This window comes from Brienomyrus brachyistius, chromosome 6 (genome assembly GCF_023856365.1).
Source record: "Brienomyrus brachyistius isolate T26 chromosome 6, BBRACH_0.4, whole genome shotgun sequence".
Taxonomy (NCBI): domain Eukaryota; kingdom Metazoa; phylum Chordata; class Actinopteri; order Osteoglossiformes; family Mormyridae; genus Brienomyrus; species Brienomyrus brachyistius.
Window position 1 is genome coordinate 10,188,752 of NC_064538.1, and position 60,948 is coordinate 10,249,699.

At 41.2% G+C, this 60,948-nt stretch overlaps 4 protein-coding genes across 54 annotated transcripts; all 4 read left to right on the top strand.

The window, feature by feature from the left end:
* Window positions 1–3,295: 3,295 nt before the first annotated feature.
* LOC125744546 (serine/arginine-rich splicing factor 3-like) lies at window positions 3,296–18,088 on the top strand. 2 transcript variants are annotated; one of them, XM_049016514.1, is made up of 9 exons: window positions 3,296–3,336; window positions 3,506–3,605; window positions 13,638–13,798; window positions 14,845–14,885; window positions 15,029–15,239; window positions 15,416–15,550; window positions 17,231–17,269; window positions 17,383–17,469; window positions 17,709–18,088. In XM_049016514.1, exons 1-9 carry the CDS (start codon window positions 3,311–3,313, stop codon window positions 17,743–17,745), a joined length of 837 nt encoding a protein of 278 aa, XP_048872471.1. In that variant the 5' UTR covers window positions 3,296–3,310; the 3' UTR covers window positions 17,746–18,088. The 2 variants fall into 2 exon arrangements, with proteins under 2 accessions (XP_048872471.1, XP_048872472.1); XM_049016515.1 differs by having other exon boundaries at window positions 13,638–13,756.
* Window positions 18,089–20,218: 2,130 nt separating this feature from the next.
* Window positions 20,219–25,625, top strand: LOC125744547 (cyclin-dependent kinase inhibitor 1-like). Its single transcript, XM_049016516.1, has 3 exons — window positions 20,219–20,578; window positions 23,371–23,759; window positions 24,151–25,625. Exons 2-3 carry the CDS (start codon window positions 23,375–23,377, stop codon window positions 24,204–24,206), a joined length of 441 nt encoding a protein of 146 aa, XP_048872473.1. The 5' UTR covers window positions 20,219–20,578; window positions 23,371–23,374; the 3' UTR covers window positions 24,207–25,625.
* A 1,370-nt stretch (window positions 25,626–26,995) lies between these two features.
* On the top strand, window positions 26,996–50,141 carry LOC125744541 (protein lava lamp-like). Of its 50 annotated transcripts, none has more exons than XM_049016504.1 (17): window positions 26,996–27,930; window positions 30,414–34,022; window positions 34,338–34,449; window positions 34,636–34,699; window positions 35,610–35,874; window positions 36,295–36,474; window positions 36,655–36,894; window positions 36,955–37,074; window positions 37,255–39,951; window positions 40,933–40,986; window positions 41,968–42,741; window positions 43,723–46,324; window positions 46,551–46,632; window positions 47,088–47,202; window positions 48,635–48,733; window positions 49,384–49,460; window positions 49,685–50,141. In XM_049016504.1, the coding sequence occupies exons 2-17, from the start codon at window positions 30,432–30,434 to the stop codon at window positions 49,770–49,772; spliced, it is 11,160 nt and encodes a 3,719-aa protein (XP_048872461.1). In that variant the 5' UTR covers window positions 26,996–27,930; window positions 30,414–30,431; the 3' UTR covers window positions 49,773–50,141. The 50 variants fall into 50 exon arrangements, with proteins under 50 accessions (XP_048872461.1, XP_048872456.1, XP_048872458.1 ...); XM_049016499.1 differs by having other exon boundaries at window positions 37,255–39,876; window positions 40,858–40,986; XM_049016501.1 differs by having other exon boundaries at window positions 37,255–39,798; window positions 40,780–40,986.
* Window positions 50,142–51,948: 1,807 nt separating this feature from the next.
* zgc:64051 (leukocyte surface antigen CD53) lies at window positions 51,949–60,664 on the top strand. The gene is made up of 8 exons (XM_049018372.1): window positions 51,949–52,025; window positions 54,008–54,115; window positions 54,616–54,804; window positions 56,989–57,063; window positions 57,909–58,004; window positions 58,478–58,582; window positions 59,329–59,412; window positions 60,052–60,664. The coding sequence occupies exons 2-8, from the start codon at window positions 54,053–54,055 to the stop codon at window positions 60,118–60,120; spliced, it is 681 nt and encodes a 226-aa protein (XP_048874329.1). The 5' UTR covers window positions 51,949–52,025; window positions 54,008–54,052; the 3' UTR covers window positions 60,121–60,664.
* The last annotated feature ends 284 nt before the right edge of the window (window positions 60,665–60,948 follow it).

Sequence of the window (60,948 nt, forward strand, 5' to 3'; positions counted from 1 at the left end):
CAGACTGTATTGCATGTATCTATAAACCCATCCCCTTCTGTACCAGGAAACAACTGTGTAGTGCTGTACCGAATATGCTTCTCTGATCATTCAGTCACAGCCATGAAGCTGAGTGGAGTGCTTTCACATTTCTATCTAGACACTTATGTGACAGTGTTCATGAAATACCATATCAACAGTGGGACCCATTTTAGCATATCATATGTGTATAAAGGGGGGCGGCATGGTGGTGCAGTGGTTAGCACTGTTGCATCACACCTCTGGGACCCGGGTTCGAGTCTCCACCTGGGTCACACGTGTGTGGAGTTTGCATGTTTTCCCCGTGTCGTCATGGGGTCCCCCCCAAGTGAATGGTGTGTGAGTGTGCCCTGCAATGGGCTGGCCCCCCATCCTGGGTTGATCCCTGCCATGTCCCCATTGCTTCCGGGATAGGCTCCAGACCCCCCCACGACCCAGTAGGATAAGCAGTTTGGATAATGGATGGATGTGCATAAAGACATTATGACAACTTTTATAGTGGCAGTGATAATCAGCTGTATATAAGCTTAACTTAGTGCAATGGTTGCTCTTTAAGACATTCTTAGTCAATCACAAGCCCCATTGTTCAGCAAATACCATTCACTCCCTGCCCAGGCAAATATATCAAGGGGGTCCACCATGCCCCCTCCCCCCAGTAGTGACTCGGTAGCTCCCCATACCTCTGATTTAGTGTCCAGGTGATACACAATGTAAACGAAACATGCTTATAGTTTGCTACAAAGGGCTAGTAGTAGTGTGTGGTTCTGTGGGTTTGGACTCTGTGTCTACAATCAAAAGGTTGCCTGTTCAAATCCTATGACCAGTAGTATCACCAAAAGGCCCCACAGAGCGAGACCGTTTGCCCTCAGTTGCTCTAGGGACACGCTGACCCTGCTCTCTCAGTTGTATGTTGCTTTGGATAAAAGTCTCTGCTAAATTAATAAACATATAATCAGAGCTGTACTGTTTAGATAAGGGGCACGCGACAGCAGACCATGTGTACCAGATAATGTCAGAAACTGACAAGGCAAATTTCACAGTCTCTGATAACAATCTACTGTTAAGTAACAAAAAAAAATGTGATTTCCTGTTTGTTACAGGTTATTTTATGAGCCCTGGGTTGAACTAACTGTATATTTAATCATCCATCCATTTCGTATAACCACTCACACAGAACAAAGCTGAACCGAATCCAGAAAAGGCAGGGCTCAAGACAATCCACGCTATGCATGGAACACACACAATGACACTATAGGTAATTTAAAGATGGCAGTCCACCTGACCCATTCTAACCAATTAGCTACCTCGCTGCCCAGCATGAAGTCCCTCGGACAGGTAATAAACTTAATAACGAGGGAAGGTAAAGCCACAGTCTCAGATATGACTCATTCTGATTTTATAGTGGGACGGGACCTGCAGCTTCAGCTTGTGCTTTGCAGTTGTCATTTTCTATTCTTTTGTCTAATAAACTTGAAAATAACTAAACAGACATTAATGTGTTTCAACCAGAACCTAACCCATTTTATATTCAGCTATTGCAAGCATGGTCAGTCAGCTTGGATCCAGTTATCATTTAGCCTACGACACACAACAGCTGCTATCAAACTATCTGAAGACCTCCAAGCAGGTCACGTAATATTGGTCTTTATATTGTGTTATTAGAACATGGCACATTTATGAAACTTTTAGAGGTGGTAACTGGTTGGTTATGTTCTGTCCAGATGTATTCAGCCCTCTTGAGGTCTTGAGATATAAATGGAAATACAAATTGTCACGCTGTTCCATCACAACCTTGAGAAACCTAATCAACCTTCAGTGACATAAATTGAAGGTCTAATCTGTCCTCTGTGTGGCTGATTATAAACAATAAACAATAACTGTCCTTCGGCAGTAGCTTCGGATAAAAACCTCCAGGAAACCATTTTTGACAGAATCTAATAATGACGTGTGTACAAAAAATCCCAGTAGGGAAACCATTCAGAAACACTTCACTCAAAATATAACTGGAAAATGTAAATGTTTTTGGTGGACTGTACCACATGGGTACTACATGCGGATTTCACATGGAAATTATGGTGCTGCATTCTGTGCAGGGTGTAATCTTTTTGGCTGGGACAAGCCTCAGGTTCCCCCTCATCTCTGACAAGTATAAGAGGTTGGAAGAACTAAAACTGGACATCTTAACTTCATCATCTCTCATTCCTCATCCACAAAAAGTACATCTTTCTCCTATTACACAGAGTACACATGGTGCCTCTATATACAGTTCACATTACTCGACTTTGTTTCCTGCAGTCCAAATATGTCATTTTTCAGAGGCATAGTTTATTGGAAACACTTGCAACATAGCAGTAAATACAATAGAGGCAGAAGTACCTTATCTGGTACAAGAGAGTGAACAACACCAACGTCTGTGTGCACACACCTGACACCTGAATACACAATGAGAGCTTTCTGACTAACACAAAACGTATTGCTTTTACAGGCACTCAGATGCAGGAAATATACTTACATCACTTGTGTGTTTACCAATTGGGCAGCTAACATATAAAAGACTGTGTAACCTGATAATGTGATTTCACATTGACTCATTGCTCATGTACCTCTTCAGCTTTCAAAGGGGACAGCAGCTTTCTGGGTAAACACGTGCACTCCTTTGTTTTATCAGTGTATAGGTTTTATCTGGGAGCTGGTAATGACAATCTGGGGAAATGCAAGGCCACCCACAGACATGGAAGTACATTTCTACTTGCTGTGGTTCCACCTGGCAGTAGGAAGGCCCAGAGAGCCCTATGCTTGGTTGTGGGAATGGGCTGAAATGGAAACCGCACACAGGATGAACACACCCGTGTACACACACACACACACACACACACGCACACAGGTTTGTAATTATATGTTTTGTGGGGACTCTCCATTAATTTCTTTGGGGAAAACTCTAATCACAACATGACAACCTTAACCCCTACCCAGCCCTAACATTAACCACAAGTAACCAAACAAAATACAAGACTTTTGGCATTTTCATTTTTTTGACCGCATTCAAAGATCTTTGTGGAAATCCGAAAAATGGACCCCACAATGTAAAAAAAAATCAGGTTTTTACTACATTGTGGGAGATATTTGGTCCCCACAAAGTATTATAAACCTAATCCACACACACACACACACACACACAATAATTGGAGGAGGCTATGATTAAGCAAAGGGGCCAGTAGGGGATAGACTTTGAGACCAGAAATATCCCAGAGAGACTGACAGCCATACAAGTTTTGAGGCAATTACCCAGAAGATGACGCCATCGTCTGTCTTCCCTAGGTAAGCGAAGTCACCAAACCTGAAGCATTCCATTGTGAATATGTTAATGGGAAGACAATCGTAAAGATACCTGCAAGACTGGGGGAACACAGTGAAGTCTGACTATAAGGACACTCAGTTTAATACTCTACCAATCACTATATAGCACTGTGTTTTCTCTCGTCGCCAGTGAAGGAGTGTTTCCATTCCACCCTCTTACATTGGTTGAACCTGCCTGCACTCCAGTCTCCATTCCCTCATACCATCATTTGGTGGCGCTCTCCATCCTGGTGAGACTTTAACGATACATTTTATAAATGTATGGTATATTTTTTTTAATTCTGGTTTAAAATTTGGGTGTGGTGTGTGGCTCAGTGGGTTGTGATGCTGGGGGGGGGGGTGGTTCAGTGGGTTCGGCCACAGTGTACGTGATCAGATGGCTGCTGGCTGAAATCCCACAATCAGCAGAGTAGTTTCACCATTGGGCCCCTGGACAAAACCTTTAATGCCCAGTTGCTCCAGGCACTGCCTGACCCTGCTTTCAGGGTGAAAGTGTCTGCTGAGTAAGTTAATTGTACAACTTACATTACATTCACAACTGTGTACTGAATCTCATGCAAGAATGATGGCAGTGCTACGTAATCAGTTTGATCTGAAACCTGGTTGTTCATGTATAGATATGACTCTGGGCAAATGACATGGCACTTGTTAACACTGTGGCCTTACACCTCCAGGATTGTGGGTTTGATTCCTATCCTGGCTCCATATATATCAAGTTTCCCTGTTATCTCTGGATGAAAACGTGCGGCTTGATTAAACTGATGACTCTAAATTGCCCTTACGTGTATGTGTACCCATGATGGCCTGAGGTCCGGTTCTGGATGTCCACACTTTCGGACTTCCGGTCTGGCAGTACCCCGGCATTGAATAAAAAGTTACAGATGCTGATTATTCCAAAATTTCACTTGAGAAGACGGTAGGATGAAAGCTAATTTGATCAAAATAAGTTAGTGTCGTTATCTCCTTCATTTACTGAGCATAAGTGTTTTAATCCTGTGGGGAAAACATAATTCGGTGTCTTCCAGGACACTCACACAAACCTCCATGTATACCATACTGAATTGTTTTCCCTCTCCTTAATGACAACAGCAGGAAAGAAGATAATTTTATCCGGGGTTTAAAAATAAATGTGTAAAGTGAAAAATGTGTAAAACAAAAAAAAAAAAAACAGTCAACTTGCTGAAAATAATTCAGTTTTATTTTTAAATGTATTCGGCGTTGTTTATCAATGACAAAATGCATAGATATCTAGAACTGACAGTTCAGTTTAAAAGACTTATTTTAACATTTGTAGTTCAATATCAATGAGCAATAACATATCAGAATAATACCAGCATTGTAGCACTAGTTTGTAGTAGTGAACAGAAGAATATTAACAGTATAGTGCCAGAGTGCCAGCAATGTATAGCATTATATTGGACTGAAAAAAAGTGTATTATTACAATAATGTAAATATATGACTGAGCCAACATAAGGACCCCAGCTGTTCTAGCTACAGCAGGACACCTATCAAAGATACTGACGGCCCTGTGAAAGATAAAAAAAGAGGCAGGAACATTATGTACAAGTGTGTGTTAAACTGTGAAGGAGCGCACAAGCGGCCCTGTGCTGGTGCATCCAGCAGGTTTCTGGTGTTTGCTGCAGCCTCTCGGGTGGGCCAGTCACATTCCCTGCAGATTAGTGTAGGCAGATGAGATTTCACCTTGGTTACATTGTGTTCCTTTACTATATCTGTCTATGGAACTAACCGGCACCGCTTATCCGCCCTGTCACTGTCGTAATTATGTCATTAGGCAACTCTGGCCCTGCCTCCTGCTCAGAGCCATCAGGGGATCTCATGCTTTTATTCCTTTTCCTTTTTTTTAGTGAGTACCAAGCAGGGATTTTCTTTCATTTATTTATATAGTTTTTAAATGTACAACCCTGGGGGTCAGATGGGTAGCCAAAATCTCCCAAAGTCACAACTCACATCATTTGCTGCCCTGTCATCCAGATGATGGAGAGGTGACCACCTTGTAAATTTAATTGGGGCCAGGGGATCACATCTGCGCCAAAAGGGCAAAGACGACTGAGGCATATATACCTAAAGACCAAAATATATATATAAAAAATTGCTAAGAGTATTGTATAGCAATGAATACAAATGTAATTCACACAATTAATGGTGCTATTGCACCAAATATAGTTAAGAAATTAACTCTATTTATTCCTGTGGTCTCCCTCTGCTTCATGGTTATAGAGAGAGAGAGAGAAAGAGAGAGAGAGAGAGAGAGAGAGAAAGAGAGAGGGAGAGAGAGAGAAAGAGAGAAGAGCAGCACAGGAGGGCGGGTTCATGTGGGGCTATGCAGCCATCAGGAAGTGAAACAGAACAGAATGTGCTGTACTAATCTGATCAGAAAAAAACAGCCTCCACTGTGAGAGTAGGGTGATGGTTTGTTTCAGGAGCTTCAAATAAAACAAAAAAGTCTGACTCAAGTAAAGCTCAAATAGGACTGTGGTCAAGATGAAAACACCACTTCCCTGAACTAGGTGAAACAGAAAAGGAAAAATATAACTATCTCAATAGCAAAGATATTATCTTGAAAAATGACAAAGGGAATATGTGCCGCTAATAGCAGGCCTCGATTTCTCCAAACACTTTGAACCATGTGCAGACAGGTAATGGTAGTTGATACAGGAAGGATCCACTACACGTAATTTACTTTAGCACTTATGTGCATCTTCATTGACCATTTTTATTATTTCCAGTCAAAATCTTTAATTATAATTGTAAGTGCTTAATTTAAGTAACCAGGCGAGCCTAGGCTGCAGCCTTCAGGCTCGGAGTGATCAGGAGTCCCCTATTGGCCATCTAGTTTATTTATTATTATTATTATTATTATTATTATTATTATTATTTTAAATGATCCTTTACTGGTCCTTTATTTATTCACAAGTTGTTGATTGGTTAAAACTTAATGGGAAGATCAGAAAAAAATATATATCTCTTTGTTACGCTCTATTTATATTCTTTTTGAATTTGCCCCTCTCTGTAAAGTTGTCTATGCTCTATACTATCTGTGGCAAATGTGGCTTGAGTGCACATTGCGGATCCAGTTGACATGCACTGGATCAGAGTGTAATGTTTTAAGGTTACTGCTATTGAGATGCATTCATTCAATGTGGTTTCAGTTGCACTTTTTCTGGTTGCTGCATATGTGAAAGTGTAAGCTTGCCGGTTGTTTTTCTGATGCGATTGCTCTTGTTTGATACAGCATCACATTTTCTTTGACTTTGTAGAAATTATTTCATAGTTAAGAATACTTAATAAGGCCTACAGAAAGTGTAGCCTAGGGGCTACACTTGTTAATCCGTCACTGGTTATCAATACAAGGAAACTGTGATGTCTATATAATTAAAAAACAAACGCTAATAATGATGGGGCCTATTACATTTTATGTAAACCTATGTATGAATTAAAATACTTAAGTGTAGAAATGTCCTTGTCAATATTTGAAACTTTTGTTTTCTTAATATAATTGTTACAGTTAAGTCAAAAACACACGAATTCTTTTACTGCCGCTCTTGCTTTTAACATCACCTCTTTTGATAATAAAAAAAAATCCATGGATTCTGGCTATTAATGACAATTGAAAGGCTCCACTGGAAGCTCTATGCCCCCCCCCCAGCAGTGAGCAGAATTATCAAACTATTTTTTCGAACATATTTTAATATTTGTTCCGTTTAAGACAAAGCGCCTGGCTTGGGTTATCTCGGTTTCCGTAGTTAAGAACAGACACGTCGGATTACTCACTTCCGGGTAAGGGTGCTTGAGCAGTCACGCGAGCGACTGCCTGCTACTGCGGTTTCGGTTAATTAATCCAGCAATGTGCTAATTCAATCTATTCCGGTCAAAAACTGTTGGAAACACAATAACAAGTGGTGTTAGCTTTTGTCTCAGTTTAGTTATCGGTGTGAAGTTAAGAATACCGGCTGAGCAGAGCCTGGTGTACATCTCTTACTGTTAAATAATGTTTGTAATCTTAGACGCTTCAGAGGTTAGTGTCACGCTTGTTTTACCTCTTAAGTAATTAACGCGGTAATTTGGGTATAACTTTCCCTTAATTTATGTGAAAGTCTTTAAGTCATTAATTTCTTCATCTTGCTAATTTTATACGTGAATATAATCTGTGGTACAGTTCGTATTTTTCCATGAATTTGAAATCTGCATTTTATTTGGTTGTCTTTTATAGGTATAATTAGTAATGAACATCCTGTGGTAATTTTCTGCTATAGTGGGCCTATGCAAACTTTATATGTTGGGGCAGACTTCCTTCTGTACAGTACTCGGTTTTACTGTAGTTTCTTAACGGCTATTATTCTTTCTAAATAAAATTATGAATGTTCCTGATCTCAGTGTGCTTTTCTTTTTAGTTCTGCAGCGATGGTTACTATTTCGAAAGGAAAATACATGATAATGGTTGGTTTGGATTTTACTGTTTCTTTTGGTGAAATGTTCAGGGTTCACTCTGTAATTTCTTTGCTATTATCTGCACATATGGTGACAAAAATTCTTCTCACCACGAGGAAATTATTGATACAATGTAATGTCTAAACACGCTCACCTGAACAACACTACGCTAAATTTTTCATTATTGAAATCCTCCAAATGGTTTCAAAATTGAAGCCCTCCAAATATTTCGGTCTTGATCGATGTTGACTGGTAAATAGGCTTACATCACCATTCTTTTTTGAGTCATCCAATAAAGGGTTTTCAAGTAGCATTTAGGAATCGATGAGCACGTACAAATCACACGAATCCGTCATGATTGTGAATCGATGAATATCGAAAATACGTTTTCACAACGGAGTACAAAATGTGTATTAAGTTTGTTGTTGTTTTTTCAGCAGCCGAGTCCTTGAATATCCAGGATTTACACAGAAGTAGGTGTATTGTACTTAGTTTTCATTCTAATAAAAAGCAATTGGCTTTGAGGAAATGTAATTGTCAACGACAGTTCACAACTGAACTCAACACATGAAACGTTATCTGTACAAACGATAAATCATTTTAAATAGTAAAAGCTTTATTTTTCCTACAAATGTCATACCTTTCTTAGTCTCATCATACACACCTTGTTAAAATCGATTTCAAATAGACGCAGAATATATGAATGAGCTGAAACCGTATGTCGGTAGATTAAATCGACTAAAATCAACAGGTTTTTGAGTCGTTTGACATGAAATATTTTCAAAACATATTACTGTCAAAATAACCTTTCTTTATTCACAGAACAAGTTACCTACATATAAAAAACTTGAACCTTCCAGATCCCCCACTCCGCGTACCACTGTTGTACACCCTAAATCCCATATGTACGGGGAAGATTGTTAGCCGTTAACTACTGAGACTCGTTGAAATGCTAAGAGGTGACTGATGATGTTAACAACGTCCATCAGCCCAAGTTGTTTATTGCGCCTTTCGTATTGAAACTAAAAAAAAAAAAAAGGCCTAACCACGCGCAGCAATTTCGGTATATTGTGCATTTCTTTTGAACCTGTATTTTTACCTGGTGTATTATGTTGCTTATTTTACGACGAAATCATGGGCAACGTTTCTTCTTTTTCTAACAGTAATGGAAAATAACAAAGCAAGGCCATCTGCCTATTTTTGGGATAAAAAACCATTGCACTCAGCAGATTGCAATTTTTAACAAAGAAAAGCAAGCTATTGTTTAGAATCAGGCGATAGGCCGGTGAAACTACTGTAGTGAGAACCACAAACAAGTTCTTTTAACTCATGACAACAAATCATTAATAATATATTTCAATGCCAATGTGTAGCAGTCCACATCTTTTCCCTAAAGGGTATGAAAAATAATAGGCCCACATGCTTTTTAACTTTATGCTGTGCTTGTTCTTTGGTGTTAGGTCCTCGGGGATTTCCCAATAAAGTAATTGCTTTACTGCTTTTATTTGTTTATATTATTTCTCTGAAAAAAAGGCTTTTATTTATATTTTCACTCGCTTCTTTGTGTTAAACTCGCGACTTTAATCAAAATCACGCAACTGGATTAAAACAGACCGCACAGGCATATTGCTTACAGCTAAATCATGAAAATAAATTACTTTGACTATTGATAGATATTAATATTTCTGTTATAACCAAGTTAATTTTTACATATTATTTTGGTACCTTTAAGCATCATTGTTTTAAAATACTATAGCAATGGGTGCACCGAGAAATCGCAAGCGAATCGAAAGAAGAGAAGACTTGCTGGCTGGGACAGAAGAATGACTGAGCATCTGCATGCAAGCCTCACATCACCAACCACAATGCCAAGAATCAGATGGAGTGGTGTAAAGTGCGCCACCACTGGGCTCTGGAGCAGAGGAAACATGTTTTGTGGACTGACGAATCATGCTTCTCAGTCTGGTAGATTATTATGGGTCTGGTAGAGTATGTTATCTGCCTGACTGCATTGTACCAACTGTAAAGTTTGGTGGAAGAGGGATGATGGGGTGTGGTTGTGTTTCAGGGGTTGGACTCGGCCCCTTAGTTCCAGCGAAGGGACATCTGCTTCAGTGTACCTAGACGTATGCTTTCCGACTTTGTGGTAACAGTCTGGGGAAGGCCCTTTTCTGTTCCAGTATGACTGTGTCCCGGTGCACAGCGCAAGCTCCATAAACATTTGGTTGGGTGAGTTTAGTGTGAATGAACTTAACTGGCCCGTACAGAGCACAGACCTCAAGCCCATCAAACACCTTTGGGATTAACTAGAACAGAGTTTGCGAACCAGGCCTTCACGTCTAACATCAGTGCCAGACCTCACAAATGCTTTTCTAGACGAATGGGCAAAACTTCCCACAGACACACTCCAAAATCTTGTGGAAAGCCTTTCCAGAAGAGTGGCAGCTGTTATAGCTGTAAAGGGGGACCAACCCCATAATGGTGCCTATGGATTTAGAATGGGATGTTATAAAAGTTCCTGTTGCTGTAATGGCCAGGGCTGCCACTGCTTATGTCCATATGCTGTATCTGTGGACACTTTTCACTTTTATCTACTACATTTTATAGCAAACATCACTTTATATTCTATTACATTTCTACATAGCACTGTTACATTTTACCATCACATTGCTGTTAATGTGATGACGATTCCTGAGATTTTTTCGTTAAAGTAAAGCCTAGCGACTCGAAGAAGGGAGTCGACGTCAGAGGTTTCGTAGTCTGTCAGCCCTTAGAAACATTTTTAAAAGCAAGGTGAAACCTTTCGGCGTCATGTTTTTTTTTGGTTGGATTGCTAAAAAGTTTGCACTACGTACGACACCATTTGATTCAATATGGAAAGTGATTCTGGAAATGGCAAGAGGTGGATCCTCAGATGTTTTAATTACACACATATATAGGGCTTTACGTTATTCCCAAAATCTCATATCTCGATGACAATACATATCATGATATAGCACATTGTCTGTAAATGAATGTTAAATATAAAATAACCACATGGAAAGACACATTGTTACATTTTAAATTATTTACTCAAAAAAATAAAAGGATTTCATATTTTTTTTCCTTTTACTTAGAACCTTTCCAATTAAGCATATAACAAAATACTTTAACGTATAAAATACAAAAAGCTATACAGAAAACCATTAACTGTGAAATGCTGCATACTGTACACTGGCATGGAACCTAGTGCACAGCTGTAGATTGGGCAGTGATAACCGGGGCCTTCATGCAAATTTCCTGCTTGCATCGCTCCCATGTATACGATTGTGATTTTCAACACAACAAAATAAACTATAGGTATAATATGAAACAAAGAACTATTATAAATTAGCATTTCATGTTTTAAATGTTTAGATTGGAAAATACAACACCATCAGGCCTGGACTTTTGTATTTAACAAAATATACATACAGTAGAGACACCTAATGCCATATTATAGTTGCATCAAGGGCTACAAGTTCAAGTATTTTACTTAATATTTTATTTGCAAGCCAGTACTTATGCGTAGTTACTTTTATTTAAGTAGAAAGGCCAATGGAGAACTTCAGATTTTAGAATATTTTTTTTCCTGTTGATTTTTATTTTTATTTAAGTTGTTTTCTAAATTCCTCCACCACAGCAAAATATGGTACTTACTCCCTGTTCCATCAGTGTTGTAATTTTGTTTAGTAATTCATTTAAACCTCATCTTTTTAATGTCCAGCTCTAACTCTGGCTGTAGAGTACTTGAGGCTGTTGCCCTCACCTCAGACAAAAAGTCCCATGAAATCCAGTCTCGGGGATATTTGCATTACTATTGTCATACATACAACGCCTAAGGTAATCTCCTAAGATAATTCAAATGATAACGTGCGCACATTTTCAAACCATTCAAGCAATGCTTTCCAGGCTTTTACCCACCAGCAAGAGTGTAAGAACAAGTTTCTCTCTGTATGTAAATGATCTCATTCCAAAGATTTACTTATCTGTCTGAATTGTGGCATATGCTAGTCACTCAGCCCACAGCCTATGAAGATTCCTGGATCATATTATTCCAGAGTATTATGTTACTGTGGAAACCTTTGTGAAGTATCACCTTAGACATATATGAAAACAAAACTGAAAGAATATTTAATATCCAAATTTGTATATTACAATTTCAATTTCCTGCAATATGCACCAGTCCCCCTCATGATCTAGACCACAATCAGCAGTTATAAAATGGGTGGATTATATTATTTGACCTGTCCTATTTTGGATTGGTGCCCCATCCTGGGTTACTAGGTTCTGATCCCACAACCCTGCATAGGACAAGCGGGTATACAAAATGGATGGATGGATGGATGGATCATTTGGCCCAGAAGCCCAAATTTACTCCTTCCATTAGTAATAATGTGGAAATGGATCATGTGAAATTTCTGTCTTGAGGGGAAAATGACAGATCTCTTCATGGTGCTTAGCTTTTTGTTGCTGATGGCAATTTGGCCCTCAGAGAAAAATATTTGGGGATCCCTGCTCTGTCGTAAAAATCTGGAATTGATAGGAATGAACTGGTTCACGCAGCTCTTGAATCTATGTCAGTGTATGAAAAGTAACATAGAATTAGCTAGTTATTGTCGTCATTTAATGAGTATGTCGTGTTGGTCATTTAGCTGGATAAGTCATATGGATGGATTTTCGTACTGATGCTACATTGTGCCAAATTCACCATACAGATCTGTGTCTTTCACTGGGTAATCGTGACTACTGAGACCCAAAATGCAGAAACAATTTTGTGATTGCTCCAGGAATTCCTGTGATTGTAGTAATCTGTCCCCTGCTTTACAGAAAAGTAACATGTACAGAAAGTAGGCCGTTCATCCACTTGAGATTATTCTTGGACATTTTTATAGGTCAAAGTCATTTTCTTCTAACCAGATCAAATAATTTATTTCAGTTAATTTTTATAATGGGGTCTTCCTAATAAGACTGCCCCTGGTCACTTAACGTATCATCCAGAAACAACAGCACCTTTAAGTCCGTAGGGAGATACTGATTTAACAGCATAGGAAGATATGGCAGATTCCTTTCAAGAATCAGTAATCCACTGGGTTGGCAACTTTGGTCAGCTAGCTGGCATGAGATTTTCAATTCGAAACAAGTCTGCAAAGTCATGTACATGTATGTAACAGTTTTATTACCTTATAAACAGACGGTTTGCAAACTACGTCAACACTTTGGATGTAGCTTGTATTAGGTTTATATTGGAATAATATAGACATGCAGTGTATCTCAGCCATCTGCATGCTCTGACACAGCGGGAATATATCCGTGTAATCGTTTCCTGATTGCGATATGAAATGATATTCTCAAAAAACTTTTTTTTTTTTTTTATTAAGCGTTTACTTGAGAGTACTGATTCCATTTTTTTAATTAGTTATCAGTTATAACGGTGAATTATGAGCACCCCATACATTTAACAATTTATTACATTTGCCTCCCCTCAATACATAAACGAATCTTCTAATGCAGTAGCATTTAATTTTGGTCTTGTTGGGGATGAAACATTTCTAGTGACTGTATCAAGGTAATTTACCCTGGGATACGGCGTGAAAATTGTACAACAGAGCTGGCCAGCGTCGAGTCTGTCTGTTTATTTGAAACAGGTATTAAATAGTATGGTATAGAACTGTGATTTATTTGATGTCCATTTGTAAATTGCAGCATTTTAGTTGTGTTCCCGTCTTAACAGTAAGAATGTGATTTCTTTTCACAATCCGGAACTCCACGGATACATTTCCCGTCGTGGCAGAGCGCGCCGGTGACGTCAGAGGCAGAGCGTGCAGCGGCATCTCCTCTTGGTATAAAGCTGGTGTCCGGCATCGCGCCATTTTGCGTTTCCAAGAGAAGACCGAAGGAGGCGGTGACGAGGCAAGGACGTGTTTTCGCTATTACGCGAATAAAATCTTTAAGGTATTCCTAAATTTATTACCCATTAGGCAGGGCTCTATTTATATAATCAGGAGTACATACGCATTTTTTTGGTTTTAAGTTGATATATTTATAGGGATGGGAATCGGACAAACGCGTTGAGATCGGCAGCCGTTCTTTCCACATGCTGTCCATGACGGGAATATTAATATTTAATCAAAATGCATTTGGACTTGATATATATCGCTAGTATTTTCACGTAAGCCCCAAACATTTATGTGGAATTCTGGATTGCGTCGCTTAGAAATGGCGGTAGCTCACTCGCCGCACATCGTTCTCATTCGCATGGTTTCGCCATTTTGAATTTCCACGATGGCTGCTAAGTGAGGCTTTATCTCGGTGGACGTTTTGATCCAGGCTCTTTCAATAGAGCGGATGTAGCTGAAATTGTAATCAATCAGTTGCATGTAAACATCTTGTGTTCGCAAATCACCCTTTTTTATAATCTGCACGGATGCAAGCAGGAAATCTGTGTGAAGGCCTCGATCGGTTTTCTTAAAGGTTTGTAGAGGCAGGTACAACATTATCATGGATTAGGCATTCATCTGTTTAAGGGAGGGCTCTCATAACTAATTGTACATTTCCATCCCGTAAAGTTTCGTGCTTCATCGCGTTTTCCACATACGCGATGTTTACTAAGCATGTTAGGTCCCCATTCTCCTAAATTTAGCTGCACGCATGCGTAGGTCACAGATCTTAGTACGGTTGCATATTATTATCACCGAGCCTATCCTCACAAGTCACGTTGTTTTCCTGCCCGAATTTACTAATTAGATCAACATTAGTAATGGACTGCTGGGCCTAAAACGGTTTTAACCAGGTTAGGTGTTTAAAAACAGTGTTCCATGTGACATGTCTAGTTGCTTTAATCCTACCGGACTGAATCATCGCTCCTTAAATGATAAACTACGTGGTTGTGCAGCTGGTATGGTCTGGATTGTTCAGAATCCTTGACCATTCTCTACTAAGTGTGTTTTGTATGTTGAAACATGTGATGAATCAGAATGTTTTCTCTTTCCCTCTTGCAGTTGGTCCAAATTCAAAACATTGTTGACAGTTCAAATGGGAGGTAATTGTCATCTTAATTGTTTTCCGACAATAATAACAATAATAATTGATACTTTATTGGTCCCAGTGGGGAAATTCTCTAAATGCTCTAACTGTAACGTATTACGATTAACTTCCACTTGCCTGTGTTGCTCTGCCCTCCAGATCCCAGTGTGCACAGAGACTGCCCTCTTGACTGCAAAGTCTATGTAGGCAATTTGGGCAGTAGCGGTAACAAGACTGAACTGGAGCGTTCATTTGGGTACTACGGCCCCTTGCGCAGTGTATGGGTTGCCAGGAACCCCCCTGGTTTTGCCTTTGTTGAGTTTGAGGACCCCCGTGATGCAACAGATGCTGTCCGTGAACTCAATGGAAGGTATGGAGTAATCGCATATTGCTGCTTGTGGTGTCGGTCAAGGTTTAGTAGCTCAAGCTTGGGTGTTTTCAAGTGCATTTGAATGGTTTGCTGCTTCCAAAGGTTGCATTGTTGTGCAGCATAGGTTTTCGGTAAATGTAAGACCTGTGCTTTGTTGGCTGTTGTCTTAATCTCAGGACGCTCTGTGGGTGCCGTGTCCGGGTGGAACTGTCCACTGGGGAGAAACGCTCTTGGAACAGGGGGCCGCCCCCTTCATGGAGCCGCCGTCCTCGGGATGACTACCGTCGGCGCAGCCCCCCCGCACGCCGGAGGTAATCCCGCCCTTGTCACTTCCACTTGTAAGATCTTTTAAGAAGTGCGTTTGAAATCTTGTCCTTGTTAGTCACTTTCCCTGGCAGTTTAAAAAGCTGGAGTTGCGTGATCACATTTCCTGTTAAGCCACAGGCCTGGTTTTTACTGAATCCGCAGAATATTTTGGGAAGTGAAGTACAGATGCAGAATAGTGCTGGTTTTATTGCATTTATGATGTGTAGTTTTGCTGACTGTCAGCTAGCAAATTTGTGGCATTGCACATACACCAGATGAGGTGCTTTTTTTTTTGTTTTGGATTAGCGCTTTTACTCCCTTCCCTCATTATAAAAGCAGCAGGTTAGAGCTGTTGCTAACTGTACTGCAGGATACACTGCAGCCCTCAACTAATGAATCAAAACTTGTGGTCATTTGGTATGTTGCTAGTTTGCGTTTCTTGGAGCCTAGATTTATTGATTTGGGGCAGATTCTTTCAGAATGTGCACTGGATGTCTTGTTAGCCTTTGTTTCATTATGAAGTTTGCTTTTTAATCTATATTAATAAAAACGAACCCCGTTGCAGAGTCATCACCATGCCTCTTCTCAGCACCCTCTGAGTTGGTCAACTAGTCCTCTTTCAGCATCATGTGACCAGCGTGCCCCATCAACTTGGCTGGTGTCATGTCACATGACCCAGGCCTGGCCAGTCGTCAGGTTGCACCGCCCATTGGTTCCTGACCGTGCTGTTCTCAGCGTCCTCTCCAACCTTAAATCGGCAGCAGCCTACCTCATATTTCCGACCAGTCAGCTATTTACTTTCCCAATGTCAACACAACCTACAAGCAGCAGCCCTCGGCTAACCAATAAAAGCAGGAAAAATCCGCAGCCAGCCCCCAACAGCCAACCATCTAAACACCTTGCAACATCTGGCAAATCCTTTCAGCATACTCTGCCTTCCCGGCCTCCAGTCTGCTTTTCCTTCGCCATTTCTAGCTTGTTGAGAACCAGAAAAACTAGTAAGTTTTCCCTGCTTCATACAGTTTACTCCTGGTTCATTTTAAAAGCTGCTTCATGAGGTTAACCGATTTTACTTAAACCATCGAAGGTGTGTCAGTTTAAAGGTGAACAGGTCCCGTTATAGGATATGACATTCAAGTCGGTTGAAAAGATCATTGTAGGTATATCATTGGAGAGCTGTCACCTTTAAACTCCTAGAACAGAAATGGATGAAAAATTAATGTTCTTTGCCCAATAAAATGTCTGGGCCATGGTTTAGTATGACAGGACCTGGATATGTGTAGTGGTGTGTGAGCCTGGTCCTCAGTAGCACCAGTCACCTCGGTAGTGTGTGCCTGCATTTGCATTTTTATTAAATGCGTGCAGTTCCAATATAATTCCGTCTCCTCCCCCAGTGCAGCAGTTGAGTCCAGGCTTCCTCTTGCCTTGGCATGTTCTTGTCCTTGCATTGTCTCACTACAGAGACGTGCAACACCTCTGTCCAAGTGTGGGCTTGAGCTTCTCCCACCATCTGCCTCCTAAGGGGATGCTAGGGACCCTCCCCAGGTGATGGGGAGGGGAAAGCGATAGCTCCTTTGGGGTGTCTGCAGAAGTAGCACTTGCCTTTCAGAATCTTCCCTTAGTTTTCAGTGATTTTTCTGACATTCTCTCTCTCTCTCTCCATCCACTGTTCTCCCTGCACCCAGATCTCCACGTAGGAGGAGCGGCAGCCGCAGTCGCAGCCGGTAATTTATGCTCTGTTCCCATTGGCTTAGCTATGAGAATTTGAATCTGCCTTTAAATATAACTTGCTTGGTGGGATTTGCACCTCCATTAAGGCATTTTGGATTTGTTTTAGATCTCTCTCCAGAGACAGGAGGAGGGATAGATCCTTCTCTCGTGACAGGAACCATAAGCCGTCGCGTTCATTCTCCAGATCTCGCAGGTAATGGTTTGCTCCTTTTGGTTCTGTCCATTTAGCAGTGATGTGTTGTGAATTAAGCGGTCTTGTTATGCTTTTTCTGTTAGATTTTAGCTGGCTGTAAGCTAATCCAGCCATACCACCGCAGTTTTGATCTCATGAACGATAGGCCTTAAATGTGGCATGTCTGTTGTGGTGCATGTAAACTGCTAATCGGTGTTTAAGCGGTGAACTAATCTTTCCACTTTTTTTTGTGTTCTTAGTCGTTCCAGGTCTAATGACAGAGTACGAAGAACCTGAAAGCGTCGTCTGAACTTGCTTGATCATACTTTAAGATTTATATGGACTATGAGCTCTATAATGTCCCTTTTCAGCAGCTTTTCCTGTGTTGTGCAAGGCGACCAATTCCAACAGTGTATGCGAGTTTGTGATATGCCGACGATTTGTACAAATGTGTTCAGTTCTTGTAAAGTCCGATGAGCACTGTGCCCTCACCAAGCCTATCTGGACATTGGGCTCTTAAGTACCTGAGGGAGGGTGATACTGTTGGCATGTTTGGAGTGCCATGTGTGCTGTGATGCTCCCTTTTTTATTTTGTTTTCCCTTTTCCACCTGTCTTTTGAATTAAATTTGTTTGTAGAAATCTGGTGTGTTTCTGAGGGTGCAGCATTTCCCTTTACGAAGTGTGGGTGTGTTTTTGATGAAATGTACAGGTGCATCAAGGTGTATTTCATGCTCCCCAGCTTTTATGTGCTGCTGACCTGTCGCAGTAATGTATCTCTGCCAAGTTTTATGGCTCCGTTAGCTGGATGATTGGTTCAGGGATGGCAGTGGGACAGCATTTCTAGGTAATGTACTGGGTGTTTCACTGTGAGACACGTGGCCAAATGAAGTTGCAAGTAATGTGCAGTTTGGGAAGCATTGCCTCTGGGCTTGTGGGCCTTACTCAAGGGTCCCACTGTAGTACTGTTTTCACAAATGGGAATTAACTGCAGGCAGAGTAAGTGGACAGCTTATCTTCCGGAATGATGCACAAACTTCATCGCTAGATCATTCATAAAGTTGCATCTTCGCCGTCATTGATTTCACCCTTCCATAATATTTATTTGTATAACCCTTGGCAGTAACACCCCCCACATTTTTCACTGTCTGCTAGTAGTTACTCACATCCTTCAGTTGCATTTCTTTCCAAGTTTTGAATGTTTGCTTGCATGGTGCCTTGCCAAACACCCTCCCCCACATACACAAAACAAAACTTCTTTGCTCATTTCCTACACCACAGCTTTCAAGGAACCATCATTTCTATTAAGACCTTTTGAACGACTCAAAATTCGGAGAGTAGTTTTATTAATTGCATTAGTATTGTCCAAAGCACTCCTGCTTGCTGGGCCACAGGATAGTGCGAGCCAAGGTCAGCACAGTCCTGCCCCCCCCCCCCCCCACCTTATACTTCTGAGTGGCAGCCTCCCTGGCGCACAAATTAAAGTCAGGGCGCCCACTCGGTCAAGGTTAATTAGCTCTCACGGTCACATCATTTGTGTTACGTGCAAATGTCACAACCGGTTCTTTGTACGGGCTCCCTGTCTCGCCCCAGCAAGATTCTGGGTGACTGACAATGTCGTCCATGCTTAAAGACGACGGGAATTGCAGGATTCCATCTCGTGATGACAGATTTCAATAGTGTTCGAAGTTATTCAAGCCGATTGAGATCGGGGCTCATTGCTGGCCAGTTTAAAAAGGGCAATTTTTCTATGCTCGCATCAGCGTTTCACCCTATATGGAATATGTATTTCTAATGCGGTTATTGATTACAGTTTTTAATTTTTATTCATGCACAAATTGTAAACCATGGAAAGAGCTAGTTAAACCCTCGACGGAATTTATGCAAAAAACCCCATGATAATCGAGTCGACGAACTTTCCTGAATAAATCTAGAAAATAGACACAATGAAATGGAAGATTTCCATCCCCCTTTCATATAAATTCCACGCATGCTACACCGAGCCTGCTTGGAATTCTGGGTCGGCGCCTCTAAATAGCCAATCCGTGTCCACTACGCGCCCGAACCCTCCTCCTCCTCTTAACCAACTCGCTCATTTCATCCAATCATATGCACCCCCCGCCCCCATATCCAATGTGAATTCGCACCACCCCTAACTGGAGAGCCAAACTCGGATTGTGAGTGGTCTTTGGCATTGTGTATCAATGACGTGTGTGATAGGTGCATAGTGACAGAACTAAACCACAGATCAGCGTTTTCTTGCTGAAATTTAGCGATTGACGTAGTTGCTGGGTGTGGAGGGATTGTTTCTATAGCTACCAAGTACAAATCGGTGTGCCTACAGCACATAACCATCTCACAATTTGGCGCCGCATTGAGCACAGAAATGTGCGACGTCACAGTACTTGTCAGTTGGCAGTGCTGAGATCTTTATTTCACACCAAAACATCAGACATTCCGGGTTCAGTAATGCTGTAAGTCGCTGTAGTGTATAAGATTGGCGTAAAAATGCCACCTGCGACCACGATAGCGAGAATTACACGGAATGTATTTATGAGAAGAAATATATAAAACGTTCTACTTCAATAATTTGTGAATGAACACCATACACCGCTAATGATGATTTTTACAGCAGAGTAGGCCTACTTGGGGTGTGTGTGTGACTAATAATTAAATATTTGTTTAATAAATAATTCTGATACATTTTTATTTAATGTATCAATAAATTATACAAATTTCTAGGTGTTCTATATTTAACTTTCCCGGGTTCGGCGACTGCGGGAAAAACGTGGAAGAAAATTCACGTGTGTTTTTTGGGTCTCCAGCACTAGCATTTGCAGCTGAGACTCCGCCCGCTCACGAGCGGCGTGGCACCCCGCCCACCGACGTTATAATTCCTCGGCGCCGGCGAGCGTTCATCATATTATTTCACCAAGGGCAGAAACTAGTCTTACATTGAGACTGGTCCTAATTGGTGCTATTGATTTCCACATATTACATATATATGGACGTTTTCTTTTAAGACATATTGCTATATTTTTAAGTACAACATAATAATAGAAGACCCGGTCTTCTTTTCCAGCGATACTAATTCATCTATAACCATTCGAAGACTTCACTGGACCAGGGCACGTAAGTTTGCCGGTTAATTTTCTTTGAAACTTTTGAGCTTTGTATAATCTGGAAAGATGTTTTGTTCGTAGGCAGGTTTCCATGATTTGTTTTCTTATGTATGTTTATATAAATTTGTTTTTAAGGACCAGATGCTTTGCAATTCACTGCTCCTTATATTATACTTACAAGTTAGTACAAATAACTATGGACTGTTCATTATGAATGGAATAGTCGTTTCTTGGCATGTTATTTGGCGTTAAAGCATTTTGTTTGTGTGCTTCTCTATCGGACACGAGCTCTGTATTCACATGCTCCGTTCGCGATTACGTCACCGCATTTGTACCCGCCCCTACGCTTCAGCTTGTCTCATTGCCACGCCCGTTTAGTTTTTTTTACTTCATCGTTATTGAGATGGAGAATATTATTTAACACCGTATATTATTTTCCTAAATGTGGTGGTTTAACTGATCCATATTTATTAATTCTACTGACTTTATTTGTTATATCTCGATACTAAACCACTGACTACTGATTATCTAATTAATAATAATTGTCTGGGACGAATAATGAATATGATATACTTAGACACGCTCACGAATGTCATCGCTATCCAGTTAGATACAACATTCTGAGTACTGTACCCATTAACCGTAGATTTTTGTCGGCAAAATTCGACTCCTTTTATGGAGATATTGAAATATTTTATTTATCACTCATACTCTGCAACATTATTTTTACATCACCGACTGCCATTCAATTTGTCAGCTTTTACATTAAACTTGAAGTAGTTTATCCGGTCTTGCTGAATTACACGAATGTGCCGTAACTTTAACGTTGCGACCTGGGCTGTTTTCTGACATATTCTGAAACAATGTCCACAAAATGGAAATTAAACAATATGAATCTTAAAGTTTGAAAATATACCTAGAATTTGAATATAGTCCTTTTACACCTCAATGTGAAAAATATGAAACATCTACATCGAATACTAGGCCTATAAAAGTGTTCTCTATACGATTGAGATATTTTACTTTATGTTTTGCAAATATTGAAATGTCTATATAGGCATTGACATAGGTTGGAGTGGTGGCTCTGGGGCTTAGGATCTTGTGCCAGTACTCAGAAGGTTGCTGGTTCAAATCTTGTGAATATCTGGTGTGATTCTATCCCGTTGAACCCTTGAGCAAGGCCCTTAACCTGCAATTGATTCACCCTGGGTATGATGTTAATCTACATCCTGCCCCCGGGAGAAACTCACACTTCCATTTGGACTAATGTGGTGCTGAGGTATCACCCACTGCACAGCTGCACTCAGGTGCTTATTCCTGAGGTGGTTTGTCCAGTGGTGGGTGCAGCAACGCACTGTAATCAGTGCGCGACCCCTTACGTCTCTCCTATATATATATATATAGGAGTTACTAACTGATACATTTAATTATATGTAAATGTTTTATGTTTTGAGGTAACCAGCGTTGTGAATTCCTAGTATATTTAGCAGTGGCATCTTGATATATAGAATTGTGTTACCATATTGAGGTAAAAACACCATAGGTCGATGGTCAGATGTACAGTGTTCAAATGAAAGTCTTGCTTAATTCAGTGAAAATGGACATGTTTTGGTTTTATAAGGAACATTATTACTTAATTTGTTTACAAATATACATACATATATATCACATAGTTTTAAATGAACATATACAATAGTATTAAGTAAAAAATTCATATAGTAATTGAAAGCCAAATTATAATTCTAACAGAGCTGTTCTGAATTAAAAAAAAAAAAACTTCATTGACAAGCAGTCCCACTGGGTGATTTTTAATTAGTTACACCTTTGCAATAACATGAAAAACCAAACATCCCTTTGGTAGCCAGGGACTACAATTACAATTAACAGCAAAATTGCAAGAACAGAACTGAATGAGTCAGTCAAAAAAAAACCGAGACTTAATAAAAAAGATATCTGTAGTAAGATAAGTGCAGATATTTTAAACTTCTGGTGAATGGACTTAATTTATTTAATATACAATATTATTAAATATGAAAGCAACAAATGTGCAAAATGTTTACATTCTAATTGAGGAAAAAAATGCACCACTAGTGGACGCTATAACATTACACCTAGTAGCTGTGTGTGCCGTATGAGTCAGTGAGGCTGTTCTCTACATATACTCTGTTAAGTACTTGCCCAGACATGTTCAGATTGATTTTGGGCTGTGAATGTTACATTTATTTCCAGCCGGGACTGCTGGACAGAGGGTCATTGGTTAGGACACAACTGAAACGACTTGGGAAAGTTTATTTGTGCAGTACATTTCATACAGGAAGCTAATTTAAAGTGCATGAACATAATAAATGCCGATCAATTTTAAATCAAATTGTATTTAATCAATTAATTAAAAAGAAATGAACTTTAAAGACATTGAAACGTGTGGTTGCTTATATAGTGTGGGCTATTTTCTGAGCTACACATTACACAATCTGAAACACTTTTACTGAACTTGCCTGACGTTTTTTTGTCCTTGTTTTATAATTATATATTTAGCTACGATGTATTTTTCATACAATTAGGATATTTATTTGATATTTGTCTGACTCAACCGTCTAGTTTTTGTTGTGCTTTATTTTTATTTTACTTTATTTTATTTATATTACTGCTGCTGTCTGTAGACTTTGCTATGTATTTATGTTAATTTATGTTCTTATTCTATTTTCTGTGGTGAATGGAGGATGTGCAAAGTAAGAATTTCATTGTAGTGCGAAACTGTTTGTTTTATGACAATAAAATGCTTGCTCTCTCATATTCGTGTAGATCCATGTCCAGCGAGAAGAATTTCCCAATGGCTCATGGGAAGGGACAGGCACGACGGCGGCTTTTCGGGCCTGTAGACCATGAACTGCTACAAGTGGATTACCAGACCGCCCTGAACAGGGAGCTGGAGGATGCTAGACGTCGCTGGGGTTTTGACTTCCTTACTGAGACTCCTTTGGAGGGGAGTTGCTTCATCTGGGAGGGGGTCTCAGGGTCGATGCTTCCCTCACTGTATCGCTCATCCAGGATTCCCCAAGAAACTGGCTTGAACATCAAGGAAAACGTATCTCGCATTCCAGAGAGGTACATCTCCCGGAGCCTGACCCTGGAACAGACATCCGAGAAGAACCAGGCTGGCAAGATGAAGAGGAAGCAGACCAGCATTACAGGTGTGTAGCGGACGGATAATGTGAGTGGGGTGCAGTCAGTCAGGAAGGCGGTGTCACCATTTGGAGAAGTGCTACAGCCAGATGAAGAGTGAACGTGAGAGGGTGCTGTACTGGGACAGAGAGGTGGTGTGTAGGAATGTAGCAGTGGAGGAAGCTGACTGTCCATTTACTAGATGGTCATTTTGAGTCCTAGTAGTAACTGAAATCACCATGTAAATGATACAAAGTTTAGTAAAATTGCTGGTCACACAGTTGGAAAATTCTGAATAATTTCAGTCCTCTGTGAAATGTATTGAAATGTGCTATAAAAGTCATGGCTGTACTCTTCAGTGTCCTGGCCCAGTCTCACAATGTCATGCTCATTAACTCCACTCCTTTCTGTTTCCAATAGATTTCTACAAGTCTAAGCGCCGTATGGTGGCCACACCCAGGAAGTCAGGGCAGTGAGCAGAGCGGGATGGTTGTGGAGGAGCAGAACTTCCTGCCTCTGCGACAACCATGCCGGGGTCCATACTAACACAATCGGGAAGCTAACTGAATTATTCAAGTACACACCAATTGTAAAAACCTCTTTATTTGTTTAAAGTACAGATGGATCTCCATCAAGGACAAGCATCGGTATTTGGCAACTTGTGCTTTCTAAGTTGGGGTTTAAAGTAGGATATATGGTGTTTCAGGTTCATGGCAGTGTCAGAATTCAGACCTTAAACACTGTCCATATAGCACTGATGGCATTGTAGGTCCAAATTCCTAAAGCCTGTGGTATACTTGTATCGCTATCATTCTACTGAAACACAATGACAGACTCAGTCAGTCATTTTTTGATAGATTATTTTGTTATTGCTGCTTGAATTGTAACTATTTATTTAACTGCATTTTTTTTCATTTCCATAAAAACAGTTAGATTCAGTGACCACAAACATATATACAGAACTTCCACTGAATTTTACAGTGGCATGGAGGTACTACAGCAATGTCATTTTCCTGCAAATGCTGCTATAAACTGAGTATAAATTTCAGCCTTTGACATCTCCTCCCACCTTTAGCAGTGGATGTCCTGGCAGCCATTCTCTGGGTCTGCCTCCGGACCTGATTCTCAGGCGCCTCTCAGGACAGACCGGGCTTTTTGTTGTCTCAGTACAGACTTGGTTATATTCCTGGAGTAGCACTTAGTCTTTGGATCTGCCTGAGCTGTAGCTGTGTAGCAGTTCCATATATATACAATTCTAGAAAGAAGGCAAGTTCAGTTTTTCATCAAAAGTACTTTAGCCCCTCCAAAGGCTCTGTCCCTATTTATGATCACTGATGATCAACCAAGACGTCTTCCTTCAGGGTGGGTTAAACTGAATGTAGCTACATTGAAGTTCATATTGTCAGCATTACACTTTGTGATGACTATGTAGCCAAACCATTACAGATTACATTATTACATGGTTTATCTGGTATTACAGATAATCCATGATATATAAAGTCATGGTTCAGCTGTAATTCATGTCATTTCTTTATTTATGCATTGTTGTCTGTTTTGTTAAATCACTATTTATTCCTATTGCGCCAATATAATTTTCCCTCTACTTGGCCATTGAGGAGGATTCTCAGTATCTGGCCTGATTAATGGACTTGTAGACATCTGACATACGGCTAGATGGGAGCGATGCCACCTGCTGTCTTAGGAAATGCAGAGGGTTATATCAGAGAAAGTTGGTAATGCAATTTCTCCATAAAAAAGTTCTCCATTTTGCACGTATAGCTTCCTTTGTAAATATAATTATTTTGCACATAAAACTTGCTCATGTTAAAATCATGAAATATATTATTTATTAAGGACTGTGCAAATTGCAATTAAAATATTTCTATTCTGTCAAATGTGCCTTTTCCTTTGTCACTGTGTTTTGTATTTGCTTAAAGAAGTAACATGTATAATATAATATACCTTTGTGATTGTCCTACAGGGGCGGCATGGTGGTGCAGTGGTTAGCACTGTTGCCTCACACCTCTGGGACCCGGGTTCGAGTCTCCGCCTGGGTCACATGTGTGTGGAGTTTGCATGTTCTCCCCATGTCGTCGTGGGGTTTCCTCCAGGTACTCCGGTTTCCCCCCACAGTCCAAAAACATGCTGAGGCTAATTGAAGTCGCTAAATTGCCCATAGGTGTGCATGTGTGAGTGAATGGTGTGTGAGTGTGCCCTGCGATGGGCTGGCCCCCCATCCTGGGTTATTCCCTGCCTCGTGCCCATTGCTTCTGGGATAGGCTCCGGACCCCCCGCGACCCAATAGGATAAGCGGTTTGGAAAATGGATGGATGGATGGATTGTCCTACAAGGGAACCCCAACTAGGTCCAGTAAAATTGTTCTCACATAACACAAGAAAACACATCATGCCGCTATGACACGGTAAAGCACCATAGATTGAACAAATAATCTCTGTTTCACTTATCCAAACTCGCTCCAGTACTTGCACCAAAAAAAAGTGAAATGTGTTTCTCCGCACTAAAAGTGTAGGTGCCTAACACTTTGCAAAATTAGTTTCCTTAACTAGCAACAAATGGCTCTGTACCATTAAAGCCAATTTAAAACATACTGAAAGGTGAATATGACTGATCCTTAAAGAAGGAAGTACAAAACTGCAACTTTCCTTGTCAATTCCACAACAAAAGTGGCAGGAGTACAGGGCAGTTACACAAAAGATAAACAGCATCACACTGGCTTACTCATGCAGAGAGAGCCATGCAATACACACCAGCACTTAGTGGTCAGCGTAGGAAAAGATGCTTCTGTTTTATGGATCACAATAGATTTAGCTAGTCATGCACCTTAAAGGAACTACAGTGATACAAAATGCTGAATATTTTTGCCGACTTAGGCACAAGCTATTCAGTTTCCCCAAGAGTGTTTGAATGACCTCATTAACCTTTCTCATCTGTGAAGCGGGAACATAATTTTCTGTGCATGTTCGGATTTGTACAACACTCAAAGTAACCGATGATTGTTTCCCAGAAAAGGGAGAGCCCTCTACCTCATTTCCCACATTTTAACTAATAATAGAAAATTCCAGGTAACACTGAAACAGTTTAGTCAGTTTTGATCAAAATCACTTCTTTGAAATCATGGTATAGTCTTATAAATACCATAAAATCTTTTTCTGAAATCTAAACCAGGACAAAGACTCATTTAAGGTACACAGTTCCATTATAACGGGAAAAATTACAATAATTTCTGTGACAAATTCGGTATCATTAATGGCAAGGAACACATCCAGAGCATAATATCTAGAATAAGCTTAGGTTCTGTTATGTATAGCACCATTCACTCACGATTTACCATGAATGTTAAAATTTGTAATCATGTCAAGAAAGCAGAACATTTGTTGCTACCAGAGCCCTATAATGTGAATAAAAGAAGCCCTTCTAGAAACTAGAGAAAAACTAGTCTCATAGATTACGTAACACAGCCCCCACGTTCAGAAGGTAGTTTTGGTTAAACAGGCAAAGATCATACAGTTAGAGAGAACACTTACTTACCGCTGCTGTGTAACTGCTACGTATAAATACCACGTTAGCTACAAAGCAACGATTATTCCAGAGTAAATGCACACCAGTAGTTAAATTAACTGTAAAGGGGTATTTATATATGGTGGTTAAAGATAAAAAGTGCAGCAGTAACTTGGACCGTCGGCCTACACATGCAAAGATAGTCATATATTCATACTGAGTGTTTCACACTGAGGTGTTAAACTGCCATTCCATTTCCTGTGGAGAGCTGAGCAGATCTTCTGTTTAGTTGTCTCCTTTTAGATTGCAAAACAAGACATCGCGTTTGACCAACCGTGTTAAAGACATTCAGTAACAGTGGCTGTCTGTAATTCAGCATCAAAAATTGTGCACACTTTAAGCAAGTGTGCAGTTTGGTGGCTGGTTTACGAGAAACAGGAAGTTAATAAACCCTGGTCTTTTTTGACAGTTTTTTTTTTTTTGACGAGTTTATGGAGGAAGTCTTGCGCTGTTGTCATAGTAATGGGTAAAGGAAACTTTTGTATGGTGAAAAAAAGTCATGAACCAGGTCATGAAGCAATAGGAATTCAGTTTTTAGAAAGACTTCAGGGTGCTGAACGTTCTGCCAACAACTGATTAAGGTTTAATTTTTCAGAATGCGTAATGCTTGTGCGACTTAAGGTAAGAGTCTATCTCAGTCTCATCTTTTAATATTTGCAGTCAAATTAGGTCATATTCACAAATGAAACACGTCTGGCAATGGCGTGGCATGATTCAAAATTTTATGTTTATGCTAAATACCGTACAGTTACACATTGTTAAGTGTTTTGGGGCACTCATTTTCGGAAAGGCACTATATCAGAATTGTTCCATTCATAATGACCATTTTTATTCTGCTGTGTGTGTGTGTGTGTGAGAGTAGGTGTCCATAGCAAATTATTATCACAGTGACTCAGTTGTTTAAGAAGATTTTAAAGAAGCCTACAGATGCTTCCTTAAAAGCTTCTGATTTTCATGGTGCACCATCAGGGACTACTGCCATGTCAAAGCATGTAACTGATTCACGTCTTACAGTTGTACTGCTGAAGACTGTACAATACAAGCTAGACAGGTGGTTTTTTCCTCTATGATTTAAATTAAAATTTAATTAAGATTCAATTATTTGTAAAGATTTTTTAAAAATCATACAAATTATGTATAAACTGCATATTCTTTAATGGATATTCTGTAGTAACAGAGGAGATGGGACAATTTGTCGAACGGAGTCAGTCATTCTAAAGGAAGCATTAATCTTCCTGCATGATTATGCATCCCCCCCCCAAACACTATTGATGTTTAGCAAACAAGCACAACTTTACTTTGGAAGGAAAAATACTTTTCCGTTGTTCTTCTACATTTTACAAAAATGAAATTATTTAAGAATTGTCCCACGTCGCTCCTAAATAAGTAATACTTTGTCTTGGAAATCAATGTTTAATTTGTCTTACACATTTTCAGGTGCAAAAAGCATAGGTCATATATCCATTTTTGAACAGCTGAACTGGTGTATTATTTTATGTCTAATTTTAGCTGTACTGTACTAGTAACTGATTATATCTAGTAAGGAGTAATGCAGAACTGCTCAGGTTAATTAATGAATAATACACTGGGCTTCTATTTTTGATAACTGAAATACCTGGCTAATTGTAGAATTTTCATGGTTGCCCAAGAACTGAATTTCTGTAGCACAGTTTCACATTGTCTATAGACAGTTACCACAATATTGTTGGTAATATATAATGTGACAAATCTATTTATCTATTTGGTAAAAGTACAAAATGACAAAAGCAGACCTTTTGTTTTTAACAGGTCTCTAGATATATTGTGAGAGCTGTGTTTGAAGACACTGGCCTTGTTCAGTGTCATTTTGTAGTGATTATCGTGCAGGTAACATTAACTGTAAACTTCATTAAAATGATGGCCATGGACAATCTGCTACAATTTTCATCTTTTTTTCTAGGGCGAATCATGTCCCAAGTCAAATAATTAATTTTCACCTTTTGAAATAATGATAATTTAAAGGTAAAAGATTTTTTCAGTACTGCTGAAGCTTAACTTTACTTGGATATGCACCCTGCTCTTTAATGAGGTTTTCCTGATTGTCAGATCGCGGGCGATAAGCTAAATAACCCTTTGCTGCAGTGTGTGTCAACCACGCCGAGGGCCTGATGATAGGTTTGTAAACAGAAACTAGCTTTTTCTGGTATATCACCAGGAAGCCTTGCTTCCTCCATTGTTGTCCAGCTCTGTGTGGTATGTCATGTGACTTATAGAACTGGATATAAAAAAAAGCAATTTATGTGAGAAACAGCGTTTTAGTACATTTATGATATAGTACTTTAGCTGGGAAATCTTTTCACCCAGCATTCTTGCAAAGAAATTAGACACAATGTATAATTATATGGTTAACACTGTCAGCAACATCAGGCAGCATTTGTCACTTACGTGCATGTAAATAATCTTGTTCTGCATTTTGTACAAGCAAACTGCTAACTGCATATCGTGGTAAATGAACTACTGCAAACCGTCCAAACTAACATTCGGACACAAAGTTTGCTTCACATGGTCATGCATGGGCATAGTGAATGATTGCACATTATTTTGTTGATAAAACGGTGCTTATGCAGACTTCTCACATGTCAGAAAGATGATATATGCTAATATGACACCACTTTGGCCTACTTTTTTTCAACCATACAGGAAATAATGCAAGAAACCCGACTGTTTATTAGAAAGAGACTAAGGCTTCTTTGAAAATATAAAGATATTAACTATTCATTTAAAATGAACTGTTAGAGTATAGGTACTAACAGGAAAAATAATTCCGTAATTCCAACACTTGGAAAAGGTACATTAAATTTAACAATCTCATCTAAGGTACACCCATGCCTTGTGTTCTGTTCTGCCTGGGACAGGTTCCCGGCCCCAGTGACCATGATCTGGATATGTAGTTAGAAGGTGGATGCATTGATGGATGGGTTAAATTTGTACTCACTGAAAACTCTAGGATTAATCTGTCGAATTTGTCATTCAGAATAGTAAAAATAGTAATCTTTGTAATTAGTTGCTTTGGTACACTGAAGTGGGAGATCTGAATGAAACTGATCAAATGTGTCCAATTTCAGGAATTTCTGTGAATTACAATGTCAGGCAAGAAGTCAGGAAAAGCCCGGAGAATGGGCTCCACCCGCAAAGATTTGCGTGGTCTGGGCAGCCAGATGAGGGACAAAGAGGCAGACGTCTTTGCCACCCTGTCGGAGGAATCAAGGACCATGGAACATGAATCAGCAACCACAGGGGGAGAACCAAAGCCTATAGAGGAGGGATCAAGACCCATGGGAGAAGAATCATGGACCACAGGGGGAGAATCAAAGTGTACGGAGGACTCAATGGCTGTCGGGGTTGCATCTTGGTCCATGGAGAGAAACTCTGGGACCACAGAGGAGAAACGAGAGGTGGACTATAAACCAGAAGAAAGTTCCCTGTCAGAGAAAACAGCATCTTTGTTGGCACTCGCCCCATCACATGACCCTTACTCTGCTGACTCACCTCACCTGGAATCTCACAAGATGGAGAAAAAAAAGAGAATGGGGTCCACTCGCAGAAAGCTTCCCACAGATTTGGAAGAACAGAGAAGGGAAGGGTGGGATGGTGCAGAGCAAGAGGAATGGCAAGGGGCTGCTAAGCATGCAGTGGACAAGCAAGCTGGAAGCAAGACAGCCCAACCATTAGGAGAGTTACACACAGAGCCACAAAAGGCTAGTGAGTGTCTGGAAGGAAGGGAAGAATCTACTATCACAGGAACACAGCATGCGATCCACATTTTAGAGGTGTCCACAATTGAGAACAAATCAGCTGATTCTCAGTTGTTCCCTCAAAGTATGTACAGTGAAGAAGCTCAAAAGAATAAACAATTACACTTAACCAATGAGAGCAATTTCATTATGAATTTAGACCAATCAGAAGGGAGGCTAACCGATGAAGACACCAGTGATAGAGACCTGCTCCTCAGAGAACTTCAATCAACAGACAGTGGTCAATTGGGCCATGCTGATGTTGCTCTACAGCTGCCAAAATCAGAAAAAAACACTGAACCTGAGGACAACAAACATGAAATGACTCATTTTGAGCATAAAAAGAGGAAGATGGGCTCTACACGTAAGGGGGGGCGTGGCTTACAAATAAAAAGTGACAGGGAACAAGAGATTGATATTTTACCTGAGGAGATGCTAAGAAGCTCTGGAGACCTTGTGGACGTATGTGTGCTACAGGGCAAAGAGTCACAAGAGAAAAGCAGACTTGATGTGATACAGTATGTTAGCAAGGAACACGTAACAAAGGAAGGTTTGCTGGACATGGAGGAGAACGAGGAGGCAGAGGCGTTAACGAGAACCGATAGGGATAAAGAACAGGAGAAACACAAAATCACAAAAGAAACAAATGAGAAACATACAATATCAGGGTTTCTGGGCACAGATATGGTTGAGAAAGGGGAGACACAGGAAGCAACAGTAACAGATATTGTTGAAGACATTTTGGTAGACATGGAAGGGAGGGAGAGAGATAGATCAAGAGGCACAGGCATAGCTGAGGAAAATATGAAACCAGAGGTAAGAGAAACAGCAATTAGAGCTCCAGGATTAGGGGGAACTGGCATGGTTGACAGGGAGACAGAGGAGACAACAGGAACTAGAATTCTTGAATTTAACGAGACTCACAGACTTAGAGAAACACACGTATTAGAAGACAATGTGGCACAAGAGAACCGAGGAACAGATGGAGGACAAAGAGATGAGGCAGAGAAAGAGAGTGTAGCAGATGTCGTTCTGGAGGTAAATGTGATGAAATATGAAGGTGCAAGCAATGAGAAAGAGAGTACAAAAGAGGAAGAAGGAGATGGTGCAGAGGCTAAAAAAACAGGAAAGAACTGGAGGCAAACACAGCTGATGCAGATTGACTTGAATATGTTAGAGTCATTTTCTTCGGAAAAGTATGAGCAAGAAGTTACAGAAAGAGAGAAGAATTCACCATTAGAGAACCCTTCAGTGGAGAGTTCTTTATTTCATGATGAATCCAAAACCTTTATTCCAGAGGAACAAGTAAAGTTCACTCCATTTGAGGATCTGCTGGAACCCTGTGAGAATAGCCAATTCTATAAATCAAGCCATATGGAAGCACCATCTACAGAAGATGAAAACAAACAAAATGTTATAGTGCCCCAAGAATGGGAAAACTTAGGCAAAAACATTAAGACAGAATCAACTCATGGGAATGCCAGAAAAAATAAGATGGAGAACAGAAGTACAGGGGCAGGTGATGATCAAAGTGTATTAGAAGAAATAAGAGCAGAAAAGGTAGATGTGAAGCTGGAGAGAGAGGAGAAAGGGCAAGAAGAAAGTTGGGCCATCACTGAGGAACTGAACACCATCTTGAGGGACACAGGGGTATTAAAGGAACTTGATATACAGGAAGGTGATAAAAGCGTGGCAGAGCAGAAGCAAACTCCCCTGGTTGTGGAGGAGGTCAAAGGAGAACCAGAGGTAGATATGGTAGGAGGAATCAAGGAGAATAAATGGAAGTTGGCAGAAAAGGGAGACATAAAAATGAAAGGGACAAATATTGCAATGGAAGAGAGTGTAGCGGTCTCTCAGGAATTCTCCAAAACAGAAACCACAGACCGCAAAAAGGATGATTCTAGCTACATTTATGATCCTTTCCATAATGTGTCAGTAGATCCAATAGTAACCGAGAGGACTGCTGCCAATACCCTGTCATTGGAGATGAATCAAAAATCTGATGAGAGCTTTCAGAAAGAATCCACTCATATGCAGAAAAGGAAAAAAATGGGCTCTTCTCGCAAGGGAGGCAGGGGCCTACATAAGGAGACAGAAACGAGTAAAGGATTCAGCAAGATAGATGGGTTAGAAATCAGTGTGCAACAAGAGGAAAGAGAAGAGGAAAAGGCAACATTGGTAAAGCAAAATGTTATAAATGTGGTAATGGAGATGACAAAAGAGGAAACAAAAATCAGTATGGCAGAGGTGACATCAAAAAGCAAAGAGAAAGTCAAGATCACGAACGATAACAGCGGAGCTGAAGACTTTGAAAGCCAACAGAGTGTAACTGAGGATCCTACAGCAACTGAACAATTTGCCACTAATGTTGTAAAGGGCTTCGAACAGCATGAGGACTACTCAGACAGAGCATCCAGCAGGAGTGAGAAAAGAAGAAAGATGGGTACCTCTCACAGGAGAGGCAGGGAAAGGCTTAAAGAGAAGGAGATACAGGAAATGGCAGAGACTGAAGAGGAAACAATGGCTACAGACAATAAGGAATCTGCTACTGATGAAGTGATGAAATCAGTGCAAAATGAAGAGAGAGAATGTGGGAATGAGAAAGTAGAAAGGAAGAGTGGCAGTGGAAGTGGGAGCGACAAATCACTTACTTCCGTGGGCGTCATCCCAAATTTGCAGCGGCCCGAGAACTCGGCCATAACCACACAACAGGAATGTTCAGAGTCGCAAGACACATTTCTGCCAGCAGCAAGGAGAAAAATGGGATCCAGACGTCAGGGACAGGATAACCTGAGGAAGCGGGATGTGGGTCTGGAATGGTCCGAGGGCTGCACTGCAGAGGCACATATAAATACTGCTGCCCTTCTGCAGAGGATACAGGAAATTTTCCATCAGCCTGATGTTGAGGAGAAGGGTTGCATCACATGGGGAAATGTGCAGGTACCAATCTAGTAGGCTAATATATAACAATTGGATTGACTTTTTGACCATCAGTGTTTTTAAATGAATTATTGTAATGGAATGTTACTCATTAGGAAACGCATCAATTACATTAGAAAACTTACATTCATTACTGTATTCACCTAAATCAAGTAAATGAAAATTATGGTTATATATGTGTGAGCTACGCCAGTGGAAAGAAGGTAAAATGCATCTTTGGCATTCACGATATGCGTCACAGGGAAAAATCTTTATTAATGACACATTATATTATAGCAAGCACTTCTAGATTTATGACTAGCTGCTGTCTTTCAGGGCCTGAGCCATGAGCTTGGTCTCAGCATTGAGGAACTTCACCAGGTGTTCCAGCAGCTGGATGGGGATCAGGACGGCCGGGTGACTCACCAGGACCTTACTGAAAGCCTTGGTGAGTCTTCACCATTTTATTAATCAATGTGGTGGACATATGCCCAGCAAGTCACTAGTGATTAGCACAGTAGTAAACGGTACAATTTGCTCAATTGCTGGAAAAACAATGAACACCATTATATGTGCCAAGTATAATACCCAGCACCTAAAAGCCGATTCTTTCACCCTTTTGTGCACAAAACAGAATCCTGCAAGCAAGAACAGTATTTCCAATTCAAGAGGGAATATTCTGGAACCCACAGCTTGGGGTAAGAGGGTGTTGTGGTGGGGGTGGGCTAGACATGTGTAAGTTGCTAGCTGTACATTTTGTAAAATTGTCATTGGCCTTGTTTAAAAAGTCCTATACATAATATTATAGTGTTAACATATTTCTATAGCTTTCAACAAATCATAGTTTTATTATATGAATACAAAAAACATCCCATTTATGCATTTTTAAATCCCCCGAAGTGACTGAATTTAACACTCAGATACGTTACACCTGATTCATTGTTTTTATTTACATTTACATTCTACTAATTCATCTGATGCTTTTATCCAAAGTGACTTACAGTAAAGAGAAGGATTACAATTCACGTGTGCCCCTTGCAGTCCTTTTCATGAAGCAGGGAAATGAAACGAGGTTGCATTTTAACTTTTGCATGTTTCTATTACATGCTTATTAATGGTCTATTTTCAGTTTTGCTCATTTACAGCACAATTTAAATTTGTGTCTAGTTCCTAATTATGATATTTTCACAAATAAGTAAGAGAAAATATTGGTTGTGTTCATACCTGCATTGATTAATGTAAGCTCATGGGGGCTGCACTTACACAAAAATGTTCTGAGGGCAGAAGGAAAAATGATTGGTTCAGAGAGATAACCAATCAGACAGTAAATGAAGTGGGTTCAAGCAACTAGAGAAGGTGGAACCAACCAATCAGATGTCTGAATAGGCTGGAATTCAAATGAGAACCAGACCTTGATGTGTGTACATACACATACACATACAAACACACACACACCATGACCAGCTTCTCATTGGAATTTCAGTAAAGGTTTTACCCATGTTTTGTGTCCTTTGCTGCTTGGAATAAGTTGGATAAGGGGTGGGAAGATGGATGGATATTTCTATTTCCTGATGGGGTCAAAACTTATGCTGGTCTTTCTCTCTGCAGTACCTCAGGTGTCCACGGCAAAGCAGATTTTGGGGTCAAACCATCCATAAATGAGAACCTCCTGACTGGGTCAGGTCTCGCTCAGGCCGACCCCCACTTGAGAGAGGGGCAGGCACTCTGGGAGAAGAAGGGAACCCAGGCCAGGAGTGAGGATACAGGGTCGATAAGTAAGACACAGGAGAGTGAGGAGGCAGGGGAAAAAGAGGAAGAAAAGGATGAGGCAGGGAGTAAGGAGCAGGAGAGGGAAGAGGCAGGGGAAAAAGATGTGGAAACCGATGAGGCAGGGAGTAAGGAGCAGGAGAGGGAAGAGGCAGAGGAAAAAGATGTGGAAACCGATGAGGCAGGGAGTAAGGAGCAGGAGAGGGAAGAGGCAGAGGAAAAAGATGTGGAAACCGATGAGGCAGGGAGTAAGGAGCAGGAGAGGGAAGAGGCAGAGGAAAAAGATGTGGAAACCGATGAGGCAGGGAGTAAGGAGCAGGAGAGGGAAGAGGCAGAGGAAAAAGAGGAAGAAAAGGATGAGGCAGGGAGTAAGGAGCAGGAGAGGGAAGAGGCAGAGGAAAAAGATGTGGAAACCGATGAGGCAGGGAGTAAGGAGCAGGAGAGGGAAGAGGCAGAGGAAAAAGATGTGGAAACCGATGAGGCAGGGAGTAAGGAGCAGGAGAGGGAAGAGGCAGAGGAAAAAGAGGAAGAAAAGGATGAGGCAGGGAGTAAGGAGCAGGAGAGGGAAGAGGCAGAGGAAAAAGATGTGGAAACCGATGAGGCAGGGAGTAAGGAGCAGGAGAGGGAAGAGGCAGAGGAAAAAGAGGAAGAAAAGGATGAGGCAGGGAGTAAGGAGCAGGAGAGGGAAGAGGCAGAGGAAAAAGATGTGGAAAAGGATGAGGCAGGGAGTAAGGAGCAGGAGAGGGAAGAGGCAGAGGAAAAAGATGTGGAAACCGATGAGGCAGGGAGTAAGGAGCAGGAGAGGGAAGAGGCAGAGGAAAAAGATGTGGAAACCGATGAGGCAGGGAGTAAGGAGCAGGAGAGGGAAGAGGCAGAGGAAAAAGAGGAAGAAAAGGATGAGGCAGGGAGTAAGGAGCAGGAGAGGGAAGAGGCAGAGGAAAAAGATGTGGAAACCGATGAGGCAGGGAGTAAGGAGCAGGAGAGGGAAGAGGCAGAGGAAAAAGATGTGGAAACCGATGAGGCAGGGAGTAAGGAGCAGGAGAGGGAAGAGGCAGAGGAAAAAGAGGAAGAAAAGGATGAGGCAGGGAGTAAGGAGCAGGAGAGGGAAGAGGCAGAGGAAAAAGATGTGGAAACCGATGAGGCAGGGAGTAAGGAGCAGGAGAGGGAAGAGGCAGAGGAAAAAGAGGAAGAAAAGGATGAGGCAGGGAGTAAGGAGCAGGAGAGGGAAGAGGCAGAGGAAAAAGATGTGGAAAAGGATGAGGCAGGGAGTAAGGAGCAGGAGAGGGAAGAGGCAGAGGAAAAAGATGTGGAAAAGGATGAGGCAGGGAGTAAGGAGCAGGAGAGGGAAGAGGCAGGGGAAAAAGATGTGGAAACCGATGAGGCAGGGAGTAAGGAGCAGGAGAGGGAAGAGGCAGAGAAAAAAGATGTGGAAACCGATGAGGCAGGGAGTAAGGAGCAGGAGAGGGAAGAGGCAGAGGAAAAAGAGGAAGAAAAGGATGAGGCAGGGAGTAAGAAGCAGGAGAGGGAAGAGGCAGAGGGAAAAGAGGAAGAAAAGGATGAGGCAGGGAGTAAGGAGCAGGAGAGGGAAGAGGCAGAGGAAAAAGAGGAAGAAAAGGATGAGGCAGGGAGTAAGGAGCAGGAGAGGGAAGAGGCAGGGGAAAAAGATGTGGAAACTGATGAGGCAGGGAGTAAGGAGCAGGAGAGGGAAGAGGCAGGGGAAAAAGATGTGGAAACCGATGAGGCAGGGAGTAAGGAGCAGGAGAGGGAAGAGGCAGAGGAAAAAGAGGAAGAAAAGGATGAGGCAGGGAGTAAGAAGCAGGAGAGGGAAGAGGCAGAATCATGGAATAAAAAAAATGAAAGTCAGAATACAGAATCCAAAAGTGAAGATTACAAGGCTGAGAAGGAAGAATTACTGAGTACTGGTCATGAACCTGAGGACACCCATTTAATGAATGAGGAAGGAGAACTGTTGAATAAAGATCAGGAGAGAAACTACACACAGTTTCTAAATCAGGAGCAGCAGAATGAGGGGTCCAAGGAACTGGATGAGGTCAGTGATGAAGCAGAGGGACTGAGGCAGTGTCAGGGAAGTAAAGAGGCAGAGATAATGAATGAGGACCAAGATAGTGGGAAAGCAGGTCTACTGCATAAGGACAGAGATATAAAGAAGGCAGAGTTAGCGAATAAAAATGAGGACAATGACCATATAAAGGTACTGAATGAGAAAGAAGAAAATATTATGGTGGAGCTATTGATTAAAAACCAGGGATGCAAGCAGGAAGAGTTATTAAGTATGGAAGAGAAGGGAGTGGAGGCAGAGTTTCTGAGTGAGGAACTTAACAATAAGGAGCAAGGGAATCAAGATACATACTGTGAGGAGGTAGAACCACTTAATGAGCATAGGGAGAGTGTGGTAAAGGATTCCCCAAATCAAAACCAGGATATGCGGATGACTATAAACCTATCAGGAGAAATGACACATGAAAAAGAAATAGTTATGTCAGTCAAACAGTTAGTGGACAATGAATCAAGCATCCAGGAAGAGAGTAAACAAAACGGTATGGATGCAGAGTTATTAAGTAAAGACCAGCAACAAAGGACGGCAGAGCTACTGAGTATGTACCAGGAAAGTGGGGAGGCAAAGACGATGTGCAAAGACCAGGGCAAGGAGGAAAGAGAGATACTGAGCAGATACCACGGGGCTGTGCAGGCAGGTATCATGACAATGACCCAGAACAATAATGTGGAAGGTATGGTAAGTAAGGACGAGGAAAGTGGGGAGGCAGAGATACTAAATCAAAATCAGGAGTGTGTGGAGTTAAAGCTGCTGAATGAAGACAAGGACAATGACATAACAGAGATACTGAGTAAGGATCAGGTCAGAGAAGAGACAGACTTACTAGGCTGTGACATGGAGAGTCAGTTGCTGAGTAAGCAGCAGCAAGGTGAGAAGGCCAAGATACTGAATCAATGCCAGAAGGGTGAGGAGGCACAGTTATTGTACGACGATCAGTATAATAAGGAGACAATGGTGCTGGGTAAATACAATGAGACTGTGACAGCCCATATGAAAATAACAAAGGATGGTAATAAAGCAGAGATGCTAAGTAAAGACCAGACTGGTGAGGAGGCAGAGCTACTAAATCAGAATAAGCAAAATGTGGAGGCACATATACTGAATGAAGGCCAGAACGGTAATGACCTGGAGAACCTGGGTCAGGATAGAAAAAAGACAGATTTGCTGAACAAACACATAGAGAATGAGCTACAGGTAATGCACAAGGACAGTGAGGAGGCGGAAATACTGAATAAGTGCCAGGATCGCGATGAGGCAGTAATAATCAGCCTGGTTCAGGAGGGTGAAGAAGCAGAGATCCTGGATAAGGATCAAGACAATGGGGAACTAGAGGACCAGGAGATTGAGGAAACTGAGAGACTACAGGATGAGGACAATGAGGAGGCAGAGATACTAGACCAGGAAAATAAAGAGGGACATGTAACGCATAAGGACCAAAAAAGAGAGGAGACTGCCTTAGCAAGCAAAGACATAGAGAGTGAGGAGGCAGAGATACTGAATGGCAACCAGGAGTATAAGGAGGTGGAGTCACTGAATGAAGACCAGGACAATGAGAAGGCAGACATACTGAAAAAGCACAGAGAAGGTGGTGAGTTTGAGCCACTGAATACAGATGAGGATCGTGAGGAAACAGAGATAGAGGAGAGGTACTTGCAGAGTGAGGAGGCAATGATAATGCAAGAGGACCAGGAGTATTCGGAGGTTGAGAACCTGAATATGGACCAAGACAGTGAGGAGGTAGAGACCTTAGAAAAGAAGCTAGAGAGGGAGAAGGTGGAGACTCTAAATGAGGAACAGGAGACTATGAAGGCAGAGACACTAATTCAGGGTCAGCAAAGTGAGGAGACAGCGATTCTAATTCAAGATCAGGAGAGTAAGGAGGCAGAGGTAATGAATACAGACCAGGACAGTGCAGAGGTTCATCTACTGAATAAGGACTGGAACAGTAATGAGGTACAGATACAGAGTAACAACAAGGAGGGTGAGGAGGCCGAGATACTGAGCTGTCATCAGGAGGGAGAGGACATGGAGGTACTGAATAAGGAGCAAGATGGTGAGGAAATAATGTTACCAAACAGGGACCTGGAGACTGAGGAGGCAGGTCAGGTTCAGGACTTTGTTCAGAACGAGTTATTGAATATGGGCCAGATGATTGAGAAGGTAGGGATAATTAACCAGGACCAGGAGGGTAAGGAGGCAGAGATGCAAGATCAGGACCAAGACAGTGAGGAATTAGATATATGGGACAAGGGCCCAGAGAGTGAGGAGACAGACAGACTAAATCAGGATGAGGAGCATGTGGAGGTACAGCTGCTGAAGAAGGATCAGGACAATGAAGAGGTAGAGTTTCTGGATCAGAAGAATAAGGAGGCAGAGATACATGAAGATCAAGTAAGAGAGGAGAGTGATTTAGTGAGCATAGACATGGAGACTGAGGTGCAGTTTAAAGTCAAGGAGAGTGAACGGGCAGAGATACTGAATGACAACCAGGAGTGTGTGGAGGTAGAGTTACTGAATAAAGACCAGGACAATGAGAAGGCAGATACCCTGGACATGAAGCTAGACAGTGAGGAAGCAGAGATAACAAATCAGGACCAAGAGAGTGTGGAGGTATACATACAGCATGAGGACCAGAACAGTAGTGATGCAGAGAACCTGGGTAAATACCTGGAGAGGGAAGAGGCAGACATCACACCCAAGGACAAGCAGAGAGAGGAGACAGATTTACTGAGTGCAGACACACTGAGTGAGGAGACAGAGATACTGAATAAGGTCCAGGACAATGAAGAGGCAGAGACACTAATTCAGGGTCAGCAAAGTGAGGAGACAGCGATTCTAATTCAAGATCAGGAGAGTAAGGAGGCAGAGGTAATGAATACAGACCAGGACAGTGCAGAGGTTTATCTACTGAATAAGGACCGGAACAGTAATGAGGTACAGATACAGAGTAACAACAAGGAGGGTGAGGAGGCAGAGATAATGAGCTGTCATCAGGAGGGAGAAGACATGGAGGTACTGAATAAGGAGCAAGATGGTGAGGAAATAATGGTACCAGACAGGGACCTGGAGACTGAGGAGGCAAGTCAGGTTCAGGACTTTGTTCAGACAGAGTTATTGAATATGGGGCAGATGATTGAGAAGGTAGAGATAATTAACCAGGACCAGGAGGGTAAGGAGGCAGAGATGCAAGATCAGGACCAAGACAGTGAGGAATCAGAGATATGGGACAAGGGCCCAGAGAGTGAGGAGACAGACAGACTAAATCAGGATGAGGAGCATGTGGAGGTACAGCTGCTGAAGAAGGATCAGGACAATGAAGAGGTAGAGTTTCTGGATCAGAAGAATAAGGAGGCAGAGATACATGAAGATCAAGTAAGAGAGGAGACTGATTTAGTGAGCATAGACATGGAGACTGAGGTGCAGTTTAGAGTCAAGGAGAGTGAACGGGCAGAGATACTGAATGACAACCAGGAGTGTGTGGAGGTAGAGTTACTGAATAAAGACCAGGACAATGAGAAGGCAGATACCCTGGACATGAAGCTAGACAGTGAGGAAGCAGAGATAACAAATCAGGACCAAGAGAGTGTGGAGGTATATATACAGCATGAGGACCAGAACAGTAGTGATGCAGAGAACCTGAGTAAATACCTGGAGAGGGAAGAGGCAGACATCACACCCAAGGACAAGCAGAGAGAGGAGACAGATTTACTGAGTGCAGACACACTGAGTGAGGAGACAGAGATACTGAATAAGGTCCAGGACAATGAAGAGGCAGAGACACTAATTCAGGGTCAGCAAAGTGAGGAGACAGCGATTCTAATTCAAGATCAGGAGAGTAAGGAGGCAGAGGTAATGAATACATACCAGGACAGTGCAGAGGTTTATCTACTGAATAAGGACTGGAACAGTAATGAGGTACAGATACAGAGTAACAACAAGGAGGGTGTGGAGGCAGAGATACTGAGCTGTCATCAGGAGGGAGAGGACATGGAGGTACTGAATAAGGAGCAAGATGGTGAGGAAATAATGGTACCAGACAGGGACCTGGAGACTGAGGAGGCAAGTCAGGTTCAGGACTTTGTTCAGACAGAGTTATTGAATATGGGCCAGATGATTGAGAAGGTAGGGATAATTAACCAGGACCAGGAGGGTAAGGAGGCAGAGATGCAAGATCAGGACCAAGACAGTGAGGAATTAGAGATATGGGACAAGGGCCCAGAGAGTGAGGAGACAGACAGACTAAATCAGGATGAGGAGCATGTGGAGGTACAGCTGCTGAAGAAGGATCAGGACAATGAAGAGGTAGAGTTTCTGGATCAGAAGAATAAGGAGACAGAGATACATGAAGATCAAGTAAGAGAGGAGACTGATTTAGTGAGCATAGACATGGAGACTGAGGTGCAGTTTAAAGTCAAGGAGAGTGAACGGGCAGAGATACTGAATGACAACCAGGAGTGTGTGGAGGTAGAGTTACTGAATAAAGACCAGGACAATGAGAAGGCAGATACCCTGGACATGAAGCTAGACAGTGAGGAAGCAGAGATAACAAATCAGGACCAAGAGAGTGTGGAGGTATACATACAGCATGAGGACCAGAACAGTAGTGATGCAGAGAACCTGGGTAAATACCTGGAGAGGGAAGAGGCAGACATCACACCCAAGGACAAGCAGAGAGAGGAGACTGATTTACTGAGTGCAGACACACTGAGTGAGGAGACAGAGATACTGAATAAGGTCCAGGACAGTGAAGAGGCAGAGACACTAATTCAGGGTCAGCAAAGTGAGCAGACAGCGATTCTAATTCAAGATCAGGAGAGTAAGGAGGCAGAGGTAATGAATACAGACCAGGACAGTGCAGAGGTTCATCTACTGAATAAGGACTGGAACAGTAATGAGGTACAGATACAGAGTAACAACAAGGAGGGTGAGGAGGCAGAGATAATGAGCTGTCATCGGGAGGGAGAGGACATGGAGGTACTGAATAAGGAGCAAGATGGTGAGGAAATAATGGTACCAAACAGGTACCTGGAGACTGAGGAGGTAGGTCAGGTTCAGGACTTTGTTCAGAACGAGTTATTGAATATGGGCCAGATGATTGAGAAGGTAGGGATAATTAACCAGGACCAGGAGGGTAAGGAGGCAGAGATGCAAGATCAGGACCAAGACAGTGAGGAATCAGAGATATGGGACAAGGGCCCAGAGAGTGAGGAGACAGACAGACTAAATCAGGATGAGGAGCATGTGGAGGTACAGCTGCTGAAGAAGGATCAGGACAATGAAGAGGTAGAGTTTCTGGATCAGAAGAATAAGGAGGCAGAGATACATGAAGATCAAGTAAGAGAGGAGACTGATTTAGTGAGCATAGACATGGAGACTGAGGTGCAGTTTAAAGTCAAGGAGAGTGAACGGGCAGAGATACTGAATGACAACCAGGAGTGTGTGGAGGTAGAGTTACTGAATAAAGACCAGGACAATGAGAAGGCAGATACCCTGGACATGAAGCTAGACAGTGAGGAAGCAGAGATAACAAATGAGGACCAAGAGAGTGTGGAGGTATATATACAGCATGAGGACCAGAACAGTAGTGATGCAGAGAACCTGGGTAAATACCTGGAGAGGGAAGAGGCAGACATCACACCCAAGGACAGGCAGAGAGAGGAGACAGATTTACTGAGTGCAGACACACTGAGTGAGGAGACAGAGATACTGAATAAGGTCCAGGACAATGAAGAGGCAGAGACACTAATTCAGGGTCAGCAAAGTGAGGAGACAGCGATTCTAATTCAAGATCAGGAGAGTAAGGAGGCAGAGGTAATGAATACAGACCAGGACAGTGCAGAGGTTTATCTACTGAATAAGGACCGGAACAGTAATGAGGTACAGATACAGAGTAACAACAAGGAGGGTGAGGAGGCAGAGATACTGAGCTGTCATCAGGAGGGAGAGGACATGGAGGTACTGAATAAGGAGCAAGATGGTGAGGAAATAATGGTACCAGACAGGGACCTGGAGACTGAGGAGGCAAGTCAGGTTCAGGACTTTGTTCAGACAGAGTTATTGAATATGGGCCAGATGATTGAGAAGGTAGGGATAATTAACCAGGACCAAGAGGGTATGGAGGCAGAGATGTTGGATTGGGACCAAGAGTATGTGGGGGTAGAGTTACCATGTACCTTGCAATACAGATACAAGACTCATCTAAGAGATGCATTTGATAAGCTTCGGGAGGTGGGGGGATCTGAAAATGAATGTGACCCCGACACGTCCAGGGCAGCTGTGGAGGACAATGAGTGGATCTGGGACTGTGAGCTGCTAAAGGAGCAGCAGTACTATTCTGGGTGTAATGAGAAGAAGGAGAGTTGGGATATCTGGGATGAAACAGATGAAGCTGAACTGGGGCCAACAGCGTACAAAGAAAGACGTGAACTGGGGAGTCAGATAGACAATGTTATTTATTGGCAAAGATGGAGCGAAGACGAGTTTGGAAGAAACAATGAGACCAGACAGATATTAGCTAATGATCTTTACCCCATAGCAGAGGAGAATGAAACTGAAAATAATTTAGAATATAATAATGTACAAATAACACAGGATATAGCAAAAATTCAAGAGATGCCACAAGCTGCTGACCAAAGCAACACAATCATTCACTTTATCAAAGATAATCATGAGTTAAAGGAAATTCAAGAAAACAAATGCATTTTGTCAGAAGGTGAGTGTGCTGAGCAAAGGAATATAGTTAAACTGATGGAGTTGAGGGGAAAAACAGAAGACTTAAAGACTTTTGGAAATAATAAAGAACATCAAGATGTAGAAACTATAGAGGGAACGACTGGAAATACCATGGAAAACAGACAATGTCCAGCCACTTTAGCAAATGCTGTAAATCAAAAAGACAGCAATGACTTAAGTGAATGTTTCATTCTGGATGGAGAAAAACAAGAAGCAAATGCTATAAAGCAGAGTCCTGACAGTGTTCTGGTAAGAAGTGATGTACTGGGAGGCGGAAACACAGACTCTACCTGGGTGCCTGAGATACCGAATAATGATGATGAGACTATTTGCACGGGGATGGCAATACAAAGAGATTCAATAGTCCGTGAAATGGGTGCAATGAGAGGTCGTCAAGCTATGGCAGAGACAGCTGAGGGACTCGAAGTTATTCAGAATGCTGGATTTCAAATGGATGGCGATAGAATACAAATGCAGGGAAGTTGTGAAAAAGACAGGGGTGATGTTTTAGAGCATCTGCAGTTAAGTATGGAAAGCGACACGAAATGGGATGGAGGGACTAGTCAGGGCTGGGACACGATAGCGATGGAGATGGAATACAAAGAAAAGACGCAAAGGCAGAATAATTATGAAGGAGCAGGGTCCAAAAAGCTAAGTGAAGTAATAACTCAAGAAGTAATAGAACATAGCGGTGGTACCGCAGGACAGCAGAAAGGTGATGGGAAGAATTGGGACACATTTGAAGGAGGGTTAGCGCAGGGAGATATAGCACTAAAGCATAGTGAAGAGGAAAGCCTTCACACGGATAGGGCTGTGGAAGATTACAGTAATGACTGCCCCCATGAAAAATGGGACAAGACACCTGTGTTCAGTCAATATCGCGGTTTTGAGGAGCTAGAACAAAAAATATCAACAGATGAGGAAAAGTTGTTAGCATATCAGGGTGATGGATTAGAGAGGAAGACTGAATGTTTAGATGTTGGACCAGCTCAGGGGACAATTCAGGCCAAAGAAACAGAGGTTGGGCAGCAAAAGGACAAAGGCAGTGATCTAATAGAAAGTGAAGAAGCATCTACAGGTTTCTCAGAGGATAGTGAAAGTTTAATAGAGAAGCTCAAATGCGACATGAATGTTATGGAGCTTCTTGCAGAACAGGGAGAGAAAGACAATGAAAGGAGAGATGAGGCTTGCAAAGATAATAACCAATTACTGACAGAATTAGTGGAATATAGCAAAAGAGGGTCAGACATGAAAGGAGTAGATGATACATCCAGATCTAGCAATAAACAAGGTGTATCATTAATACAACATGTGAATAGCGAGGACAAGGAGAAAGAGGGAGTGAAGAAACGAGAGCAAGGGACAGAAAGACACAGGATGACACCAGAGGAAGTATGTGGAGAAGAGGAGCTGAGAATGGAAGCCATACGAATTTATGAGGAGGCGGAGCAGGAGATGAGTGGAGATGTGATGGCTGAAAGGGAGGCGGCAGCAAAGGAACAGAAACATAGAGAAGATAAAGGGAAAGAGGGATTCAGGGCCATGGGTGGAGGAATTGTTGTGACGCCGGAGGACAACAGACAGCGTGCTATTGGCTGTCTCCCCACAGGCAGCTGGAGCCCACCAATATCAGGCCCGGACCTACTATACAACATAGTTCTGGTTGGCAGCAGCAGTGTAGGCAAGACCTCCTTCATGAAACGCACTCAGAGTGGGGAGTTCACCCTGGACCACTGTGCCACGATTGGTGAGTAGCATTCTCCAGTGTCACAAGATACTACAGGAGCCCTACACAATTTTTTGTTCACCCTCATTTAACACACTGGATTCAACTCCTTGTGCTAATTACCATGCAGCTCTTGAGCTGAATCATTTGTGGCGGAACAGGGAAAGAGCTAAGTTACACAGGGCTCCGGCCCCCCAGGACTGGAGTTTGAAACCCCTAATGTAGTGTGTTTGTATGTACATGTTAGGTCTTGACAGCTGTATCCAGTCTCTGTTGGTGGATGGTAGACGCGTCCTTCTACAGCTGTGGGACACTGCTGGACAGGAGAGGTAAGAGATTCTACTTAAGTTCAGAATATCAGTTGCATATACAGTATTAATAATTGTGGCAGATTACAGCCACCCCTTCACATTCACAAGGGTTTGGGGTAGAGGATCCCCACGAATGTGCAGGTTTGCACAATAATTCTCAGGCCCATTATTAAAAATGCAAAAATGATAGCACTGAAAATTTTTAAAGTTAGTGTGACAAATGTGAGGTTCCATGGTCACATGAGTGAGGCTGCTTGCAGAGACAAAGATGCGTGGTGTGACCAAGCTAAGATGCATAGATGCCATAGTCCTTTTTCTTATCCACATACATTTTAATGTTAATTAAATTATCTTGGCTATTCTGCAATTTTTCAGAAAATGTATTCCCTTTTAATTGTCCAAGGCCAAGACACGGATAACTTCATCTATTGTGTCTGTGTATATATGCTTTCAGTTACAATGTGTCTTCTCAGGTACCACAGCATTACTAAACAGATCTTACGCAAAGCCCAGGGACTGCTACTCATGTACGACATAACTTGCATTGATAGTTTCAACAGTGTCCAATACTGGATGTCCTGCATTCAGGTAATGTTCTTATACTGTACTAGTGTATCTGCCATTCTGTCAGACCCTCTTAATCTCTTCAGAAGCCGTACACAGCTACTCTCAGTAGGAGCCATAATGATTAAACAGCAGAACACTGATCAAAATGCTGCTAGGTTTAAAAGTCCAGTAGGAATCCTGCTATTCTACATTGAAAAGCATACATTTTTTTCTAAACTGCATCAGAAACTTTTTGTGTGTGAGTGTGTGTGTGAGTGTGTGTGTGTGTGTATGTATATATATATATATATATATATATATGCACACACACACACACACACACAATATATTGCCAAAAGTTTTGGGACACCCCTCCAAATTATTGAATTCAGGTGTTCCTATCACCTCCATAGCCACAGGTGCATAAAATCAAGCACCTAGGCCTGCAGACTGCTTCTACAAACCTTCCTTCATTTGCAAAGGAATGGAACCTAGAGAACTTCATGGAATGGGTTTCCATGGCCGAGTAGCTGCATCCAAGCATTACATCACCAAGTGCGATACAAAGCGCTGGATGCAGTGGTGTAAAGCACGCCGGTGTTCTGACGAGTTCAGCCACCTATCTAGACTTGCTATCGGTTAGGGTTAGGGCTATCGATTATCACTACCGGTAGTCTAACTGAACAAAGTGGCTCAACTCGACAGAACACCAGCACTGGTCTGTAGAGCAAATCACCCTTCTCTGTCTGGCATTTCAATGGAAGAGTCTGGGTTTGGCGGTTGCCAGGAGAACGACATTGCCTGACTGGATTGTGCCAAGTGTAAAATTTGGTGGAGGAGAGATTATGGTGTGGGGTTGTTTTTCAGGGGTTGGGCTTGGCTCCTTGACTGGCCTGCACAGAGCCTTGACCTCAACCCGGTAGAATATCTTTGCGATGAATTAGAGTGGAGACTGTGAGCCAGGCCTTCTCGTCCAACATCAGTGCCTGACCTCATAAATGCTCTCCTGGAAGAATGGTCAAAAATTCCCATAAATACACCCTTAAGCCTTGTGGACAGCCTTCCCAGAAGAGCTGAAGCTGTTATAGCTGCAAAGGGTGGGCAAACCTCATATTATGTATATATTAAGAATGGGATGTCATAAAATTTTGTGTGTAAAGGCAGGTGTCCCAATACTTTTGGCAAAACAATGTATGTGCAAATTGTACATAATGGAGTTGATACAGCAAATGATTTCTGATTAAGATTAAGATCTTACAAAGTCAGATATCCTACTTTCAAACTAAAGTCAGGGTAACAACCTGAACTGATCATAATTTTCTAGCAAAGTAAGTCTCTTAGGACAGTTTTAGCCTCAGATTTTTATGGCTTTGGTTAATTGAAGCCATATAAACAGGTCTGACTCTTTAAACATGGAAGTGAGAAAGGCTCTCTCGCATAAGATTTTTATCTATAGTGATCTTGCCTCTGACAGGAAGGAGCCACAGATGATGTCATCATTATGTTGCTGGGCAACAAAAATGACAGCTTCAAACGAGAAGTCCCTCTCCATGAGGGGGAAAGATTAGCTAAGGTATGATGACATACTAACATCTGTCAACTTCAGCTACCGGATTTTATAGACCATAGCATGTATACAGAGTCTTTGGTTAATGTCTGAATATTTCATAGTATTATCACTATTGCTAAACTTTTAATAAGGTTATTTAATTTTTACAGAAGCTTACAGGTGATTTCATCAGTTTCTGCCCCGTTTTTCCCTGAACAATATAAATTCAGTAGGGTATTTCCAGATACACTTAAAATTTTTATGGTTAGTCATTAGGGACTGACGACAGACCACTGATTTTCCATTGAACTGACCAAGGAACTACTATAAATATCAACAGAAAACAGTTAAGGTCTTTATGAAAAAACTGACTCTGAACTACAGACAGAAAGCTGTTTACTGTTCAGTTCTTCTTCTTCATAAGAGAAACAGAAGCCAATATTGGTTGTAGCCACATTGAAAATAGCAGATCTTACTACCACACAGCAAATGACCTACAAAACTCTCCACAGTAACCATGTAAATGCTAATTTCGGACACTATTTCCGATCTAAGTATTTGCGCAAGGCAGACTGCAGCACGTATTCTTTGGTCGGGTTGGCTCATGATATCGTTGCTGTATATTGAGCAATATGAGGTCCTGACATTGTTTACTGGATATATTTCTTTTAAAGGAGTACCGGATTAAGTTCATGGAGTGTAGCGTTGCCACTGGGGAGAATGTGACGCTCTCAATGGAAACTTTGGCCCGGTATGTCCCTTGGCAAATCTATGATTAGGACCCTTAATTAGTATAAATGACTGTCACTAATTTAACTTACAGTATCACTGTTATTGCACTATAGAGATTATAATGTGAATGCCACTTAATTTTCTTGCATTCAGATGCGTCCCCACACCTAATGCCCATTTGCATTTTGCATACTGCTACAGCAGAACTTTCTGCTCTCACGCTTCCTGTTTCTGTGCCGCCAGGATGCTCAAGCAGCAGACGGATCAGAAGGAAGAAGCACCGTTGATATTGCGCAAGGAGCAGCCGAAGCAAAGATCAGGCTGTTGCTGATTCGCTCATAGAAATGCCATCCGAAGCACACAGCTTCTTTTGTATTGTACACATACCTGTATAAACAAATTATAAAATGCCATATAATTCAGGTTTTTCTGTCATGGAAAACCACAGAAAATAGACAAAGATTACAAACAAATGGGACATTCACGAAATCCTACTGCGAGCATCAAAACATCACCCTAACTGTACAAAAACTACGTGACTATGAAATATGTGAATGTTTTCTGCAGATAACAGTAACAGTGGCCAAGAGGAAGCCACCAATCCTGGCCCAAAGGTTCATGTTTGCAATTCATAAAAGTACAATTATTGCACAACCATTCCGTCATTTTCACTATTAAACTTTATCAATACCTTAAGAAATGGGTCATTAGCTTTCTTGCATAAATAAGTAGAAGCTCATCTCTGGCTCACTGAAGCAGTCAGGACCTCCAAAGAAATGCCAACAGTGTTTAAAATGCTGTTATTTTCTAAAACAGACCCGATACTCTATATCTGTAATTTGCCAAATGTTCCTCAGCTTTACATGATACTCAAAACAATGTACATAAAAATATCTATTAAACAATTTAAAAAAATGGTGTACTTTTTTTTTTTAAGTAAACCTGCCATACTTGCAGCAGGAGTAGGATCGCGTAGGAAATTGTTCACATTTTGTTTTTATTCAGCTCAGATGCAACTGCTATTTACTATTAACAAAGTCCAGCAGTGCATTGACGGTCTGAACCAACGGGGAACTGATTTCTTTGAGATATCAGAACCATCAACTGCCTTGCATTCTGGTTAATGTAGCACATAGGGTGCAGTGAGACTTTAGCCCTGGAGACTGACCCTGGAATCACAGAGCACAAACTCATAAACTACGAGGCAGTTTTGAGATGTCAGTTTGCCTAATTCTACCTAATCGCCTGAGGAAACTTAAATCCAGTGGGTTTACTAACCTGCAAGACTGTGGCTCAGATTCTTCAGGTGTGTGATGCAACAGAGATGGAGGTTAAAAAACAGGCACCTTCGGCCAGTGATTGGAGCTGTACCATTTCTTTTGCAATGTTACATTCAGCTACCTCCCTTTTACTCCCCACGTCATTCGCTACCTTTCACAACTTAGATAGTATCCCATACCTAATATCTGCATCAGTCTTACTGACCTCTTACTATCTGAACACATGCTATCTTACAATTTTGCTCAATGTCATTTGCACTATGTGTTATGTCTTTGCATTTTGCCTGTGTGTTCGTATCCTTGACCTAATTGTCTATATGCTAAATAGTTTTCCCCGGGGATCAATAAATTTGGTAACACTTTCTATGAAGCTCTCATTTATAATGCATTATAGATACCTTCAAGATGCATTACAAGGCATCTATATTGCATTATTACAGTTAGTATAAAATTAATAAAGCATTATGACATTTTCTATTGACAGTCATAAGTTATTATAGTGTTGATTATAATACTTAATAAGCTCCATCATCATAACTGCGCTACCAAATCTACATAAGACATTACTGCTGCGTCAAAACTCCTCCTAACATTATGAGAGGGCAGAAAGAACAACCTGTGTTTGTTAGGAAACCTATAGATCAGTCAGTGTTTCCGGAGGGACTCACACTGTATACCTGTGCACCTGCAGAGAGAAAAGTTTGGAAAGAAAGGCTCCGCTGGGATTTCTCAGCAAACAAATAAAACAAAAGAACACTCCACTCATGGTTAAGACACTGGAGATGCAACTGGTTATCAACTTGTCAAATTATGTTAGATCTCAACAACTGATTTCTTGCCCAAACTTGAAAAACTACCTGCTCAAAACTGAAGGAACACCTCAATTATCTTCTTCATTTGGAAGTAAAATTAGGCTGATAACCTTCAACGATAAACAACAAAAATATTGCTTCATTTTAAATTAACATTTTTAAACTACACATCTCATTCTCATTTTATTCAATATCCCAGCCATCAAAACAAATATTTACAAATACAATGTGGCCTTTTTTGTTGTGCAGTCTTATGTTGCCGAAACGGGCACATAAAGACATTTTCCAGGAGTCACCCTCCACTATTTCTGCCACTTAGTGCTGGCCCCTCAAAATGCATTTTTAAGAATGTTTGTGGGAAGCAGAAGTGAAATTTAGAAAAAGAAACCCCCTCATGCTCCGTTAGCTGCAGGCTCCGCCTTCTTCCTTTTCATGATATGCCTTATGTTCTGATGGCCAGAGGTGACTTCAGAGGAAACAAACATTAACCAGGTAAGAATGTCTTATTGATCATTCCCGCAAAAGATTGACGGCAGAGTGATAAGTGAGATCTAAATTTTAGCTTTTACATGTTTTGTTCTTTGGAACCTGTGGGCGACGTGTCTGTTTGTTTTTGGGCTGTCAAGAGTCACATTCTTGCCTTAAAAAGCCTCGTGCTTTATATATTTATATATTGCATGAACGTTGGCGAAGCTGAACTATTGCCGCTTCCTAAGTTTCAGACGTCACTAACGCTTCAAGTCCATCTTTATTACTCTAAAGCTGTGTTTTGTTTTCAGTGAAAACTTGATAACAGTGTGCTGTTAATAGCTCATACTTTTGAAGTATTATTTAAATTAGTTTTAGCAAGTATTACGGTTAACACAATGCAGTATTCTTTAGGTAGCCCTGATGCTGAACCTTTTCGATTTACTTTCAAGAATGAAATAAGCCTGTAATACCAAGAGGCTCCTGGTAATAAAATCGGGTTTTTTTGAGGGGGTTGTACGAAAGATAGCAATTTTTAACCACAACAGATCACATTCAGGTCAGGAGACCTGTTTTGACAAGATATAAGCAAATCACATGAAAATAAAAAATCACCAAAAAATAGGGAAGTTGATCTGTTTGCAGTAAAACATTAAAAACGTTAATAAGATTTCAAAGAAGTTGATAAATAGTAGCTTGGAAAGAAGGCCTGCCGCCTAGACTGCTGGTATTGTGTCACAGACTAGGAGTGACTCATGATTAAAAGTTTCAAAATTGGGTTTCACAGAAAGTTATGGTCTTGTTTGTTTAGGCACCAGTATACAACTTTTTAGTGTGGTAGGAAGGAGGGTTTCTAGCACGTATCTACATGCTGGTTGTTCCCTTGTCCTAAAACCTTTCTGTTATGGTCAGGTACCAGAATAAGGGTTTTGTTGTTGCAGAATAGAAATCATTTGATGGGTGTACAGAGGTAATAGGATTGTTCTCATTCTGGTTGCATGTTTAATTGGTTGAACTGGAGCTGAATTATTAGATATGTAGGTCTCTGATTGTGCAGCATTACAAAAAGTTGTTGTATTGTTTGAAGATTAAAAATGTATGAAGCATGCTTCTTTTGCCAGTTGTTGTTGCAGGTTTTTTCTTTCTATAAAAATGTATTTAAAGAGACCTTCCCCGTGACTCCAGTCCTCCACTACTGTGAATACAGCCATTAAAATGCAATATGAATTTCTCAGCCAGAAATTGCGTAGAACATGGATGTATCAATATTCGTTTTCTACAAGGTTGCGGTGCCTCTAGAACAGGGGTGGGCAATCTTATGCGCAGAGGGCCGGTGTGTATGCAGGTTTTTGGGATAACCTTTAGGTCAACTGTTCAAACCCAGGTGTGAGGACTCTTCATCTAATCAGTCTCCTAATTAGTAAACTAATTAGGAAGTTACGGTGAAAATCCACATATACACCAGCCCTTTCTGGATAAGATTTCCCATCCCTGGTGTAGAGTCTATCCTAGGCAGCATAGGGCATGGATGGGGTGGCTTTTTCTGTTTAGCTGAAGGAAATCCACACATCACAGGCAGGATGGGTGATATGCATGTTTTGATGAGACAAACAGCAAACCGATCCTCTGCTTATCGTTTTCAGAATTTTCTTTTAATGCATAGGAAATAGGGTGATGTTAAGCTAAATGTGTCAGTTAAAGATGAATTCCACACAAAATTAACTTTGTCATTTGTTTTTAGCTTTGTCAGCATTTATCGGTTTATATTTCCAGCTCTGCCGCACCCTGAAATGCGTATAAGAGAAGCTGTACAGGAAGTTAGAAATGGAAACTTCTGAACAGGAACAGGAAGTGCAGTCCGTTTTCGTGCTGCCTAGCATGACACATGATTGTTTTTCTAAAGGCAGGTTTTTGACCCACACTGGTGTGAGTGTTTAGAGCTATATAGATCTTTGTGAGATGTGATGTATGAACTGTAAGTTATATTGACCTCTCTCTCTCAACAGGGCATAAAAGTGTTCTTTTGTCGGACTGAGCACCAGTCAATAACAATGTCTCAGAGCTGCCTGAACTGTCTCAAGTACACAATGTGTGCAGTCAACTTTCTCTGCTGGGTAGGCTTCAGTGTCAATCTCATTTAAACAATGTCATTTTTTGCTTCACAAATCTTTTCTGATTGCCATTCAGTCAATTACAATAGGTTCCACTGGAATCCACTTCATTGTAGTCTCTAAGGTGTGGAAGCCAGGACATTTACTGCATGAATGTGCTACTGACCTATGCAGATGCCTTTTTTAGCCAAATTCCAAGTTTGCTAAGTACTGTATATTCAACGTGCCAAGTGAAATAGCATTCATGTCAGTATATCAGTTTGTATTTATTTTGCCAGGGTTTTCTGCCCTGCATTCTCCATGGAATATTTAATAGATAGTTTGTTGCCAAGAACTTGAAAGACACTTAAGTTTTTGACGAGGAATACGCTTCTTTCACATTATGCTTACTGTGCCACAATACATAGACTAAATGTTCAGTTATGTTCTCACTCCTGCTTGTTGCCTTTGAATTATGTTATGGGGAATGTGTTCATTTATGGCCTCTTCTCTCTCTGTGTCAGTTGTTTGGAACAATCGTCCTTGGCTTCGGGGTCTACCTGATGATGTACTCCAAGTTCTCTTCGTTGATCCCAACCGTCCCCTCCATGAATCTAGCCAGTGGCCTAGTGATCATCGGCACTATTGTGACCTGCATCTCATTCCTGGGTTTCCTGGGTGCCCTCAAAGAAAATCGATGCCTTCTCTTATCTGTGGGTGTCCCCGCTCTTGTCTCGTAATCTCTTCTGTGGGTTTCACTGGCCGTTTCTCCTTGACTGTCCATATTCTTGTGGGTTCGCCCCACTGGTTACTTCATCCTGTCTGGTGTGTCACAGTTCTGCCACATTTTACAGGGTCTATATTGAACAACATTATCATAATCATACTGTTTTTCTTGGTGAGGGTTGCCATGGCAGCATCTTGAACAGGTCAGACCAGATCATCTTTCCAAGAATACAAATTCTATGACCTAGATGCCACATTGTAAGCATAATCTGTTTGAGAATGTTGGCATAGTGGGGGAGTTTGCATGCTTCAGAGATCAATAGATGTATGTCACCTAGAGCATGAGCTCCCGTTGGTGCTTTTTAAGGCCAGCAGGTCTGTGGAGATTGGCCAGACAAACTATCATTTGATAATAGCTGCCATGAAAGGTACCAAGCAAAACCAAAGTGCTGTGCCGGGAATAGGGTTGTTGGGACCCTGGAGGTGGTGTAACCCACCAAGGCTTAGAGGGAAGCGGCTGTGTACAGCCGGTTTGTTAGCCCACCACCTGCAAGGTGAACAGTGGGACTCTGGTATTGGGAGACGAAAAGACGCATAACAGATCAGCCTGTTTGTCATTTGTCACCTCAGATGTACATCCTGTACTTCAAAATATGCTTCTCTCCACTTCACCTTCTGCTTTTTCTTTCTGTCATCTTTCACTCCACGGATGATGGTTCACAGTCATTTCTTTTTCAAGCTTCACTACATTGTGACTGTTTCTGAGTCAGTACAATACTGAAATTTGCATGAACATCTACCGGGGACTGGTCAGCCCCCGGCCGTCTAGGGTCCTAGGGGCCCTGGCCCCAGGGACGGATTATGGACCGGGCTAGCGGGACCGCTGCCCAGGGGCCCTTGAATTGTGGTGGTGGTGGTGGTGGTGGTGGTGGGGGGGGGGGCCCTCACAAACATTTTGCCCAGGGGCCCACACAACCCATAATCCGTCCCTGCCTGGCCCTGGCTAATACAGGTGTGGCCGCTCCCTCCTCCCCCGGCTGGAGTGGGGCCGTGGCTGTCATTGTGACGTGGGGCCCCAGCTCTTCCGTGCTCTTCGGGGGCTGCGGACGTCCTGGTCCTCCTGGGCCTGTCCCTGCTAACCTCTGGCTCGTGTGGGGTCTGGCTGCGTCCTCCCACCCTTGCTATTTAGTACATTGCATGTTGAAAACACACACACACAACACACGCACACAACACACGCCCAACACACGCACACAAGCCCGCAACACGTCTACACAACTGAGCACGCATGTACATATACTTGCATGCACCGATCCAAGCACACACTAAGATTTTATATGTGTATTATAATATTATATTTGTATTACTTTCTATATTCTTTATTTTTGTTTGTTCCTGAATTTATCCATTTCTGCGCTTCTTTCAGATGCTGTTGATCTATTGCCTTTATTTTCTCCTTCCCTCTCCTTTACAGATGCAGCAATTGGAGATCGTGTTTTCTACTCTACTCATATCACTCCTGACTTATGTTTCTCACTTACTCCTTTTTTTGTTCTTTTCTTTTATTTCTTTTTCTTCTCCCTCCTAATCTTGGAAGAAGACTCGGCATCGGCTTGTCATCTTTCTTGCTCTCCAGTTATTTCCCAAATCTTATGACTGGGACAATGTGACTTGGCCCATCTCTGGCACTTAACCATCTCTCTATTTGACTCTCCCTGCCGGCCCCTGGAGGATGGGCTCCCCCTTTGAGTCTGGTCCCTCCCAAGGTTTCTTCCTTCTAGGGAGTTTTTCCTTGCCACTGTCACCTATGGCTTACTCACTGGGGGCTTTGGGTGAGGATGCTGTAAAGCGCTTTGAGACAATGTAATGTTGTGATAATGCGCTATATAAAATAAATTTGTTTGTTGTTGTTTGTAATCTGTCCCTCCTCTTCGGCCAGCTCAGCCACTGCAATATTTCACATGTGCTAAAAATGAAATAAATAGATAAAATAAAAAGAAATCATTCAACATGAGGGGCCCATACAGAGTTTATAGAGCCCCTCATGGTAAAGTAAACATGGTTGGCACAGCAGTGCATTCAGACCATGATTTGCATGAACATTTGAATATCTCTCTCAGTCTGATGTGATTCTGTCATCGCTGAGAGATTTGTTTCTTTGGTGTTTGCAGTTTTTCATCTTGCTCTTCATCCTAATGATGGCTGAGCTGTCTGTGGCCTGTCTTCTGCTGCTGCATGAGAAAAAGGTGAGTTGATTGTGTGTGTGTGTGTGTGTGTGTGTATTCCATACCTGTACAAAACATACAGCGACTGTGTTTGACAAAACAGTCTAAATGCTTGAAACATACTTATATATGGGTTCTGCAAGTATTTGAACTGTATCTCATGAAGTATTTTAATGTTTGATTTTTACATGGGAAAATCATATTTTATTATTGAACGCTATACGATTTAAAACATTGTTAACTTTATAAAAACATGGCGATGGCAATAAGCATAAATTAACCAGTGGGGACTGACCTTAGATATTCCATCCATCCTCTAACTGTATATCTTGGATAGAGTCATGGGGGACAAGAGCCCTTCCCAAGCAGTGTAGGGCACGAGGCTGTGCTGCACCCTACACACCTACCCGTCCATCACAGTGCACACATACTGCCGACAGTTTAGAGTCTAACTGCGCGCCTTTGGAAGCCAGGGAACTGAGGGTGATCAGACAGGACTAAACTAGTTTTATTTAGGTGTTTTATGTATCAGCTTATGCATGAGCATAAATGGGAAGTTAATGGAATAGTTAACTCTCTCAGGCATTGTAGGCATGTTTAAATGTGTATCTGCACTTTAGTTTTAGCATTTTTCTTTATTTCACCTGCTTACCATATACATTTCATTTTTTTTTTTAATCGGTCTGGGGATCCATATTTAGTTGTTATTTATTAATCTACAAATGCTATACACATATCTGCATATGATAGAAATACCCACCATGCTATAATATTTATTTTTCCTGAACCGTGCTTGAAAATGTATTAATTCTGATTGCAGGCAGTTGAATTGCAGTAGACAGTCATATTGTGTTTTTCCTCTGCAGATCGACACATTCATCGAAAATGACTTAAATAAAAGTCTGAAACAAGCTTTAACAAATAAGAATGAAACTAATGACTGGGACAAAATACAGGAATTAGTAAGTCCAAATTATAATTATAATGTCAATCAACTTTTTACTTTCACTGTTATTTTGCAAATTTTATTAGTTCAATTTGGTAAATAAGTTGTATTTATATTTTATAAAATAAATATTCTAAGCAAGCATTTATATTACCAGACTGAAACTATATTTAATTAATTGTTTTCTAATTCCTAATTAGTGATGTGGATTGATAGTCATAAACATAGATTTTTCTGATATCATCTTGTAAAAAGATTTTAAAATGATAACTTGTTTCACAATGTTTTATATACAATCATTACGTAGTTATGATATAATTAAGAAGTATCATTTGCTTCTCAGCAAGCATTTTTATAAAGTGTGACAAGCATAAACTTTGATGGAACAAATTATGCTTTCACACAACATTTCTACTATAAGAACAAAAATTCTGCACCTTCACAGAAAAAGGATGAGCCTGCATTGCATGTTGATTTTGCTGTTTGCAGTTTCAGTGCTGTGGTGTTTACAATGCAACTGACTGGGGTGATAATGTTCCTCACTCCTGCTGTTCGATTTCCGACTGCAAGAATAAACCACCCTTCTGGGAAAAGGTAATACAGGCAGATCTCACCATCATGACCTTCAGTTCTAGATTTTAAACTCATTTGGTCTTTAATTTGCAGAGAATGATTTGTCTGATTTATATGATTTTTTTTTCTTTGAATCTTTCTCCTGCTCAAATTCTTCCCAAAGTTTCTTCCCTTTTCATTTGTATGTTAACTTGAGCATGAATCCTATAATCCCACATTTCCCCAAATGTGTTCTTCAGGCGCTCTTACAACAAAGGTGTACAAGTTTTTGAGGGATGGTATCACACACATATGCAAAAATGTCATCAAATTAAACAACTATTATCAAATTCATGATAAAATTGAATAAACTGCAAAATGAATCATATTTAAGTTTGCAGGAATTTTTTGGCAGTTATATCTGTACAGATGTAGTGCATTTAAATATTTTGCAAGAATGGATTGCAAAATTAGCAAAATATTCTTTAAAATATTTTAAAGAAATTTGGAATCCCAAAATTATAGATGTCTTTACATATGAATCTTGTTCAACATGAATTGTGAAGTTACAAATCTTAAATCGGTTGCACATTTTAAGCTAATTAATGACATGCAAAATATATGGTTACAAGTGACTGTCCAATAAAATGTCATGGATCACACCCTTAGAGAGCTTATCATCCTCAATTGGACAAATAATAGATTTGATAATAGATAAATAATGGAGTGTCAATACTATGTCCGTGCTGGTAATGTGATGTCCCTGTCTGCCTGCCCCCCCCCCCCAGGGCTGCTACACAAAACTGAAGGACAATTTTGAGAATAACCTTCTGACAATTGGGGCCATTGTGATCGTCATGTGCATCGTCGAGGTACAACAGGCCTCCTCAAAACACTTCTACATTCACACCAGTTCCAAACCATATTCATACAGTATTCAGCCTTTGGCTTAGTTAATGTCACAGGTTGTGGTCTTTATGAAATTAATTATATGCTAAATAATCATAGTATTGCAAAATCTAAGCATACTCGTGGTTAAGATACAATTTAAAACAAATTGTTATAGAAGTTCTGTAGAATATCGTTCCATGCAGCATAATCACTGTTGCACAATGCTGAATGGAGACCCACTATGTGAATGTGAATATCATAATTTTCAGAAAATTGTTATATAAAGTTAAATTATCAGCCACAGGACAATCAAGAATACATTTTCCAGATGTTCAAATTAAGATCAGATGGTATTGTGTCCATCCTACCATTGCTGACAGCGAACCAAATGTCACATAAGAGGGTGATATTTGGGTGATATTTGATATGTGACCTACCATTTACCTGACGCATTGCATATTTTCAGATTTCCATAGAGGACGTAGGATTTCCCATAAAATACTATTAGCAAATTCAGAAGTTCCATAAACAAATCAAATATCTCCCCCAAATGTTGTGCTTACATGGGTCATCAGTTGTCTGGTCTGACTCTCGGTCTGTTTCTCCACGGTCTCGGGTAGGTCTTGGCCATGTGCTTCTCCATGACGCTGTTCTGTCACATCAGCCAGTCCGGACTGGGCTACAAGTGAAGCAGCCTGTGAATATGGTAACCATTCAAGACAGCTGGAGGTGAAGATCATGAAGGTTCCCCTTGCAGTCACAGCCCTCCGAACCGATCTCACGTTACTTGTTTTGTATTATAGCCATTGTTTTTTTAAATGAAAAGCCTTTATTGTCATTGTATATGTCAGGTACACCAAAACCTTAAATTATATCCAGGACATTTTCATATGCTGATGATTTTGTGAAGGTAATTGAATCTAAAAGGTAATCAATTACATTGCATGGTATTAATTATTTTGAGACTAAATTACTTTAGCTTTTAAAATATAATCATAATGATAAATTTTATCTTCTGTTTTTACTCAGATAACAAATAATGTTTGTTATCTGAGTAACAAACAGCTGTGGAAAGAATTAAGAGACCACAGCACAATTTCTTGTTTCACTCATTTCTCAGTTTATGGGTCTGCGTCTGAGAATAATATATGTTCTTCTGCAAACTGCAACCTGGTTCTTCCCTGTTTCTCAGTAATGAAGGGCTTCTTCCTTGCTCTATGGGACCTCAGTCCTGCTTCTGATACACACTGTCCTAGCAGTGCACCTCACACCTGCACTTAATGTCTCCCATTCCTTTTGAAGGTCACCTCTGGCATTAGAATGTCGCTTCCACCTTTTACTTGGTTGGTCTTTGCTCGTTCCCAGTGTCTCCTGCTTCACCTTATTTTCATGTCCTGCTGTCTTAGAAAATTTGAACCTGAAAGCATTCTGCTGCTCAGTGTAGCCTCCTGCCAGCAGAACCGCAACTAAGCCACGATTTAAAAATGCAGATTTGTTTAAAAACATAGAATGGTCTC

Bases quoted from the DNA above. Each gene is read 5' to 3' on its own strand.
- LOC125744546 (XM_049016514.1), top strand. From the start codon at position 3,311: ATGACGCCATCGTCTGTCTTCCCTAG. The intron at 3,337-3,505 runs GTAAGCGAAGTC...TCTCGTCGCCAG, and splicing joins CCATCGTCTGTCTTCCCTAG to TGAAGGAGTGTTTCCATTCC. The intron at 15,240-15,415 runs GTATGGAGTAAT...TCTTAATCTCAG, and splicing joins GTCCGTGAACTCAATGGAAG to GACGCTCTGTGGGTGCCGTG.
- LOC125744547 (XM_049016516.1), top strand. From the start codon at position 23,375: ATGTCCAGCGAGAAGAATTTCCCAATGGCTCATGGGAAGGGACAGGCA. The intron at 23,760-24,150 runs GTGTGTAGCGGA...TGTTTCCAATAG, and splicing joins GAAGCAGACCAGCATTACAG to ATTTCTACAAGTCTAAGCGC.
- LOC125744541 (XM_049016457.1), top strand. From the start codon at position 30,432: ATGTCAGGCAAGAAGTCAGGAAAAGCCCGGAGAATGGGCTCCACCCGC. The intron at 35,875-36,294 runs GTGGAAACCGAT...GAGGAAAAAGAG, and splicing joins AAGAGGCAGGGGAAAAAGAT to GAAGAAAAGGATGAGGCAGG. The intron at 48,734-49,383 runs GTATGATGACAT...TTTCTTTTAAAG, and splicing joins AGGGGGAAAGATTAGCTAAG to GAGTACCGGATTAAGTTCAT.
- zgc:64051 (XM_049018372.1), top strand. From the start codon at position 54,053: ATGTCTCAGAGCTGCCTGAACTGTCTCAAGTACACAATGTGTGCAGTC. The intron at 54,805-56,988 runs GTGGGTGTCCCC...TGGTGTTTGCAG, and splicing joins ATCGATGCCTTCTCTTATCT to TTTTTCATCTTGCTCTTCAT. The intron at 57,064-57,908 runs GTGAGTTGATTG...TTTCCTCTGCAG, and splicing joins TGCTGCTGCATGAGAAAAAG to ATCGACACATTCATCGAAAA.